This window comes from Sparus aurata, chromosome 8, assembly GCF_900880675.1.
Source record: "Sparus aurata chromosome 8, fSpaAur1.1, whole genome shotgun sequence".
NCBI classification, from domain to species: Eukaryota; Metazoa; Chordata; class Actinopteri; order Spariformes; family Sparidae; genus Sparus; species Sparus aurata.
Window position 1 is genome coordinate 1 of NC_044194.1, and position 72089 is coordinate 72089.

Sequence of the window (72089 nt, forward strand, 5' to 3'; positions counted from 1 at the left end):
GTACAGGTGGACGGCAGGTACTGGCCCATCCACACTGATTACAAACTACTGTTGCAGGTTCATGTGGTCTGCGCCTGGCTGCAGCAGAGACTGCTGTTTCTCAGAAGACTCAGGACCTCTGATGTAAACCAGGAAGAGCAGCTTCTGTTTTCATGTAGTAGTGGAGGTCTTCCTGTCTGATACAGTAGTATCTCTGATTTTGATGAAGGTTCTCAGTCAACCACGTCATGGTAATTCTGAGGGATTGATTGTAGTCAACTGGACCTGTTTCAGTTTCTTGAAGACATTTCACTTCTCATCCAGTGGCTTATTCAGTTCTGTTTAACTGGAGGGGAGTTTGAAGGCTATTAAACTCTGTGTGGGTGTGCTCTTACAGAGTTGTTAAGGAGTTTTAGAATTGTTAGGGCAACTTGTGGGTCATTGATCCAACCATCCTTCATGTGGGTTACTAGGGCTAGGTGAGCCCAGGTGTGAATAATTGTTACGCAGTCTGGGGAGGGAACTCAGTACAGCATTGTAGGTGGGTGATAAGTAATGTGTTTGGCCACCTCCTCTGTTCAAAGACGGTTGTTCCAGTTTGATATAGATGGATTATTTTACTCCTCTTTCAAACCGTCTGTCTTCTCTGGACAAGATGTTCACACTGTTGTCCTCAGAAGAATTATTTTTCTCCTTCAGATGTCAGTGGACAGCAGAGTCTTGATATGAGGAGTCTGTCCTCCTGTGTTGTGCCATTTGTATATGAAAAGTTTGTTTTGCCTCCCAATGTACAAATCTGTGCAGTCCTGGCTGAATTGAACATCATAAATTACATGACTCTGTTTATGTCTGGGTGTTCTGTCCTCAGGATAGACAAGTTTCTGTTTCAGTGTGTTGGTAGGCTTAAAGTGAACCGGATTTGATGTTTGCCTCTTTATAAGTGTTGCTCCTGGCTTTGCATGATTTATCCAAACATGATTGGTCCTTAAACGACTGTTACTTCAATTAGTGAGAACAGGGCAAATCTTCTGTGTATTCACCTGTGGATCAGTCAGTACTGAACCATCTTGAAAAAGGGGTATGAAGGGGTATACAGGAATCCGACCAATCAAAAATGTGTTTATATTCAGTGTAAAGTTGACATTGATGGCGGTAATCTGCCGCCACACTGCTTATACCTGTGTAGAACTCACCTTGAAGGTCATGATGAGATGTGTGAAGTGAAACTCTGCCTCCAGGTTAAGCTGGATTGTAACGTTCTCAAAACCTGCAGATAGGAAAATGTCAGACAGTTACGGCAATATATAACTGGAATGGCCCTCACTAGAGCGCATACCACAGCAAAGGCCCAACAGTCTCCATTAATTAAATTGAGCCTAATCGAATATCAAAACTCAAATTCACTCTTAACGTTAAACCACTCACAACTACTGAATCTACTAATTCCACTGTTTGTCAACTGGACTAGATATGATGGGGCTTCTTCCAGAGAGCGCCACCAATACATGGTTGTGATGCTAGACTACGCTGCTAATGACCCTGAGGCAGTGGCCTTGAGGAAAGCCTCAGCCAAGCAAATGAAAAGGACGTTTTCCTCCTCTGCAGTAGAGTGGGATTCCATTAAGATTCAGAGTGATTATGGAGCTGCGTGCAGCTGTGAATATTGAATTAAAGTACTAATCAATGTCTAAAGGGTGCGTTGTGAATGCATACATATTAAAAATAACCATCAAACTGTAGAAACACAAACAAGACTTATACTTCCTGAGGTGAGTTCTTTGCTCTTTGGTCTAAAAGAACTGTTTTTGTCTCTTAGCCGATCCTGCTTTAATAAAGTTAGCTGTTCAGTGATCAGTTCATCAGACTGAGGAGGAGTTTATGTCAGACCGCTGACCTCTAACTGACCTCTGAGTTGTGTGTGGTGGTTCTCACCGTTCTCAGACTGCCACCAAGTCTTCAGTCTGTTTGGAGCAAATGTGGTGACGACGTTCTCGATACGATGACCACTCGTCTGATCCGAACGCTCCTCGTATGGCACTGTTGAGTCACACATGAAACACTTCTTCTCCTCCTGGTTAAGGAGAGACAGAGAGGTGAGTGAGTGACTGACTTACTTACTGTAATTGTTTTCGAGCTCCATTAGAAACCTTTACTCTATTCACGATGTGACTCAGAGAAAGACCCTCTAGACAGTTTCTTTTAACTTTTGAATCCTTCTTATATTTCCAGCTTATCTGACGACATGGTCATCAGAGTTTTGGACCCATTGTACATCTAATCTGTTCCTCACGTCAGTTCTGTTCTGTCAGTAATAAATGCTTTAAACTGGCAGTCATGTTTGCCGATCTGTTAGGAATCAGATTCTTATCTTCTACGATTCAAGCTTTTATGTTGTTGATGAAGTTGTGTTGATGGAGTGAAAAGCCTGACAGGAAGTGTGGTGGCTGTGGCTCAGCGGTAGAGCCAACGTCTTGCAATCGGAAAGTCCCTGGTTTAATTCCCATGGTCTGCATGTCAAAGTGTCCTACGGCAAGATACTGAATGCCAAACTGCTCCTTATGTGTTGGTGGGCACCTTGCATGGCAGCCACCACCATCAGTGTGCGAATGTATGTGTTTGTTGTTACTTACATTTACATCATTTATCAGATGCTTTGTCCAAAGTGACTCACAGTAATTCATACAAACTGCAGTTTTATTCTTTAAGTTAAGAATTAATTTGATGTGTCCATCTCATCCTGATTGGACACCTTCAGTTTGACATCTTCTGTTTATTCTCCACAGAAACATCTGGACAAATTTCTGTCTGCTGTTACAGCTCAGTGTTTCCTTATAGGGAGGTGATTTTACACAGGAAACACACACACATAAACACTCAAACACACAGTTTACACAAACTGACTGTCCAGTCAGGTTGAAGCAGTACAGATACACTGCAGTGTTCAAACGGTTATCCTGTGTGTGTGTGTTGTGTCGTGTGTGTGTGGAGTGTGTGTTGTGAGTGTGTGTGTGTTTAATGCTGCCTCAGGTTTGTTAAGAAACATGTAGCTTAGTTGTTTAGTAATGTTAGGATACCACCACTAGGAGGGTTAGGGTTTTTCAGTAAATGTGATGACACAGATCAGACCTTGTTGAAATGAAAGGTTTAAAATCATCACAGACGGAGTTAAAAACTTTGGAGCATTTTAATGAGATCATTGTTGTGAACAGCATTTCAACATGTTACTGAATAAACCTTATTGGACGACAACAAGTAGATTACTAGTTTATTTACCTATCTGTCGTATAATTCAGGTGGTTATTTAACCTGGAGGTGGCTGACGATGCAGAATGGTTCAGCCGCTTCAGTCCACAGGTAGAGGTGGATGACAGTTGGTGGGCTCGGCCAATCAGAAGGTCTCCTGTTGCCGGGTAACAGCTGCCCTCTGTGCACATGTCACTGAGCTCTGGGAGGCTGAGGTCATCTTGGGCCCGCCCACTGACACCCACCCCTCATGCGCACAGGTAAACACCTGCAGAGCTGAGAGCAGAGGCGCTTGTTGTGAAAGTCTGAACCAGAGGTAAACATCAGCCGTTTTTGTTGGAACAATAAACAAGCCTGAAGAAGAATCCCTGACTTAACAAGATGTTAACCACCGTCGTTAGACGTGTTTTGCTGTAAGGTTAAATATTGTCAAGAGCCTCACTGTGGTCAAACTTCACTGTTTAGCCTGACTGTGTTTAACCTGACGGTGTTTAACCTGACTGTGTTAGCCTGACTGTGTGTTAGCCTGACTGTGTTTAACCTGACTGTGTTTAGCCTGACTGTGTTTAGCTGGACTGGTGTTTAGCCTGACTGTGTTTAGCCTGACTGTGTCTACAACCTGACTGTTTAGCCTGACTGTGTTTAGCCTGACTGTGTTTAGCCTGACTGTGTTTAGCCTGACTGTGTTTAACCTGACTGGTGTTAGCCTGACTGTGTTAGCCTGACTGTGTTTAGCCTGACTGTGGTTTAACTTGACTGTTAGCCTGACTGTGTTTAGCCTGACTGTTTAACCTGACTGTGTTTAGCCTGACTGTGTTTAGCCTGACTGTGTTTAACCTGACTGTTTAGCCTGACTCTGTTTAGCCTGACTCTGTTTAGCCTGACTGTGTTTAGCCTGACTGTGTTAAGCCTGACTGTGTTTAGCCTGACTGTTTAGCCTGACTGTGTTTAGCCTGACTGTGTTTAGCCTGACTGTGTTTAACCTGACTGTTTAGCCTGACTGTGTTTAACCTGACTGTTTAACCTGACTGTGTTTAGCCTGACTGTGTTTAACCTGACTGTGTTTAGCCTGACTGTGTTTAGCCTGACTGTGTTTAACCTGACTGTGTTTAGCCTGACTGTGTTTAGCCTGACTGTGTTTAACCTGACTGTGTTTAGCCTGACTGTGTTTAGCCTGACTGTGTTTAACCTGACTGTGTTTAGCCTGACTGTGTTTAGCCTGACTGTGTTTAACCTGACTGTTTAGCCTGAACTCTGTTTAGCCTGACTCTGTTTAGGCCTGACTGTGTTTAGCCTGAACTGTGTTTTAGCCTGACTGTGTTTAGCCTGACTGTTTAGCCTTACTGTGTTTAGACCTGACTGTTGTTTAGCCGACTGTGTTTAACCTGACTGTTTAGCGTAGCCTACTGTGTTTAGCCTTACTCTGTTTTAGCATGGACTGTTTTAGCCTACTGTGTTTTAGCCTGACTGTGTTAGCCTGACTGTGTTTAAAAACCTGACTGTGTTTAGCCTGACTGTTTTAACCTGACTGTTTAGCCATGACTCTGTTTAGCCTGACTCTGTTTAGCCTGACTCCTGTTTGCCTGACGTGTGTTAGCCTACTCTGTTTAGAGCCTGCTCTGTTTAACCTGACTGTGTTTAGCCTGACTGTGTTTAAACACCTTACGGTTTAGCCTGACTCTGTTTAGCCCTGACTCGTGTTTAGCCTGACTCTGTTAACCTGACTCTGGTTAACCTGACTGTGTTTAGCCTGACTGTGTTTAACCTGACTGTTTAGCCTGACTCTGTTTAGCCTGACTCTGTTTAGCCTGACTCTGTTTAACCTGACTCTGTTTAGCCTGACTGTGTTTAGCCTGACTGTGTTTAGCCCGACTCTGTTTAGCCCGACTCTGTTAAGCCCGACTCTGTTTAGCCCGACTGTTTAGCCCGGCTCTGTGTAGCCCGGCTGTGTTTAGCCCGGCTCTGTTTAGCCCGACTCTGTTAAGCCCGACTCTGTTTAGCCCGGCTGTGTTTAGCCCGGCTGTGTTTAGCCCGGCTGTGTTTAGCCCGGCTCTGTGTAGCCCGGCTCTGTGTAGCCCGGCTCTGTTTAGCCCGACTGTGTTTAGCCTGCAGATGTCAGATAAATCCAGAATGAGGTGTTGAAGCTGTTTGATTGACAGGTCGGCTTGAACAACACCAACCAAGAAGAGTTTTTCACACTATGTAAACAACGTAAACAAACAGACCATCAGACAGATGATTGGATGTTTCTGTACAGGTTTTAAAATATTCTTATTGTCAGATCCTGACTGATCAGCTCAGACACTGAGGATAGTGTGTGTGTGTGTGTGTGTGTGTGTGTGTGTGTGTGTGATCACTGATCCACACACAGTTTCACTCACAGATGACTGAAGCAGAGATTAAATCAGAGTCTAACTAATCAATCAAACCGATCTGTTATCAGATTTCTCCGCTGATCTCTGGTTTCACTAGTTTCATCTCAAATTCTCTTCAGCACGTTTATCTTGCATTTGGCAGGTTTTGGACAAAACTCTTCTGAAAGTAATTTTTCACATGAATAAAATAATTAATTATGAATTAAATACCTTTCCACATTTATAGTACACACTTGTGTGTGTTTCAGTGAAAATCAGCAAAATCAAAAACATTTCTTCAACATCTTTGAGCTTCAGAGAATGATTATCATTATTAATAAGATTGTGGACGCAAATGTTCTTGACACGATGCCGAGGAAGACGGAGGAAAAAAAGATCGTTTTCGTCCGTGTGGACGAGCCCCAAGATTCAGTTTAACGGAGAAATTCAACTTTTAGTTTACAAACAAAAGAAATCAAACTTCATTAAACGGACATGAATTCTTTTGATAAAGGAAAATGAAGATATTATGTATTAAAGTATTAAAGTAATCAAGTATCCGGTGTGAAACTCACCGAACAGCACCGCAAGCTGAAGCTCCAACATGCCGCAGATTCTCAGGCTGATCCTCGGAGACAAAAACTGCTGCAGACCTGAAACCAAGAAAGCTGCACTTTAAACTTCTGCGGGAACTTTTCAAACACAAAGATGATCAAACTCTTCAAACACAAAGATGATCAAACTCTTCAAACACAAAGACGATCAAACTCTTCAAACACAAAGATAATACAGTGTTTTAACATAAAGACAATAAAACGTTTCAAACCTTCGGACCTTGTAATCCGCCTCCGTTCAGACCGAGTGAACCTCCTGAAAACCCGCAGACCACCAACATCTCCTCAGAGGCGGACCCCGCCTCCTCAGTCCACCGGCACCGACACCTCCGGACGACACATCCGGGGTGACTTTCAAAATAAAAATGTACGTCTATCGAGATGATTTATTCTGTGCACCAACAAACAGAAACGTTAGAAATAAAATAAAAAACATAAAATATATTTATTTTTAAATGTCTGAAATAATTTTCATGAATCCACAACTGGAGAGAAATCAAAGAGGGAAGTCTTTTAGTGATTTTATTATGATTGATTGATTGATTGATTGCATCACAAATCAATGTTTCTGTATGGATTGTTTAGATTTAGATTGATGAATAATACTTTAATCGTTTTTTCTTTAGCTTTTATAAACAGTCATCGTTGAACTTTTTTCACTTTCAACCACGAAAAGATCAGTTGTAAAAAAAAACAACCTGAATAAATCACAAACAATAATGTTTGTGCATTTACTGTTTATGGAAAAGTGACGACTCAACTGCTTCACACACAAAATTAAATAGATTTTAAATTAATACAGCTTTTTGAGAAAATAATCCTATCAATCAACAAACACATAAAAAACATGATTTTAAAGCTCGTTTTAACACAAACATTCTGAACCCCACCGTCACATGCTTTTATTCTGAAAACAGTCTTACCTCACTTCCTGAGTCTGACCGCTTCTTCAATCACCAATATATGGCCAAAAGTATGTGGACGACTTCTTCACAGTGTTTGTCTGGTTCCAGTCTTAGCTGAGTGACGTCAAGTCACGAGTGTGTGTCCGTGAGTGTGTGTGTGTGTGTGTGTGTGTGTGAGTGTGGTTATTTCCTTGTGTCTTTATGTGAAACTCAGTTCAGAACTTGAAAACTGGTCAGATAAGAGACCCCCCCCCCCCCCGAGCCAGCCTCCACAGACAAAGACATTCCTGACCCCCCAGACACACACACACACACACACTCACCCCTCCCCCAAACCTCACCTGCAACAACAAAGGAGGAGGTGTGTGTGTGTGTGTGTGTGTGTGTGCGTGGGAATCTGACCCCCCACCTGAAAACATCTGAAGACTCATTCAGTGCCTCGGTGCATTCTGGGTAATGACTGTGAACATGTGGAGGCCTGCAGACCCAAGAAGCTCTCAGCCAATCAGAGATTAGCACATCCGTCTGACCCCCCCCCCCCCCCCCCCCCCCCCCCCCCCCCACACACACACTCTGAGGCAGTCTGCAATTAAAACTCTGATCCAAAGAGCAAAAGAACCACCACAAAAAAGAACCACAAAAGTATTTCACAGAGTAGAAGTACACCAGTACAGGAGGAATGACTACACTACACATTTTTGAAGTTGAATCATTAGCAGTACAATGTAATGATAATAATAATAATCATAAGAAATGTGCACAAAGTGAGTCTGTGTATATATTTCATACATTTTATAAATCAGAAGTTTTTTGGTGAGAAAAGAAATTCAAACTTTTCAAATCGACAGAATCACTAAAATGTTTGAGAGTCTGTAAAATGTTGTGACGTCGGCTACAGATGAAGGCTGCTGCTGTTCTCTTTGGAACATTTATCAACATGTAGATGTTCTTAAATTCAGTGAGCTGAATGAGCTTGTAGCAGCCCATCTGCAGTGTACTCATGGATGTAATAGATTACTCTGATGCTGCAGACTCTCAGAGGAGTCTTTGCTCTCTGATTTCTAAGAGGATTTGTAGACGTTTACCCAGACGGACATCAGCGATGATGATGTCATCAGGAAGTGATGACAGATTCACACTGAATCTGTTTCACCCGGGCTAAATTCAGTCAAATTCACGAGGAGCTTGTTGGTCCTGTCTGAATGGAGCTTCAGACATATCTAAACCGCAGCAAATGAGAATAAATAATAAATGTTCAACAAATCAAATCACCCTCTGGTCAAATTGGTCATCAACATGTGAACCAGCTTCATTTTAAACTTGGACTGAACTGCTTGCTGTTCAGTAACATAACGTGTCACAGCCTGATAGATCTTCTGTCTGTGGCATAAAAACACATCATGAGCCATGAAATACCAACAATGAATCCACTGCTGACAATAGTTCAACATTATCATTAACATTATATTTAGTAAACAGTTGGTTAATGTCAGTCATCATCTCATCAGTCAAGTCCAGTAAACAGCAGAAAAACACACAGGTGAGTTAAATATAAACAGAAGGTGAGTTTTTTTTTTAAACTTTCATGTTTGAGCATCTATGTGAAACGTGTTATTAATCTTTGAATTTATTAGACAGAAAATATTAGAGAGTCTTAATGATTTTTACAGCAGACAGTTCATTCAAAACTATTTGGTGCATTTTATTGTGAAAAATAACTAAATTCTCATTATTAATTTCAAATGAAAATAAAAGCATGTTGAAAATGTAAAACAGTGGGTCCACATGGACGAAATCTCTAACGTGCTAAAGTTTAATGAGTGTTACTGAATTAGTTATTCAGAGTGACAGTGAGAAAGTAAAGATCAATAATCATCTGAAAATAAAACATCAGAAGTGCGTCGATGTTCATCGGGAACAACAAGGGTCCAAAACTAGAACCCTCAGGAACGCCTCATTCAACACATCATCAATACACCTATAAACTAATCAACTTATAAACCAGTACTCATCGGGATTCAACAGTGTTTTAAGTATTTAAATGGCATTTTATGTCTTAAAATGAAATATATAAAAACACCAGACTGATCCTAAACATGGTCATGTTTGCAGTACTCTGTAGTATTTATGAAGTACAGCTGACGTATCCTTCGGCTCGTTTGGAGATTTCTTTTCGAAGTGAATCCACTGTCTCCAACAACGTGGATACTTCGGCTGCTTTGTCTTCTTTTCTCCTGATCAGCTGATGGATCTTCTCCTCTAGGTCTGACAACATAGAAAACAAAAGACATACTTCACTACTGCACATGCTACTACTAAAGGTAATAGTGCAGTACAAATGATGCTGACACTTCTGTGAATCCCACTGTTCCTAGGGTTAGGGTTAGTTTTCCTACAATACCTGTCGTAAGGAGCTTAATATCAATACTACATTAATATAACATACTGCATTATTATGAGCATAATATTATCTAGTATTAATACTACCTTTTATCTGTCTGAGTTTGTCCTCCACCTGTCTCTTCATCCTCTCCACCTCCTCCGTGATGTTCTTCAGTCGTTCTCCAGCTCCACTCTGATCCGTCTCATTCTCATTTTTCTGCTTCAGAAGCTCAAACAGCTTCGTCACATTGTCCAGATCCTGTTGGACACAGTCAGTGAAAACACTGTTATCGTAAAGACTAGTAGTAGTCTGTGTGTGTGTCTGTAGTCTGTGTGTGTGTGTGTGTCAGTAGTCTGTGTGTGTGTGTGTGTCAGTAGTCTGTGTGTGTGTGTGTGTGTGTGTGTGTGTGTCAGTAGTCTGTGTGTGTGTCTGTAGTCTGTGTGTGTGTGTGTGTGTGTCAGTAGTCTGTGTGTGTGTGTGTGTGTCAGTAGTCTTACTGTCTGTGTGTCAGTAGTGTTGTTTAACACGGCGTCTGCAGTCTCTCCGGCGTCTCTCGCCATCTGTCGGTTCTGTTCTGTTTTCTTCTTCAGGGCGTCGATCTCGTCCTTCAGAGCTTCAGCTCGGCGATCCATCAGCTTTGTTTCGATGTCGTCCATTTTGTCTTTAATCTGAAACAGGACAGAAAATAAATCATCAGGCAGGGCTGAGGTCAGGTGATATTTGGAATATTAGAAATTTCATGGATCTTCACGTCTTGGACTCGATCTCTGGTCATGTCTCTGTCCCCGCTGGCTGCTTCCAGGTTGTCGTTGGCTTTGTCCTGAGCTTTCTCTGCTTCATAAATGTTCCTGGTGATCTCTGTCACATCAATGTTCTTCGTCCGCTCCCTAAAAACAGAAAACACAGGATTTCTCCATGAAGAAATCAGGACTCTGTGTTTGAGTTAAAGTTCTGTGTTTTAGTGTAATATTTCAACGTTTCTGGTTTTAGAGAACTGACAGATGGTGAGTGTTCTGTCATGTTTTCAGATACTGACTTAAGCTCCTGAGCTTTCTGCAGCAGGTCCTGGCCCGTCTTGGCGTGCTCCTCAAGGTTACTCAGGTTGTCCTGGGAATTGGAGGCGTTGGACAGCAGATTATTGATGTCATTGATCATTGATCGAATCTGATCAGGTGATCGTGGCAGCTGGATGTCGAGAACAGTTCGGGCCATTTTTTCGATGTCTTCTGGAGGAACCATCTCATCTGTCAGGGCCGGAACAGAAATGTAATGTCTCAGATATTGAAGTATAATATCAGTACTTGTGTTGCCTTGTTAATATCGTTTAAGTCATTAAATCTGCTGAGAGCATTGTCTTCGTTTTAGCTAACTTCCGCTTTGCAGTTAGCAGTCCCCTCCCTCCTCTCTTTGATTTCTGACTTGGAGCTCAGAAATACAACATCATGAGAACCTCGAGGAGAGGCAGCAGCTGAACACTCACCCATCAGATAGTCTTTGACTCGCTGGATAAGCTCCTTGGTTTTCTTCTTCTCTCTCTCGAAGGAGTCCATGTTGTCGTTAATCCGGTCCTGCAGCTCTTTGGCTTGGTCTTTGGTATCCTGAGCCGCCTGTTGGGCATCATTGATCTGACGGAAGAAACACGAACATTTATAAAGAGTGAAACAGTGAAGTCTTGTTGATGTTATCAACAGGGGCTGAACTGTACTCAGAATAAAGAAAAAGCCTGAGCTTCAGGTACTGATCGTCCTGTCTGTAATGTCACAAGATATTTGTGTTGATCAGCGTGAACCTGCCTTGTTGTTGGACTCCTGCAGTCTGGACGGGAGTGTGATGAGTTGCTCATTCGCTCTGTCTGCCATCTCTGAAGCCTTCTGACTCACAGGAACTGCTCCATCACAGTCTGGTCCTCCACATCTTCTCTTTCCAAGATCCAGAACACACAGAGCTCCAGCACATCCTGAGCAGTCCTCCAGACCTGCTGCTCCACAGACCTGCATCAGACCACAACACAGACCTGCATCAGACCACCACACAGACCTGCATCAGACCACAACACAGACCTGCATCAGACCACCACACAGACCTGCATCAGACCACCACACAGACCTGCATCAGACCACCACACAGACCTGCATCAGACCACACACAGACCTGCATCAGACCACCACACAGACCTGCATCAGACCACCACACAGACCTGCATCAGACCACCACACAGACCTGCATCAGACCACCACACAGACCTGCATCAGACCACCACACAGACCTGCATCAGACCACAACACAGACCTGCATCAGACCACCACACAGACCTGCATCAGACCACCACACAGACCTGCATCAGACCACCACACAGACCTGCATCAGACCACCACACAGACCTGCATCAGACCACCACACAGACCTGCATCAGACCACCACACAGACCTGCATCAGACCACCACACAGACCTGCATCAGACCACCACACAGACCTGCATCAGACCACCACACAGACCTGCATCAGACCACCACACAGACCTGCATCAGACCACCACACAGACCTGCATCAGACCACCACACAGACCTGCATCATACCACCACACAGACCTGCATCAGACCACCACACAGACCTGCATCAGACCACCACACAGACCTGCATCAGACCACAACACAGACCTGCATCAGACCACCACACAGACCTGCATCAGACCACCACACAGACCTGCATCAGACCACCACACAGACCTGCATCAGACCACCACACAGACCTGCATCAGACCACCACACAGACCTGCATCAGACCACCACACAGACCTGCATCAGACCACAACACAGACCTGCATCAGACCACAACACAGACCTGCATCAGACCACCACACAGACCTGCATCAGACCACCACACAGACCTGCATCAGACCACCACACAGACCTGCATCAGACCACCACACAGACCTGCATCAGACCACCACACAGACCTGCATCAGACCACCACACAGACCTGCATCAGACCACACACAGACCTGCATCAGACCACCACACAGACCTGCATCAGACCACCACACAGACCTGCATCAGACCACCACACAGACCTGCATCAGACCACCACACAGACCTGCATCAGACCACCACACAGACCTGCATCAGACCACAACACAGACCTGCATCAGACCACCACACAGACCTGCATCAGACCACCACACAGACCTGCATCAGACCACCACACAGACCTGCATCAGACCACCACACAGACCTGCATCAGACCACCACACAGACCTGCATCAGACCACCACACAGACCTGCATCAGACCACCACACAGACCTGCATCAGACCACCACACAGACCTGCATCAGACCACCACACAGACCTGCATCAGACCACCACACAGACCTGCATCAGACCACCAACACAGACCTGCATCAGACCACCACACAGACCTGCATCAGACCACCACACCGACCTGCATCAGACCACCACACAGACCTGCATCAGACCACCACACAGACCTGCATCAGACCACCACACAGACCTGCATCAGACCACACACAGACCTGCATCAGACCACCACACAGACCTGCATCAGACCACCACACAGACCTGCATCAGACCACCACACAGACCTGCATCAGACCACCACACAGACCTGCATCAGACCACCACACAGACCTGCATCAGACCACCACACAGACCTGCATCAGACCACCACACAGACCTGCATCAGACCACCACACAGACCTGCATCAGACCACCACACAGACCTGCATCAGACCACCACACAGACCTGCATCAGACCACCACACAGACCTGCATCAGACCACCACACAGACCTGCATCAGACCACAACACAGACCTGCATCAGACCACCACACAGACCTGCATCAGACCACCACACAGACCTGCATCAGACACCACACAGACCTGCATCAGACCACCACACAGACCTGCATCAGACCACCACACAGACCTGCATCAGACCACCACACAGACCTGCATCAGACCACAACACAGACCTGCATCAGACCACCACACAGACCTGCATCAGACCACCACACAGACCTGCATCAGACCACCACACAGACCTGCATCAGACCACCACACAGACCTGCATCAGACCACCACACAGACCTGCATCAGAACCACCACACAGACCTGCATCAGACCACCACACAGACCTGCATCAGACCACCACACAGACCTGCATCAGACCAGCCATCAGAACACAGACCTGCATCAGACCACCACACAGACCTGCAATCAGACCACAACACAGACCTGCATCAGACCACCACACAGACCTGCATCAGACCACCACACAGACCTGCATCAACCACCACACAGACCTGCATCAGACCACCACACAGACCTGCATCAGACCACCACACAGACCTGCATCAGGACCACCAACACAGACCTGCATCAGACCACCACAACAGACCTGCATCAGACCACCAACACAGACCTGCATCAGACCACCACACAGACCTGCATCAGACCACCACACAGACCTGCATCAGACCACCACACAGACCTGCATCAGACCACCACACAGACCTGCATCAGACCACCACACAGACCTGCATCAGACCACCACACAGACCTGCATCAGACCACAACACAGACCTGCATCAGACCACCACACAGACCTGCATCAGACCACCACCACAGACCTGCATCAGACCACCACACAGACCCTGCATCAGACCACCACCACAGACCTGCATCAGACCACCACACAGAACCTGCATCAGACCACCACACAGGACCTGCATCAGACCACAACACAGACCTGCATCAGACCACCACACAGACCTGCATCAAGACCACCACACAGACCTGCATCAGAACCCACCACACAGACCTGCATCAGACCACCACACAGACCTGCATCAGACCACCACACAGACCTGCATCAGACCACCACACAGACCTGCATCAGACCACCACACAGACCTGCATCAGACCACCACACAGACCTGCATCAGACCAACCACACAGACCTGCATCAGACCACCACACAGACCTGCATCAGACCACCACACAGACCTGCATCAGACCACCCACACAGACCTGCATCAGACCACCACACAGACCTGCATCAGACCACAACACAGACCTGCATCAGACCACACACAGACCTGCATCAGACCACACACAGACCTGCATCAGACCACCACACAGACCTGATCAGACCACCACACAGACCTGCATCAGACCAACCACACAGACCTGCATCAGACCACACACAGACCTGCATCAGACCACCACACAGACCTGCATCAGACCACCACACAGACCTGCATCAGACCACCACACAGACCTGCATCAGACCACCACACAGACCTGCATCAGACCACACACAGACCTGCATCAGACCACCACACAGACCTGCATCAGACCACCACACAGACCTGCATCAGACCACCACACAGACCTGCATCAGACCACCACACAGACCTGCATCAGACCACCACACAGACCTGCATCAGACCACCACACAGACCTGCATCAGACCACCACACAGACCTGCATCAGACCACCACACAGACCTGCATCAGACCACCACACAGACCTGCATCAGACCACCACACAGACCTGCATCAGACCACCACACAGACCTGCATCAGACCACCACACAGACCTGCATCAGACCACCACACAGACCTGCATCAGACCACCACACAGACCTGCATCAGACCACCACACAGACCTGCATCAGACCACCACACAGACCCTGCATCAGACCACCACACAGACCTGCATCAGACCACCACACAGACCTGCATCAGACCACCACACAGACCTGCATCAGACAACCACACAGACCTGCATCAGACCACCACACAGACCTGCATCAGACCACCACACAGACCTGCATCAGACCACCACACAGACCGCATCAGACCACCACACAGACCTGCATCAGACCACCACCACAGACCTGCATCAGACCACCACACAGACCTGCATCAGACCACCACACAGGACCTGCATCAGGACCACCACACAGACCTGCATCAGACCACCACACAGACCTGCATCAGACCACCACACAGACCTGCATCAGACCACCAACCACAGACCTGCATCAGACCACCACACAGACCTGCATCAGACCACCACACAGACCTGCATCAGACCACCACACAGACCTGCATCAGACCACCACACAGACCTGCATCAGACCACCACACAGACCTGCATCAGACCACCACACAGACCTGCATCAGACCACCACACAGACCTGCATCAGACCACCACACAGACCTGCATCAGACCACCACACAGACCCTGCATCAGACCCACACACACAGACTGCATCAGACCACCACACAGACCTGCATCAGACCACCACACAGACCTGCATCAGACCCACCACACAGACCTGCTCAGACCACCACAAAGACCTGCATCAGACACACACAGACCTGCATCAGACCACACACCAGACCGTGCATCAGACCACCACACAGACCTGCATTCAGACCACCACACAGACCTGCATCAGACCACCACACAGACTGCATCAGACCACACAACAGACCTGCATCAGACCACCACACAGACCTGCATCAGACCACCACACAGACCTGCATCAGACCACCACACAGACCCTGCATCAGACCACACACACAGGACCTGCCTCAGACCACCACAAGACCTGCATAGACCCCCCCCCAGACTGCATCAGACACCACACGACCTGCATCAGACCACCACACAGACCTGCATCAGACCACCACACAGACCTGCATCAGACCACCACACAGACCTGCATCAGACCACCACACAGACCTGCATCAGACCACCACACAGACCTGCATCAGACCACAACACCAGACCTGCATCAGACCACCACACAGGACCGCATCAGACCACCACAACAGACCTGCAATCAGACCACCCCACAGACCCTGCATCAGACCACCCCACACACAGACCTGCATCAGACCACCACACAGACCTGCATCAGACCACCACACAGACCTGCATCAGACCACCACACAGACCTGCATCAGACCACCACACAGACCTGCATCAGACCACCACACAGACCTGCATCAGACCACCACACAGACCTGCATCAGACCACCACACAGACCTGCATCAGACCACCACACAGACCTGCATCAGACCACCACACAGACCTGCATCAGACCACCACACAGACCTGCATCAGACCACCACACAGACCTGCATCAGACCACCACACAGACCTGCATCAGACCACCACACAGACCTGCATCAGACCACCACACAGACCTGCATCAGACCACCACACAGACCTGCATCAGACCACCACACAGACCTGCATCAGACCACCACACAGACCTGCATCAGACCACACACAGACCTGCATCAGACCACCACACAGACCTGCATCAGACCACCACACAGACCTGCATCAGACCACCACACAGACCTGCATCAGACCACCACACAGACCTGCATCAGACCACCACACAGACCTGCATCAGACCACCACACAGACCTGCATCAGACCACCACACAGACCTGCATCAGACCACCACACAGACCTGCATCAGACCACCACACAGACCTGCATCAGACCACCACACAGACCTGCATCAGACCACCACACAGACCTGCATCAGACCACCACACAGACCTGCATCAGACCACCACACAGACCTGCATCAGACCACCACACAGACCTGCATCAGACCACCACACAGACCTGCATCAGACCACCACACAGACCTGCATCAGACCACCACACAGACCTGCATCAGACCACAACACAGACCTGCATCAGACCACCACACAGACCTGCATCAGACCACCACACAGACCTGCATCAGACCACCACACAGACCTGCATCAGACCACCACACAGACCTGCATCAGACCACCACACAGACCTGCATCAGACCACAACACAGACCTGCATCAGACCACCACACAGACCTGCATCAGACCACCACACAGACCTGCATCAGACCACCACACAGACCTGCATCAGACCACCACACAGACCTGCATCAGACCACCACACAGACCTGCATCAGACCACAAGTGCCTCATTGACCTCATTTACCACGTGTGTGATCATGTATGATCAATATTCACTGACCTCGTGAAATGATTACTGTTCATTTTCTAATTGATCACTTTATGGTTAGTGGTCATTTCATTAGGTCACGTGGTTCATACTGACCTTTCGGTTGAGGTCGACCACGCTGAGCTCTTTGACCTTCTTCTCCAGTGGTGCCAGGTCTCCTCTGCTGCTGCACATGCTCAGTTTGTGTTTGACTTCCTGTCTGGTGTCCATGGAAACCTCCACAGCTTTGTTAGCATTTCTCACTCTCTTCTCTTCTGACATGAAGGCTCTATGAAGCTTCTTGATCTCATCCAGCATCTCTACGACAGGATCAGAGGACAGTTCAAACAAAAACCAAAGACGAAGTACAGACGGTCGGACAGCATCACAGTGGGTTCTGAGAGAAAGCATTAATTAACAGATTCAAGACTTTCTGTAGGTTCGGTTCAGGAGAATCTGAGCTTCTTCTTCAGTTTCTGATGTATGAAAATAAAATGATGCTTCTGTGTTTCTAAAAGAATTCATCACTGAAGTCTTCAGCTGATCAAATGGTTTCTGACAGATTTTTAAAACTGGATTAAACTGAACTCTGAGCTCCAGTGTGTCCTGATCCTGAACATGACTTCAGTTCATCTGACCGGACATGAAACAGACTGCAGGTAGACCAGGAAAACTGTTTAAATATGATATTAGTTAAATATGATATTTATAATGATGTCACTCTTCCTTTATCTGTGCTCTGATCTGAACTTCTCTAAGGTGACCATAACCCTCTCTGTTCTCCCTGCGTCTGTCTTCAACATGGCAGAAAGAGAAACCTGCAGATTTGGACGTGGGAGCACTCATGACAATAGGTGAGCATATAATCTTGTTCCAGATAAAACAAGTCTGAATGCAGCATTTTTTAACTTCTTTCTTTTAGTAATTCTAAAGAACAACTTCTTTGTACCCTCCACGTCTTCATCTTCACTGTCCGGATCTTCAGACACTTTTTGCTTCAGGTTGTTCAGCAGCTTCTTGAACTCCAGATGAATATTGTCGATTTCAGCGTTGAGGAGAGGAGACGGGTCGATCAGGATCACATTCGGGTCGGTGGCGTCTTTAAGCTTCCTGTGAATAAAGACATTTTTTTTTTTAAATGTAAGATCTACTGCAGTCACACAAGAAGACATAACATATAACCCAGTGATTTAATGTAACGGCATCAGGACAGGACAGACTGTCACTTAACAGAAGATCTGTCATCAAAACATCTAAACTCACTTCATCCTCATGACTTGTTGATCCCTGCATACATTCCTCCTTTTATTCTAAATATTCTGTCTGAAGTCTGACTGAAACTGAAAGCAACACAAAGAAGTTCATCAAAGAAGAACACCTGAACAGGTACGCGTTGAACTGCAATGGACTTCATAAATGTGATCATAAATGTGATCAGTCTACAATCTGTCATTTGATTGGTGCAATGTTTGTGTGGGCGGGCACTAATATTTTGTCGTATGACTTCAGTTGGCGCAGATCCGCAGATGTTTGTTTCGTTCAATGTAAACGCGGCAGCAGCAGCAGAGGTTTGACTCCATACAGGAGCTGATGTTACTGGTCTGAGTTCAGTGAATGATGCACATCTTCAACAGCAGAGAACCGACAGATCAATGAGGAAGATCATCAGCATCCCAGTCTGATCATATTGATAATCTCGTCCTCCGTTTAGAGAAACAACGAGCTGTGTTCAGCCGTGTGATGAGATTATAAGTCTTGTGGAGGTGAGCGTGGTCGAGGCACGGCATCGGGAGAAGACAGAGGTGGAGAGGGCTCGGGAGAGCAGCGCCAGGTGAGTGAATGGCCAGCTGGCACCTGTTTATTAATCACGGTCTCCCTTTGATTACTGTAGCATGCTGGACCTTAGAGATGTAGAGGAGAGCAGACAGAGAAAGCTGACGAAACGCACGAGCTTCAATCTGTCCCTGGAGTCCATTACTTTGTCCTAGTGGTATGAGCTTAATAAAAGAGGCTTAAATCCAGAACTGTGTGCGTGCAGGTTACCGAGATAACTCGGTTTAGCACGGGAAAGGCTACAAGAATGTGTTGAAGAGATCTCAAAATGAACTCAGTTCACCCAAAACAGATGACTCATATCTGCAGAACTCACCCGATCATCGCACACAGTCTCTCCACCTTCTCCACCTTTGGCAGGGACAGTCCTGTCAGGTTGGAGAGGCTGTCCAGCTTGGAGTGCATCTCCAGCATCCCTTGTCGGCGGCGACTGTTTCCAGGCCACAGGTTGTCGCTGTGGTGAGGGATGAAGGTTCTCATCATTAGGGCGGCTCGCTGGACGTCGGTGACATCTTCGGTCCAGAGTGCGGTGCAAGGGTGGCACTGCCTGCAGGCTGGAAAGGTTGAGTCGTAACCGGGTGCACACTCGTCACAGAAAATACCCGTGACTCCAATCCGACAGATACATTCGCCGGTTTCTGGGTCACATGATGGACGCTCGGTTCCCTCCATGTTACAGTCACAAGCTGAGAACAAGATGTGAATTTATTGACAACAACCTTAAATTATGTGCCATAAAAGGGTTAAAAACATTGTATTTGTGTCTTCACTCACAGATACACTGCAGGTCTGGATTCCCAAAGTGATTCTCTCCACATTCATCACACTGTCTTCCTCCAAATTCAGAACGACACGGACACTGTCCTGTCACCTGTGCACATCACCAATTCAATCAATAACTGTTCAATCATCAACTGTTCATCTACTTATTCTACAGTGTGTCTCTGTCACACCTATCTTTTGTCTCTTACTCTGAAACACTGATCTGGAAATGCACTTTATGCTAATAAATAAACAAATGAATAAATAGACAAGTAAATTAAAAGCTTTACATAGTTGTGGTGTTGCAGAAAGTAGCAGCACTCTGACACTGCAGGTTGTTTTTCAGTCAGTTTTGTATTCGAGCTCACGTCTATGTGCATGACAGTGGCAGTCTCTCTTTAAAACGGCTTTGGTGGTTTAGTGAGAAGTTTTTGTTCCCCCTACAACAGGTCTTGCTGGGTGACTTGATCTTAAACATTACTTTCAGGTGGGTGCTCTGTGTTTGTTTCCTGTGTGTAATTACAGTTGTGTTTTTTTAGATTTTAATCACAAAAAATGTAAAATAGTCAGCCATACAACTACTTGTCCTAGTAGCTGACTCTCTCCTCTGCTCTGCTCTCCAGATATGAAAATCAATGGTAGCTGTAATGAATCTACCCAGATCAATGCAGACTGTACACCTGAGTCTGAGCCTGCTAACGTCCTGTTTAGTCCTCTTTCAACTTGAATGTTGATAAAATTATTTAATGGTAAATGTAATTTTCTTTCTAAATATTCCTGGACCGAACAGATCAAATTCTGATGGAGAAACATATCATTCCACTGCAGTTCATCCACCACTGCTCCTTTCACATTGTAAACTTGTGTGAAAAAGTCTGTTCTTGCAGCCTCGGGAGATCATAAATTATCAACTCCAACCCACATCATGCAAGAACAGGGGTTCAGGACGCAGAGTGGGTGTGACAGAGGCAACGTTCGGCCTCTGTAGGAGGTGTAAAAGTTTTTTTAAAGGTAAAGTGTTTCCATAGTTGCTTTAAAATTAAACCTTCCAACATTTTTCACTTGAATCAGAACACAGAAACTTTGGCTAATAATTGCAGAACTCTGTGGGTGGAGGTCGTGCCTTGTTGCAGATGTTGGAGAAAGAGTTAACAGGATCACAGCTGCATGGCTGGCACCCCGACACTCCGCCCAGGTTCCAGTATCCGTCCTCACACTCGTCACACAGGACGCCTTCCACCCCAGTCCTGCAAGGACATTGTCCTGTCCTTGAGTCACAGAAACAGGGACTCCCCAGAGGACACTGAGTCACTTCAGTCCCCCGTCGGTCACAGGAGCATTCTGGGAAACACACAGTATATTATATAAATAACATTTCAGTCTTCTGTTAACTGTTGAGGTTGAAAGAAAGAAACTCCATGTTAACATTGAGATGGAACGTTGCATCGTAATCCTGGGAGCAAAACCTGCTCCTGCTAGAGTCGTCCGAGGCGAAGGGTCATGCGGGCTGCTGATTTTTAAGATTTATGATACAAGTGACTGAGCCCCGTCACCGACAACAGGAGACCCTCCCTCCTGGAGCCAGGCCTCAGACAGAGGCTTGAGTCCAAACTATGGGCATGGCTAGTGTGACGTCAGGAATTGTTAGGAATCACTTCCGTGTCCATTCTCATTTTTAGGTCACGTAAACAACAATGGCTACGGCACTGGAACCGGTCACCTTTTATACAGTGACAGCCTACTTTACTGACTTCCCAAAGTCTGTTCAGAAGGGTCTTAACTCCTATAATTCAAATAGGGTAATAACAGTTAGTTCAATGTCAGGTGGAATCCAGGGAAAGTCCAGGCCTCTATGAAAAAAAAAGCTACCGTGTTGAGGTGGGAAAGTAAGTTAGCTTTGTTTTTTTCAGCGTAACATACAACTTTACACGTTTTGCTCATGTAAATAGTGTTACAACACACCGGGAATCTCTTAAAAACATAGCTAGACAGGTTAGTGAATTTAGGGTTGGAAGCTAGCGCTAGCGATCTAATGTAAACACAGGCTGTGCATTGCTGATCGTCCTTTAGCTGTCTTAGGGTTTGATGAGGGTTAGCTAGCTAAGTTGTTTTCACTCAGGTACACAATGAGGGACAGGAGGTCAAGGTCAAAGTACCTGTTCTTGTGCTATCGGGAGGGCCAATTGTCACCATGTAGCAGCCCTGCTGATTTAGGCTGAAAAGAACTTAACCCGCACAGATGTCGAGTGTGTGTGGAAGAGGGCCCCGGCACCCACAACAGATGAGGTCACAGCGAAGAGGGTGTCTGTGATTGCACCTTCCACATCTCAAGGTCAGTACTTACATTAATTCAGAGTTTTCAATCATGATTGCAGTTTTATTATTACAGAAAAATCATGATCCTAACCCAAGTTCTCTTTGAATACTAAAAGCTAAGCCCTGTCTGGCTTTAGTGTTATACATGAATGGTGATGTTACTGACAGCAGTTATGTGAGACAGGAGATGGTTTCAAGTGAGAACACTGTAATCTATTTTATTAACCCTTTTATGCTATTATTTCAGCTGGAACTAAACGACCTGTCACCCAGAGAATGAACACTGAACTCCTTGGCACAGCTGGGCCGTTTTACAGGTCTGGGTTGGATTATGGCACCAGAAACACCTCAGGTTTGACTTCTGTCCTTTGTATTTTTGATTTGTCACGTCCTGCTATATCAGAAATATGACAAGTACACTACATTAAATCAGTTACATTAGCTATGTTTGATTGAGTTATCCCACCACACTCCATTTTCCACTGATGATAAATTCAATTTGACATACCCATAGATATAAACCATTGCAAATCAGACATCAAACTGTTCACACTTTGAATGTGTTTTGTTTGTACTGTGTTGCCAAAAAACATATGTGGTCCATGTCTTACTGAACATCATTGACCAACATTTTCTGTCGAGTTCATGACATTTGTCTGTTTGACTTCAAATTTAGACCGTCCCTCACAAGACCTTTGATGGGGTAGTGACCAGCCCAGGTTATGGCAATGCAGAGGACAAAGCTCTGTATGTGCTTTCATCGCTTTCTGTCAGCCCACAAGAGAAAGAAGCCATTGAGAGAGCCACAGTTGGGCAAACTAAGAATGCCTTATGGTAATGATACATACAAAGATGGTCTTTATTGATTTTAGGTGTACACAGCATTGACTACCTTTCTCTCAATTAGTGCTGGAAACATCCCTGTGTGCTACATGGACAAAATGCACCTGTGTTGCAAGTGGCATGAGGTTAACTGTTATGGTTTTCTTTTAACAGGATGGCATATCGCCAGAAGAGAATCACAGCCAGCAACTTTGGTTTGGTGTTGGCAGCAGTGAAGCGGAACTCTTACCCTCCTTCGTTATTCAAAACCCTGCTTGGCCAATACAACCTCAAACAAGGATCTCATGTAAGTGGTGGGCACTAAGTGATTTTAATTGAAGCATACTTCTATACATATAATTGTATGTATTAGAAAAGACTAAATAAAAACATGAATATACAAATAATTAATAATACTACTATGTCAATGTTATGCCTAGAGTATAGGAATGCATACTACATCCAGTTAAATTTTGTAGTATGCAAAGCCACCACTTTTGTGTCGTTTAGTTAAACGTATGCGATACGGAATGCAGGGATAGTCTTCAAGATTACACCTTTTTCCTTCCCTGCCCCCAGGCTGGTGATTGGGGAATCCTCCATGAGCCAAAGGCAAAGCAGGAATACATGGAGAGCACTGGCATGACCATCCAGGAGAGGGGAGTGTTCCTTTCTGACAGCGGCCTGCTCGGTGGCTCTCCAGATGGGACGGTGGCCGATGACTTAGTCATTGAGGTGAAATGTCCCTATTCAGCTAGAATCAAAACCAACCTGCAGGCAGCGGAGAGAAAGGACTTTTTTCTAGAACTGGATGAAGTCACTGACTTACTGAAGCTCAAGCAAACCCACAACCACTGGCATCAGATTCAGGGCAATCTGCACCTGACAGGAGCCAACGGTTGTCATCTTGTGGTGTGGACTCCTCTTGACCTTGTAATCCTGCTCATCCATAAAGACCCAGCATGGGCTAACAACATTAACATTCTAGAAACATTTTATAAGGATTGTTTCCTTCCTCGCATTCTGTCAGAAATGTAAAATGGTTAGTGTATTGACCCTGCATTCGTGACCTGTTCTAGTGCAGGATTTCATTCTGCTACCAAGGTATTTATCAAATCACCATTTATATTTTTCTACTGTGTGGTCTTCCATATTTTGTTGCGCTTGCTTTGAACCAGGCGATTGTATCAAGAGGAATCAAATGGAAATGTTTGTATTCACAGTTAACAATAAACTGACTGGGAGTGGGAGCAACTGTGTGAAGACTCATTTTTGTCTGCTAGTTCAGCTTGTTTTGTACCTAGCCTGTCAAAGTGTATGTCCAAGTAGTTCCCTCAATTATTCATCCAACTGATGGTGGCTTAAACTGAATGATTTTGATGTGACAGACAAAAATATAGACATAAGTAAGACATGAGTAAAACAATGACATTTATTTTTAAGGATTTTCACTTTTACCATTGTTCTAATGCTTTAAGCAAGGACACTTGGAAATGTTGTGACAGACAATTCATGCTATTTCACGGAGAATGGGCTTCTGTAAATTTGTAAGACAAATACATACTTTTAGGATCTTGTTGGCATGCTTCTTATACTGATATGGGATGTAGGTCAAAATGTCGAACGTTTTCAGACGTTGTATGGAACGCTCCACGTGGATCCTTGCACTGGCAACAAGTCTGTTGTGGTTAACTTCCTGCGCTGTGAATTGTCCATTGACAAGGAACGTTGGGATGTTCAGTGAAACTCCCTCAGGCAAAATGTCACGAATAGTGAATCCCTTGTCTGCCATCACCGTGTTGCCTGGTTGTAGCTGTTGGAGTACTCCGCAGTCAGCTGTTATCGCCTTGTCCGAGGTACTTCCACCATATAGGTCACTGGCAAAGGTTATAACTCCATTGGGAGCCACACCGATCGGAGCTTTAAGTGTGGTGCGTCCTTTGTAATGACTGTACAGATGACTCTGGGTGTCCAATCTTTCTGTGTTGGAGACGGCCACTTCAGTACAGTCAATCCGACAGTCGGGAAATGGCTGAAAGCAAACTGGCAGGGATGTTTGGTTCTTGACTCTGGAGGGGATGTTGTTTTCCATCATGCCAACATACAAAATTTTATACAGTGCACTGCTGATGGTGGTGAAGATGTTGGTGACTGTGGCACGGCAGCAATTAAACCTTGTTGCAAGGACAATTTAGTCGGAGCTTCATCAAAGTCAGGAGTAGCTGATCGATAAGGGGCATAATTTGGACATTCCAATCAAAGTGATACTGGAGATCAAATTTGGAGAGAAGGGCTTCCAAAAAGAGGACAGTGGCAGCATCTGGCAAGCCAGTGTAGTAATTGACTTTATCAGGGTGGGAGGATATTTGAGTAAATGAAAATGTTTGTTTTTGTTTCTCTCATTCAAGTTTCAATTGGTCATTTTCTTTTCTCAGCATATCATTCTCTACTTCAAGCACCACGACACTTGAGGTGCCAGGGGTCTGTGTAGCTATGTCAAGATGGTTTGGACCTGGTTTAGCTGCTCCTTCATCCTCCACGCTTGCAGGGACCATTCCTTTTTTACGTTTGGTGGGGGTGTGGTCGGGGAAAGCTTTTCCAGCATTCCACGCAAACCGTGTTGGTCCAGCTGCTTTGCTCACAGACCCTCAGCGACTGCGCCCCCTGCCCCCCCCTTGTGCACATCACTGCCTTGAAAGGCTCGCCGGCGGGCAAAGTTTACATAAAAAGGTCAGATTTTTCCCACCTGGATCATCACTGACCTTTTCATGAAACTGTTTTAAGTAATCATACGAAGATGCTGTATTAATGGTGGAGGCAGAGTCTGAGGTAGTGCTGCTGCGTTCATTTGTTTTTGTCTCCATGCTTAGCATGTTGATGACGCATGCGGCGGTGCGACTCTGCGGTGGCTGGTGTTGCCAGATGGGTGATTTTCCGCACATATTAAGGCCTGTTCACGGTGTGTTTTAACCAGGTTTTCGCCTGGAAGGCTTTGTGGAAATCTGGCACTCTCTCGAACAAAGTTAAACTGTGAGAGAGCGCCGTTCATAAACGCCAGAATGAACACGTTCACAATAACGTTCAGCAGGCAGAATACAGTACGTTCAGTTCACGTTCGCCCAAAATATGAACGAGTTCATGAACAATCGTTCACTGAACGCGTTCAGGCACAACACTGATTACTGGTAGCAGTTCAAGAAGGATAAAGATAACCTTGAAAGCACTTCGAAGTTCTGGCAAAAGAAACAAAGCTAGCACTTGCCAGTAGTACCTAGCTAGTAACGTTTGGCTAGCTAGTAACCGCTAGTCTGTTATTATTGTTCATTATTTGAGATCCAACTTACCGTATCAACTTCAGCCATCTCTTCTCCTCTTTTTCATCGAGGGGAAATCGGTAATAAGAGATGGTTTTGTTAACATCGTTTCGGTTATTACAACACGGGACACAGCACTGCCCCATTTTACCCATAGACAGTAGAAGAAACCGTTAGAATGTTAGCGAATGGACACGGAAGTGGCTTTTGGATATGATGACGTAGCGTCTAGCCAAGCCCATAAAAAATAAAGAGTTTCAACTCTCAGACAATGCATGCTAGGAAGTCACCCCTTCCTTACAGAAACTTAACATACTAAGTAACAACTGTGCCTACTGTCCTCAAACAGCACACCTGGTGGTAAGGAGCTGTTACCACGGTTACACAGGACTCAAGGTGTACTGTATCTTTGGTGGAAACACATCTTCAGTCAGTCAGGCAGTGGGAAAGCAGCCGGACCGCCACCTGTCTTTACCTTTGCAGTCCTGGTCCAGGGCGTTGCCGTAGTAACCAGGTTTGCAGTCTTGGCAGCGTGGTCCAAACGTGTTGTGGAGGCAGCGCAGGCATTCTCCCGTCAGGCCGTCGCAGGCGTTGCGGTCTCCCAGCTCGATGTTGTTGTTGCAGGGACACTCCTCACAACTGGCACCTGGCAATGCCAGGTTGCCATAGAAACCAGGGCTGCATCTGTCGCACCGTAGACCTGTAAGAGTCACGAGGGGACTTTTTGAAAAAAATATTATATAAATATATATTATAAAATATTTTTGGGGCCTTTTTATCGGCTTTACTGATAGTACAGCTGAAGATATGATAGGAAACAGGATGAGAGAAGGGGAGTGACACGTGGCAAATGGTGCCCATGCTGGGACTCGAACCCAGGACCGCCACAGCGAAGACACAGCTTCTGTACATGGGACGCGTGCTCTACCAACTGACCTAAACGGTGCCCCACGAGGAGACATTTTAATGTCCGTTACTCACTGAACACTGACTCACTGAACACTGACTCACCTGAACACTGACTCACAGTTCCACCTGTTTACCTCTCAGAGGTCAGATGAAATGAGAGTCTCAAAGATCTCTTCAGTCACCTTCCAATATCAGAACTCTGAGCCAGGAGCTCACCTGAGTGCATACAGACAGGTGAAAGGGTGAAATAAAGGTAAACTCGTACCTGTGTGCCCTTCCCTGCAGTTACAGGCCATACTGAGCGATTGAGGGTTGTGTTGGCAGGAAGTGGCAAAGAATCGCCCACTGTTCTGAACGTCTGGACACAGGCAGGGCTGACAGGGCTGTCTGGAGACAGGGTCACCGTAGTAACCATCCATACACCTGCAATAGCAACAGAGGTGTGTAATTAGAACCAGAACATGAACAGGATTCTGCCACAATGTACACAAACACTTAACATATATCACAGTTTCATCTGAAGTATATGTGTGTGTGTGTGTATAAATATTATAATACCTGTCACAGTTGGGTCCGGTGGCGTGCTCCCTGCAGTTCAGACACTCGCCGGTCTCTTCGTCACATTCCTCCGACAGTCCGTTACATTCACAGGCTCGACAGAACGGGAAACTCCAGAATCCCATCTGACAGCGATCACAGCGTCGACCGGTTACATCTGAACGACACGCACACTGACCTCTGATCTGATCGCATAGCTCCGACACTGAACCACTAGGGTCACACTCACATGCTGCAAACACCACAGCAGAGAACAAATCAGCATGACAGCTTTAAAAAGAAGAATTCAAGTTTTTGTAGAATCAGGTTTTGAGAGTTTCTCACGTTTGCAGCCAGCCGGTCCGAAGCCAAATGTCAGCGGTGCACAGGTATCACAACAACGGCCAATCACATTGGGTTTACATTCACAGAGCCCTCCCAGTTCACTGCAGAAAGGTCCGAGCGAGCCGGCAACGTTACACCTGCAAGCTGACAAAAGGTACAAAGATGAGATGGAAATGGGGGAAAATACACAGAAGGATCAAAATAAAATTAGAAACAAAAGATAAATGTTTAATGTTACAAAGAAATGACTAAAAAGCATAATGCAGTGTTTTGTGTCCAGTTCAGATGAAAACTTTCTCAATGTGAGGAACTGAAAGAAGGTTCAGGTGTTGATATGTTGAACAATTATATTTTTAAAAAGTAATTTAAGTCTGGATCAGACTTGTACTTGTTTGGCAGTGAAAACCAAAGATGTCTTTTTCCAAACTGAAAAGAAAATTGGATGATGAACACCAACAGTTTTAAAAAAAGGTGGATATCACAAATGTTTTCATGGAGTTCAGTGGAAATGCTATCTGCCTGATATGCACGGAAAGAAGATCTTGTTCAACAATATCTCACTATCGGCAAACACAGCGACAGAACGGATTAACAAGTGATCAGGTGACATTTATGAACAGTTAGAGAACAAAGCCCCAAATTTACTGCGTACTCTGTGGCGCTTGATGAAAGCACAGACCGGACCGACAGTGCACAGCTAGCCATATTCATCAGAGTTGCAGAGTTTGTGTCCAGCGCATGACCGTACCACAGCTAAGGATCTATTAGAGCAGCTGGGCGGTGCCGTAAAACAGACTGGTAGGCATTACCACTGATTATACATCAAGTAGTTCCGACCAAGCACTCTGATTGATCAACAAGACATTTAGACCGTGCTCAAATCAGCATGACAGCACGCCTGACTCATTATATTACTCTGTAAAGTCTGTGGCAATAGTGTATCCATCTCCATGGCAACATAGTAACTGTCAGAGCTGGAGCAAAAAAAATAAAAAGTACGGCTTGAAATTCAAACTTTCTGCCGTAAAATATGCAGAGGAAAACTCGGGAGAAGCAGCGGCAAGACGTTTCTCTGTCGACCCCAAGAGAGGGAGAGACTGGTGATAACATCAAACTGAGCTTCAGCGTCTGTCCGAGGAGGACAGCAGCAGGGCCAGGCTGCCTGCTGGAGGGAGGAAGAAGGCCAGCGAGGAGCCTGAGATAAACATGCAGGGATGAGTTATCAGCAAACGGACACACCACGAGAGAGTGTCCCACAAAATGATCAGGGAGACGGAGAAACAAATGTACGCCACCGTGAGTGACAGCAGAGATGAGGAGTTATCAGTGAGTGCTGGTTGGCTGAATCGTTTCCTCCGCTGCAACAACTTCACTTGCAGAAGGCAACTATTGCCCAGCAGGATGCCAGAGAATTCACAGAAGTTTGTACCATTTTCATCTCGGATTTTTGTGAGGAAGGAATTAAACACCTGGTCCCAAATAAACGTCTGGTCTGTTCAGTGACTGAAACAAATAAACGCCCCAGCTATTATTTATGTTCCCTTCAGTGTGAGAGACACTATTGTGACCGCGGTGAAAACGTTTTATAAGAAATATAAAAGAAAAAAAAATCAACATCTTTGTTATAACTTGGATGATAAAAATAAGCATTTTCTGTTTATCTGTGCAGTATTGATTTAGTTCGGGAAATTCCGAGACCGCGATAAAACATTGACGTTAGCTCAGAGTTCATCATCTGGGACTAGAACATCCTTTCTGTTGCTAGGTCGTTACTAAGGGTTGGATTATTTGCTGGAGTGGTAAACTAGGTTCCATTACACATTTGAGCCTACTGACGTGACTGATTTTGTTTCAGTTATTAGTCAGACCCCATGTGTTTCCATGGAAACGAGACGCACACTCGCAAAAACCTTTAAAATTTGAGAACAAATTGTCCATCAACATTTTTTTTATTTTTGTTGGTATTAGTTGTATCATCGCAGTATTACCCTCGAGGGTGTGCTTTAACGTCATTTGAGCACTTCAGTGCTGCTTGCGGACCTCGGCGCATCACTGTTGTGCTCAAGTAAGGGATAATGCCTGACGAGGTGTCCATAAACAGGAGTTAATGGACGACGCGGAGGCCTATAACTCCTGTTTATGGACACCTCGAAGGGCATTATCCCGCTTATACCATGGTCACTTGCCAAAGAAAAGAAATTCGGACCATTAATTTACATTTTCATCCGTTTTACAATCAAAATATAAAGTTTTTTACGAGACATAACTTAGTTTCCCTGGTAACGCCTGAGGGTTTGACTAATACCTGGAACAATCATTACTCTCCCGTAAGGTTCTTATGCAACAGAAACGTTGTTCACTCCTCCAGTAAATAGGACGGATCATAGATACGACTTGGCAACGGGAGATATTCTAGTCCACTCAGCGATGAGAAAGAAAGCTAACGCTATGCTAGCAAGATTCAAAGTCAATAACATTGCGTATAGGTTGACAAACAGTAAATATAATTTGACAGTATGCTAGCTAACAAGACTAGCTAGCTAACCAGTCATGTCATTGTCCCCAAATCAATAGCAAGATTATCACGAACAAATGACCGGCCGTGTGTAATGTTACTGTGGCCGCAGCCTGAAGCAGAGAGCTGAACAGAGAACGGGATGTGAGATTATTCACGTATCAGTAAATTTAGAGGGGAAGTGAACTTTCTGCAGCTTGTGTGTTACAGTCGCCACCCTGTGGTGTTCAGAGGATAAGACACTGAAGGACTGATGGACTGCACTCAGTGCTGGAAATAAAATAATCAGATCTGATACGCCAGCGGTGAACAGTCAATTTGACTGGAACTACTTAGTAGGTGTCCATATATCAGGGGTTAATGGACACCCTGCAGCCAATCAGAATCGAGTATTCCCCCAGACCATGGTATAAATGACGTTAAAGCACACCCTCGAGGGTAATATTGCTTAATGGAGCCTCTCTGTGACAGGCAAAACAAACTGGTCGTGCTGATACAAAGAAAGCTAGAGGAGGAAAAAGCAGAGCTGACAGTTGTTGTGTACTGCTTTATACATCAACGGGCACTGTGCGGCAAATGTGTGAAATTTGAACATGTGTCTGTTGTCCTGAAAAGGAGTTTAGGGGTATTTCTGGGTATTTTTAGAAGAAAATCGAATTGGGTTATGGTGTTTTATTTACTTAGGTGCATTGGCCCAGCTGGGTAAGTGTCTTAAAGAGACATTTTGAGTTAAGAGCAGAGGTGACAAAATGAATGAAATTCGGCAGAGTGGATGTTCTCGAACTTGATGATCAAAAATAGATGATAGATCTTGTGTTCCCAGTAGACATGACACAGGAGCTGAACATCCTGAACCTGAAGCTGCAGGGCCCTGGTCAGCTCATCACAGTGGCTTTGTTGTGTTTTTATCTTGAAGTACTTACGAGCTGCTCCGTTGTGGATTCGTGCCGACATGCTCTTCACGAGTCCCTCACAAACATCTGGTAGTGACTCCTGGGGATTGAGCTCGGCAGCCAATCCAATGCAACGAAAGCTGCGGAAAGCATCAAGGTCGCTCTGGGAGCAGAAATCTTGGACAAACTCGATACTGGGAATCAGGGCCATCTAAAAAATACAAAAGTAAATTAAAGCTGCAAGCAGCGATGAACGGGCCTTCGCGCCTTGCACATTGAGCTGTGGCACCGTTGGAGGGCACGCTCACCTGTTACCTGGTGCGATACATATGCATACCGAATTTCATTCATGTATGTGCATGTAGGAAGTGTGATTGATTAACATGAGGCTGACTTCCTGTATCCAGTGGGTGGCGCTATGGATATGACACAGTATTGATGCATAGACGTATTCAGGGCGACACCCTCTACATGTGTGAGCACTTTGGTGGAGATGGGAAATTGTATGTTGAAGTTGTAATGATTTCCTGCTTCATGGCTAAGCATCGCACCACCACACCCACCAGGTGTAACGGAGGCAAACTTTCATATATTTTCATCATCAAGGTCTGAGGATGATACTGACTGAACATGAAGTCTGTGGTGATAAATCTGTAGGAGTTTGTTAAAGTACGAGGCATGGAAAGGGTCAAAATGGCAGCAGAAATCAAAATGACAGACTTACTGTTGGACTGAGGGTACATGTCTAAGAGTGTTTTTTGTGCATCTGGTCATGATACATATGCATACCGAATTTTTTCTTCATGTATGTGAAGTTTGAAATATTCCAGGGGGCACTAGAGAGTCCCCAGGCCACACCCACACCAATCAAGTTGAATTATCCAATTTTTCGAGAGATATGGCGCATATTGGAAGTTTGGTGAGTTTTGGGATATGTTCAGGCCTCTAAAACTGCACTTAATTTTGAGAATAAAAAGAAAAAGAAGAATAAGAATAATCCTTACAGATTCAATAGGGCTTTCGCTCTTTCAGTGCTCGGGCCCTAATAACTAAGCAGATCATTTCAGATTGGGTAGGACTGCTGAATGTCTTGTTTTCTCTTCTTGTTTATGACATGAGAATTGTGATGAATGGTCTCAGAGTCACTATAGTAACCGTAACAGTAACTGCAGCTCCACATTCACTGCTTCAACACACACACCTGACACACCTGCTGAGCTATGATTGGACCCTTGTTGTTTGGGGAGATGTGTAGTAAACTGTCAGTCACTCTGAATGAGTTTGAGTTGAACTGATTAAGACGTCCTCACCGAGTCAATCAGGATGTGAGTGCTGGACGAATCATCAGATCCGGGTTGTTTGTTAAAGACAATGTCCACAAAGTACCGACCGCCTGTGTTCAGACACACAGGAGAGTCCAGAACAGCTCCTCTAGAAACAAACAACAACAACAGGCAATGACATGACACGCAGGTCCAAATGGTTAAAGGTGTGGCTGTCTCTGATCACATTTATGACATATAATCAATAATCATTCCTACAAGGTGACATAAATCTGTCTGTGCTTACCTGACAGTGACCTCTAGTGGTCATATTAAATCATGGATTTAAATGAGTAGTTCTTGTGTCTATAGCAGCGATCCTCAATAGGCAGCCCCCGGGCCGCATCCGGCCCGCCGGCCTCCTGTTTGTGGCCCCCAAACTTTTATTGCTTCACCATGTGTTTTTTTTGGGTCAGCACGTGTGCACCGGGACTTGTCTCCATGCCAACGATACAGAGACAGCTGGGTCACTCACTGCTACGAGTGCAACTTTTAACTCTCACTTTCGTTTTCGGAGCAGTTCGCGTATTCACATTTTGCCGGTGGTAAAAGATTGAAAATGGCATGTTTCCAAGTGAATTGCTATTACAAAGTGAACAGTGAAAATCCGCAACTCAGAGAAATAGGGATTTAAAATTTGCATTCATTCTCCCACTGACAGGACAAGCCCCACGTATCTGACAGTGCAGCGGTAACAAAGGCCAGACATAGTTTAACTAATTTTACTCCGTCTCATCATGTATTTTCAAACGCTCAAATATTGTAACGGACGGGGAGTTTCTCCTGGCAAACACCCTTTCACTCATTGTGCCAAAATGTTTATCATCCTTGTTAAAACTCAACACCATTTAAACAAAGAACAAATGACGTGAAATAACTCACAATCATTTTACATATCATCTTATTCACAAACACATTCACGAACCATAATTACACCAACACCAACAGAATACCCAAGAGTCATTGCGCCACAGTCCACAAGGGGCGTTACAATATGCCAGGAGAAGCTGTGATGAAGATTTCCAAGTTGAAACGGCATTATGAGACGAAGCATAGGAATTTTGAAGAGACATTTCCTCAAAATTCAGCGATAAGCACAACACAAATAAATGCACTGAAATCGTCATATCAAGCTGCAAGCAGGATGCTTGTCACATCTATGTCACAATGAAATAAAATAATGCATGACTGAAGTGATGGACACAATGTTTGAAGGCAAACAAAAAGAGGAAATAATCAACTATGTATTTTAATTTATGTTAAAATGGAAATTACATTTTATTTTAGTTCGTATTTTGTTGTTTAGAATGAAAAGGACATTTTGTTTTGAATATTACAGTATTATTGCATTTGGCCTGACCGACCTCAATACATGGACCTTTGAGTCATTGAAAAAAATCTTTGTGGCCCTTTAAGATTTGTATTTGAGTACCCCTGGTCTATAGGCTGATTTGTGGTTGTACATGTGTACTGGTGTGTGAACAGACCGAGAGAGGGCTGCCTGAGTTGGTTTCAGCAAGTCCATGTTTGCCATCGGGCAGCCCCCCCTTCAGACATGTGGATGGACCGCTCTCTCTGGCCCAGAGAAACTGAGAAAGAGCAGCAGCCAGCCGGTCAGAAGGGACTGCAACAGTTGTAGTTACCGAGGACAGTACAGGTCACAATCCCATCACTCAGCGCCAGAGGAGAAGCTGGATAATGCTAAGCTACCAAGCATACCAAAGACAGTTGTTGCTGTCACAGTGTCTACGTCACTGTGACATGATGTTATATCTGTGAAAGTGCACATCTGGTGACTACACAGAAGCATGAATCAGGCTTTAGTTTAAACAAACTTTAACAAAGAAGGCAGAACAGAAAACAGCTGGATGCATTTTTGTAACTGGGATAAATATTCAATCAGTGGTTTAAACATGTCCCAGTTTTCAGGGTTAGTGCGGTGAATTAATTCTTCTTTTTGAACAACCCTTAAAGAGTTAACTGGATTCATCAGCAGTAGTGAACAGTGAGTGAGTCTTGTTCGGCAGCTAACAGTTAGCACAGAGCACAGAGCCACAGCACTGAGCAGTCACTGTCGGGCTGTATCGCCTGTTCGGACTGAGTTCACTTGTGATGGACATTTTAGTTTATTGTTATGGCAATGGCCACGCATGATGTAGGGTTGCCACCTTGGATTTGTGGAAAAAGGGACACTTGACAAAATGTTGCGGCAGCCACGGGGGGGTTGGGGGGTGTTGGTCTTCTTTGCCAGTTCAGACTGAGCACTCAACATGAGGACAGACACACAGTAATTTCATCATGTGGTAATACATTTATTCATAAAGAGAATAGCAACCAATTTGTTGTATTAACACACTGAAAAAATGTATGTTTTGCAATCTGATCTAAATTACTTTGAACTCAGGAACTTTTGGGATGAGGGAAATGCGCGCGCACACACACACACACACACACACACACACACACACACACACACACACACACACACACACACACCCCTGATGCTGATTGCATAAAAGTGGCGATGGCTGCATGTTTGTATTTGTTTGATACGACACCTCGATGCTTTTTTGTTTATGCATGGATTTTCATTGTGATTTTAGAGATTTTCGCCCGGACACAAAAGACATGTGGCGGAAAATTTTGTAGACGTAGACTATAGACAGGAAGAACACAGAGACATTTTTGATGGGAACATTTCTAGACTACAGAACGAAGGAAACCAAATTAAGGTTTTACATTTTCCCCCAAAAAACGGGACAAATTGTGTCCCGGGAGAGATTTATATTTTCCCGGGACAGCTGATGAAAAATTTGAACAATTCTGGGAAAAACGGGATGGGTGGCAACTCTAGCATGAAGACAGAGCGGTCCGTAGGTCCTCCAAATTATGCTACAATTAAAATGGTTACCCTGCTGGAAAAAACAGCATAGACCACCACCAAAACACCACACATGCTGGTCTTGGTGGTGACCAGTCACTAGCAAGACCAGCATATGTTGTGATTTGGTGGTGGTCTATTATGTTTTTTTCCAGCAGGGTATACCGTCAGCTTCATTAGTGAAAAATGTACTGCCTATGACAGAACCACTTTCATCATCACTGGAGAAGAAAGTAGCTGTTTTGAATCAAGAGCAGTGGCCTTTGAGACCATTACATCCTGTGGTGTCTTTCATCCAACCTGATCGTCTGGACCACCTCAGGGAGGAAAGAGTCAGAATAAGTCCTGTGCTAATCCATCTTGATTTAAGGCTGCTCCTGGCTAATGTCTGCTTCAGGAAAAGGAAATAGACGAAATAGGACTCCAAAAAAACTGAAAACAACTTGTTTTGTTGACATGAAACAACATGAGACGTGCTCCACCATAACGTCCCTGATCAAGCTATTGCACTCGGCTACGGCTGGACGAGGAGAGGTGGACTTATCAATGCTTGTCGCTCACACAGTCAAAGTGGATGGACAGTGTTTTCCTGAGGACCACGAGGTAATGTTTGGACTGAAAACAGGTGGTTGTTACACTGAACACAGATGAAACCTGTTCCAGTTTGTCAAGTTTGATGAACTAATTGTTGAGTTTGATGATTTATCACCAAAACACTCCGAGGTTTGAAACACAGGCACACAGATTGAAGTCCACACAAAGTCATCCTCTCTGATGGCATCTCACCTTGAGTTTCCAGGCAGGATCAGAGTTTTACTTCCTGTCGGGTCACTGCTGCAGCCGCCATCACCCAGCGACACTGTGGTGATGCTGACTGAAGCCAGCCAATCAGACGGAGCCTGCAGAGGAAGATCAGATGATGTTAGAAAACAGGAAGAGCCAGACAGAAAAGTCATTTTTCAGGTAAAGGTAAATTCAGTATTGGAAAAAATGTTTATTAACACATATAATGTTTATATTTTATAAATAAAAGTTAAATGGATTATTATGATTATAATGTAGAGAGACGTTGTAAATGTTAAGACAAACTAAGCAGAAGGTTGTTACGTTATAAAGACAGTTTTCTTGTTAGATGTTAATAAATATTATATAATACATATTTGTTGATGAGCAGATGAACATCAGGTTGTAGCTGATGGAATGTAACTAAGTACATTTACTTAAGTAATGTTGAGGTACTTTATTTGAGTATTTACATGTTCTTCTTTCTACCTTCTACTTCCAATCCTTACAGTTATCTGATAAGTTTAGTTACTAGTTTCTTTACAGATAACATGTTGTAATCACATTTTAAAATGTTTTTTGATCAGCAGTCAGATTTTAAAATGACTGATTTTGATAATCAAAATCAAAATTTTGAAAATTTTTAGAATCAGATAATCAGCCAGGTCAATGATCAGTCGACCCGCAGTATTTACATACGTGTAAATATATATATAATTTACTTTTAATTGTACTTTTAATAATTAACTGCCCCTAACCCCAGTATCAGACACTTTAAAGGGACAGTGTGTAATATATCAAGTATTTAGCGCCATCTAGCTGTGAGGTTCTACATTGCAACACTCCTTTGCTCAACCCTCCCGTTCTGAAGACATTGGAGACGTTCCAGAAGCTACGGTGGCCCTGACGGACAAGAAACTCATTTTCAAAATATGGACTCTTTCCCAACAGCGTCGAGTATTTCTACTGATTCAGTAATGAGGTAAAGTTGTAGTTAGTTATTGTTATTGTTAGTGACCAGCGCTTTCGCTGAGCTCCCTCTCAGTTTAGCCTTACTACGTAGTACCACGTAGTGCTTTGTGTCCCTCTCGGCAGTCCAGAGTTTTTTTAAACCGGAAAGACATGGCGGCCTCCATAGAGCTTGCTCCTGCTATGTATACTCAGATAGGTAATTCTTCACTCAGGAGGATAAGTCAGATTGTTGGCAGAGGTAACTGTACACCAATTAGGGCTTACTTATGAACGAAGACGTTGATTTGAGTTAATAAATTACTTAAATCGTTACACACTGTCCCTTTAAGACTTTGACTCGCATGGGTAACTTACACTTTTACCAAAGTAATATTATTTCACCATATCTTACTCAAATATGACTTTGAGTACTTTGGCATCACTGTTCTGGTGCAGCTCTGCACGGTCCCCGAACAAACTACTCATTAAACATATACGAAAAATAAGTATTTTGTCAGAAATTAAAAAATAACATCTGAAAAAGCTGTTGTCGGTAGAAACTTTATCAGTCCATGTTTGCTTATCAGTTAGCCTTCACAACATGAAGAACCCAACCCAGAACCAGGACTAGGACCAGGACCAAGACTAGATCAGGTCACTGACAGTTTTCCTTACCTCGGGCTCATAACGAATCACCAGCTGGTAATCCATCGATGATGGGAGGTTGTCCACGGTGAACCTAAGCCCCACCCCCTCCAACACTCTGACCAATCCCAGGCCCGTCCAGGTGACTGGCTGGTCAGCTGTTTTCTGACGGGGAACAATCTGCAGGTCGTGACCAGGGTCCAGAGGGATGCTGTTCTGCTGTAGGATGGAAACAAAGAACAATGATATTCTGATCTGATTGGCTGACAGGTCAGACTGAGATGCCTCATTGGTCAGAGCAAAAGTGTAACAGGAAATAAGTCAGACGTCCCACCTGTCCCTGTCTCCTGTGGCGGGCGCGTCGAGTGCGCCGAACCAAAACAACTCGTCCGTTCGTGAACTTAAAGTCGTAACCCTGCTCTCTGAAGTACTGCTCGCACTTTGGTAACACCACCGGATTCAACTGCAGATAAGGCACACACAAATACTACAGTAAAATACACACAAATACTACAGTAAAATACACACAAATACTGCAGTCAAATCCACATGAATACTGTGAGTACACACAGATGGCATTTCTAATCCCCCTCAGTGCCATATTTACACACCAAAGAAGAAGAAGACGGAGGAGTCGAAGGAGGAGGAGAAGAAGAAGCTCCTCCATGCAGCGGAGAGGCGAGTTCCGCCTCATACAGGAAATAGTCCAGTGGAGGCAGGAAGTGGCCGGGGGCAGGGTCAGAGCAGCGCCGACCCACCATGTTGGGTAAACAGTGACACTGTCCGTCTTCTGGAGAACACCTTAAGAGACAGGAAGTCAACACTTCAGCTACTCTCGGTCTCGTCTAATTAAGCAACTGATCAGAAATCAGATTGTGTCAACTCAGTGAGTGAGAATTTTAACACTGCATTTAACCCGGGTCAGTTGACTCTGCAGGAGACTCGGGTTTTAAATCACTTGGCTCGCCTTTGAACCAAATGTAAGACAATAGTGAAAATGCGAAATTCTGCCGTGAGGGCGCATTATCATCATCTGATGGTGGCGTGTAAGTAAGGAAGGAATTTGTGATGCAGTCTATTGAAGGATGCGTTATTACTAGACACAGTCTTGTAGGCGGAGCCTGTTTATTCCTGTTAAAGCTGCTCAGTGGTTCTTTAAAGCCATGAAAGTTCAACTTCCCGGCTGTGAAGATATTAGGATCTCCAACTAAGCCGCCTAAACTTCTGGTTTAGAGCCCAGTTACCTTGAATAGGGATAAAATAATTTAAACGTGCTGCTCTTCTAGACTTTCCAACTGTTATTGGACCGAACGGCTTAAATTGAAGAGTGAAATTTCGCGGGGGTTTTGATACTCAAAATAGTTTGTCCACAGTTTTACAGATTTTTTCACAATGGGTCTGTTTTTGTTTTCTCTTCTGTTACAACTGTTTCTGGTAAATTTGTGAACCGTGACGTACGTGGTAAACGTGACGTATGTGGTATACGTAACGTACAATGTAATGCCTCAGATAACAATCACAGACCACAGACGTGGGAACTGGATTCAGTTGCCATGGTAACTGAAGCTGTTGAGAACACCAGACATATCTGTCCAATCACATGAGCAGGAGCCCACAGTGAGTATTCAGTCATGTATAAAGACTTGAATACAATGAAAAACATGCAAATTGTTTAGCTGTTCACTTATTATTCACTGTTTGTCATTTCCTGTAAAATTCAAATAAAAAAACCTGAAACACGATGTTGAAATTAGATGTCGAAGTTTTTTTTTATGTCTTGAGTGACATCCGTCCGTTCTGAAGCATTTCAGGTGTTATTCTGTGGAGTTTGTCTTTATTTGATCGAGAGCATCTTGTTGTAAAGACAATGTGGTCAGTAGAAATAAAACTCATCTGACCTTCATCATCAGCTGCTCTTCAATATGTCACTGATGAACACCAGACTGTAAATACTTACTGGAAAGCAGAAACATACCTGTTACTGTGAGCTCCGCCGATATCACAGTCGCAGGGTGAACATCTGAACGCAGAGTTTCCCAAACCCCAGAAACCCTCCTGCCAGAAAACAGACGGAAACATCACTGCTATTTCTCTTTTCTCTGACTGAATATGTGTTTGTACAGAGTGTGGGAGATCTGTGACGTGAATTCTGGTCTCCATCCATCCACCACTCAAACCACCTTTGTTAAAAGAATGTGATGTCTATCACAATGTCTGTCACAATGTCAGTCATAATGAGGGGAACACTGGGCAGAAAACACTTTTTCTAATTAGATTAAACTGGTTGTCAACATCAGTTGTCAGCATCATCATTCCAACCGTTTGTCTTGTCTTTAAACAGCTGCTGTAACCACAATCAAAGTCCTGTCAAAATCATGATGGATGGATGGTAACGAAATTGGGAATCGTAACAGATTCAGGATCATAACAGGGTTGTTCATTTATTCATAAATCTTACCAGACATCGATCACACAGCGGTCCAGTTGCCAAAAGGTTGCATTCACAACTTCCGGTCACCTGATCACATGACCCGACACTTCCCAAACCATGACACCTGCATGCTGAAGAACACACACACATACACACACAGTGAATAAACCTTAATCACCATTTCTATAAGAAATGAATCGAATTGCAGCTTCGTCTACAAACAGATGCTGTTATTTTATAAGAAGTTGAAGTAAGATGGCGAATATGATGTCAAATGAATGTGTTTTTTCTACCCTGACAGCCGGCCGGGTTGTCCTGTCTCAGATTGAAGAAACCTTGTTTGCAGCGATCGCAGCGCTGACCATCAACGTTTTCTTTACACACACATCGACCGCTCAGAGCGTCACACAGCCCACCGCCCTGAGAACCAGCCGGGTCACAGTCACATGCTGAAACACAGGAACATGTAAAAATGTATCTGACCTCAGGACTCACACAACAATAATAATTACTATTATTATAAACTAAAGACACAGACGTATCCAACTCACGGCCACCAGAAGATGGATGGACAGAAGACATGAGGACAACAATAGAAAGAGAAAAGAAAACTGTGTGTCATCATGAACAAACATTAGTGTCAATAAATGCAGCAGCGTACGTATGCAGGCGTGCGGGTCCTCCACCGCTCTCTGTGGGTCCTGATACAGAAAAGGTCGACATCTTTCACACTGAGGCCCTGTCCTGTCATGGCGACAGTCATCACATACACCACCGCTCACACCGCCTGTCGCTTCGAATCGAGCGGCATCGAAGTGACATGAGACCGAGTGACCGTGACAGTTACAACCTGAGAGAGACACCAAACACCAGAACATTTACAAACTAACTCATGCTTTCTCAGTTATTTAAAAACAAATCAAACTGAAAACTGATGTGATGGTTACGTTTTACCCAAACTGTAGATGAAATAAACCTGACCTGTATGTCTATGTTTTTATCAACATAAAGATTAAATCGTGTTTTTACTCCTGCAGATGTCGACTGTGTTTTCTCCTCCCGGCCTCCAGGGGGAGTCGTGGTGAAAGTCCTGACATCTCTCACAGTTCTCTCCAGCTGTGTTGTGCCAACAGACACATCGACCATGAACCTGAAGAACAGAAGAAAAAAACATTACTTGCAGAAACATCCGGACAAATCATGTGTGGACTTGTTCATACGTTCACAGTTTGATAGAATCATCTCTGTCCTCATGTCTGAAATGTTACAACTACAAGGCAACTTTGATTTTAGATTAAAATCTAAGAAAAGACATCCCAGAATGTTTTATTCTGAAGTTATTCTGATGGCAGTGAAAATCAGCATCCTCAAACTCCTGACCAGGAAACATCCAATGTCAACATTGTATTGTATGTGTTTAATGCAGTGTGTCAGTCTGTATTTAACTATATATGTATCCATTCTGACAGAAAATCCCAGAAGAATTTGACGGCAGAGGAGACAAACTGTTTAATTGCATCTTAATATCAAACAGCTCAGGACACTGCAGTTCTGATTCAGACCAGTCCAGAACTGATCTGGCCCACTTCTGGTCCATACCATGCCAGTCTGGGTGAAGACGTCGCCTCGTCTTCGGTCCACAGGTGTACACTGGCTGGCGTGTCCATTACAGAAACAGCTGCCTCGGACCACCATGTTGTAAAGAGCGTAGTAATATTTGTCCTGAGCGTTCCTGCGTCTTCGACCGAGCAGAGTGTCCCCCAGCGTGAAGAGACGAGTGAAGTTAATCCGAATATTTGTCAAAGTGATTAGATCTGAGGAAGAAAACATATTGGAATAATTGATGTTGATTGATTTTTTCTGTCTGATATAAACGTGTCTGTAACATTGTCATGCTGAAGTACAAGTACTGAAGTACTTCAGTGTAGCAGTATAGTGCATATGATAATAAATGTTTAAGAGACTTGCTGGTGGTGAATCTCTGTGTGAGCAAGATTCAAACCTTGGATGTTGGGTGCATACGGGTTTTCTATTTCAAATATGGGATCCAAAGCTTTCAGCACCACCTGGGGGACAAACAGAATGAAACATCTTTAGTAAAAACAAGATTGGAAAACAAACAAACAGATTAAGATAAAGATGAAAATGTTAAAGATGAAGATGTTAAAGATGAAAATGTTAAAGATGAAGATGTTAAAGATGGAGATGTTAAAGACGGAGATGTTAAAGAGGAAGATGTTAAAGTTGAAGGTGTTAAAGATGAAGATGTTAAAGTTGAAGGTGTTAAAGATGAAGATGTTAAAGACAAAAATGTTAAAGATGTTAAATATGAAGATGTTAAAGATGGAGATGTTAAAGACGGAGATATTAAATAGGAAGATGTTAAAGACGGAGATGTTAAAGAGGAAGATGTTAAAGTTGAAGGTGTTAAAGATGGAGATGTTAAAGACGGAGATGTTAAAGACGGAGATATTAAATAGGAAGATGTTAAAGATGGTGATGTTGAAGATGAAGATGTTAAAGTTGAAGGTGTTAAAGATGAAGATGTTAAAGTTGAAGGTGTTAAAGATGAAGATGTTAAAGACAAAAATGTTAAAGATGTTAAATATGGAGATGTTAAAGATGAAGACATATGTGTCTCTAATTTTGTCTTTTTTCTTTTCAAAAACCATTAAATAAATAATTAACTCTTTAGTCCCATGTCAACATCATGTGACTGCCCAGATTTGTCTGAGACCTCCTGACCCTCAGGTGAGGAACCTCACTATATTACTACTATATTATTATTAATTACATTGATGTTTGATCGTGATGATTGAGATATTCATCTCTGGTTTCTCTGGTTGGGAACGAATCACTGCAGTGTCATGAATTCATGTTTCATGCCTCTGTGTGTAAATGTGTTCTTGAGTGTTATGTGTATATATGTGTGTGTGTGTGTGTGTGTAAATAAAGTTGAGTTGAAAGTGTTACCTCTCCATCAGTGGAGGGCTGTGAGCCGGAGTATCTGCTGTCACAGATGACGTCGTCGATGCTGTTAGCTGGTTGGTTTGACACTGAAGGAAAATTAAGCGAACAATCTTCTGCAAAAAACCGAAAAACTTTCCAACTTTGTCCAAAATCCTTCGAACGCTCTACCAACATGGCTGCTGGACGAAAACTCTGCAGAGCACAAAGTGACATCACAGAATAGTGATGAACCCTGCAGTGTGTATTGTTATTGTTGTACTTTAAACATATGTACATATAGACATACTGTGTCCATCCACACCACTGAAAAAAAAATTCTGATTTGCCTGAATCACAAATTATACTCTGAGACTTATTTCTGTGTATCATGTGATTTAACAGAACACTGAATTAATGTAATTTTCCACCTAACAAAAACACAACTTTCCACTGAGCATGACGGGGTCAATACTAGGGAAATTAATCAGACCACTCAGACAAAACAAGCCCACCACTCAAAACTCAGCATCCCAACAACAACAAAAACAAACCGTTGATAATGTGAAACCAGGTTCTGAGGTCAGATGTGAGCAAGAAAAAACATTTTAGGCAAACTATATAACACTATGTGGCAAAACTCGAGCCAATCTGCCAGGAAGAACAAGAACAAGCACAATCAACTGAAAAATGACTTTAGAGTATATGGCTTTTCGGTAAAAATACTATATGATTGGCTGAGTGTAGGCTGATGCCAGGTTGACCCCTTAAATCTCTCTCCAGATGTGGACTGGCTCTGATACAGTGGTCTGATCAGCCAGCAGCTCCCTCTAACCTTAACCCAGGATCAACTCGTTCGTCAGCCCACATGCCGCGTTCAGGGCCCTGTTGGGCTGTTTGGGCTGCCTGAGTCAAAACTGAGTACTGACGGCTTTAGTGTCTGTTAGCTGAAGTCAATGAAAAAACATTAAAATCTAAACAACATGTGTCCACAACTGTGATATGATGAAAATGTCACAATAAACAGATCAACCTACAGTATATTAGCAGGTGACATCAGCACAGGTCACAGTTCAATATTTTAAAAAGTTTAAAATATTTTACTGAAAAGACGTTTGAAAAACAAAACAGAAAGCGCATCAATTGTATGGAAAAAGGAAGTTCAGATTACATGAAAAATAAACCAATCAGAGTTACAGAAGTCACCAAGTCATTAAAATTAAACCCTATGGTCATTAATAATTAATCCGAGCACATTATAAAAAGTATATATCACTAAAGTCAGTGTAGCTGAGTATTTTACCTTGAAGGTGAGGACCAGGTGACTGAATTGGAACACTGCTTCCAGATCTAGCCTGATGCTAACGTGATGAACACCTGCAGATGACACAGCAGAGAGTAACTGCACAAGTAAGTAAACATTGTTACATTCATTATGATAAATTAAGACTATTGATGGTGACATTAACTAAACATTTTTAAATACATTGTTGCATTGCACTGATGTTCTTATCGGTCACAGAGAACACAGTGACCTTTAGCTCAGCTCACTTACAAACAAAAGCAGCTCAGCTAAGAGCTGATGATTTCATTTGTTTGTATACAGACACAGTAAAAAAAATGACCTCATTTCACATTAATTATCGTTAAAGATGTTCGTTGTCACTTAGAGACCAACTTTCACTTAGATCCAACAGATTTCCTGATGCTGCATCTCTCCAATCTGAAACTCCCTGTTTTTTCTTTCTTTTTGGTATTTTAGAACAAACTGAGAAATCATATTTTGCATTCAGAGTTTTTTTGGACAATCCGCTTCATGATGAATGACTTTATTTAAAAAGCATTAAAATACTGAAAGTTCAGCAGAGGTCAGCTGCTCTCTTATTGGACAGTTTTTACCTGACTTACCATTCTCAGACTGCCACCACTTCATTTTTCTCTCGGGGTCGAAGGTCGTGATGACGTTCTCAATGTGGTGGCTGTTGGGGTTGCTATAGCGATTGTATGGCAGCCGTGAGTCACATGTAAAACATTTCTGCTCCTCCTGATGGACAATGACACATTAAACCAAACTGATCAATAATAAATCAATCAATACTCCAGCATTCCCAGTCGACATCTTAAGCTGTTGGATTTCAGAAACTCAGTCCTTACTGTTGAAGCTGAGACTGAAAGGATCCTTCTTTTTTTCTTTTTTTTTTTCCTTTTTTTTTTTTTACATTTTTTTTTTTTTTTTACATTTTTTGCCCTTTTGGCAGAACAGCTGAAGACATGATAGGAAACAGGTTGAGAGAAGGGGAGTGACGCAGCAAAGGGCCCCAGGTCAGGATCCGAACCCGGGGCTGCTGCAGCGAGGACACAGCCTCTGTACATGGGACGCTGCTCTGCCAACTGAGCTAAACGGCGCCCCAGGATCCATTATTTTTACAATGTTTTTTTTCCTGTTCTTTTTACAGTGGACACAATATTTTATTTCTTACTATTTCTATAGTGTAGGGAACTCAGAGATATGTCACAGAAAAACAGTACAGGACGCAAAAACAGTGAAGAACCGTAAAGAACAGTGAAGAACAGACTGAAGACGTGAAGTGGGAGAAATATGCAGGAATGAGGAGAAGAATTAATTCCTGAGGGTGGAGAGAAGCTTGTGGATAATAAAACAACAGATCAGAACATGTTGGAGACTGAATGTCAGAGTGAGAGCCAGAAACATGTCACACAGAGTTCACTGCATTGTACACTGTGTGTCTGTGTGTGTGTGTGTGTGTGTGTGTGTGTGTGTGTGGCTGTGTGTGTGTGTGTGTGTGTGGCTGTGTGTGTGTGTGTGTGTGTGTGTGTGTGTGGCTGTGTGTGTGTTTGCGTGTGTGTGTGTGTGTGTGTGTGTGTGTGTGTGTGTGTGTGTGTGTGTGTGGCTGTGTGTGTGTGTGTGTGTGTGTGTGTGTGTGTGTGTGTGTGTCTGTGCAGGTTTGTAGGATAAACCTACTTCATTTTCTGACACTTTAAGTAGTTTCATATTTCTTATACTACTAGTAGCAGTATGCACAGTACTTATATTTGACCGTGACGTGAATTCATCTGCAGACACTCATTGACCTCATCCCCCTCCCCCGGTGACCTCTGACCTCCAGGTATCCAATGATGCAGTAGTTCTGTGGTCCACCCAGGCCGCAGGTGGAAGAGGCCGACAGCTGCGCTGCTCGACCCACCATCAAGTCACCGAGCTGGGGGTTACAGGAGCCAGTGGGACACTGATCCTGAAGATCCTGGAGGTCTTGCAGTTGAGTCCCTGGAAGAAAAACTGGAGAAGAACAGAAGCCCATATTCAAAGGAGCTCGTTAAACTGAGAGTGTGAACCTTAAAGGAGTCATATATACCCTATTTCAACAAGTTAACCTAGTTCCCTGGTGTCCTAATAAAATATCTGTGACATGGATGAAGGATCAAGGATGAAGCACAATAGCAGTTCATAACAGTTCAATAACCCTGCATGCCAAAACAGCCCTGTTCAGAACAGTCGGTTTTGAGTGCCTGTCTCTTTACATGCAAATGAGACACAGGTAATCCACCCACTTCTTCCGGGAGGTGTGACGACGCCGGCACGCTCATGCTACCATGACAACAATTGAGCGTGAACCCTGGGAGAAACATGGCTGCTGGAGGAAACTTTGCTGTCCAACCTTACATGTTTTGAACGAGAGTCAGACCCTGATCAAGAAGGAGCTAGCGAATAATTGGCTCAATGTAGACTGCAACAAGACGTTTCTGAATGGTGAGTTATGAGCTTTATTTGACTTTTTCCCTAAAAATGTGTATGTTTGTACGTCGGGTAAATACGGTCGCTGACTAAATACGGTCGACCACTGACCGCTCTTTGTGTAACTCACTGCTTATAAAAATCTAGACTTGTAAACATAAGTAGCATGCTATTCCCCTTACACGAGTAAATTTCACAAGTCCGCAATGTTTTCTCAGCAGCTACGAGTGGGAATGTAGCACTCGTTTTTTTATTCTCTGCTATGCCGTAATAACGTTAACTGTTACATCATTATTTTGTCCGACATCTAACTTACTATCCACAGCCATACACTTTTCACGCGTGTGCTAATTTTTCAACCAAGGTGTGAAACGGGGGATGTAGTGCGGGCTGGGGCGACTGTCTGAGAGAATTAAGCCAAGGTGAGCACATGACATAGGGCCATTGACCCTAGCCAATGCACCATTCCACATTGTATCAGATATATCTATTCCAAGCTCTTCTCCTCAGTCTGTGCTGATCTTATAAGTGTTACATTATTGTATATCATAATAGTAAGGGTGTCACAATTTCGGTTTTAACTCGAAATCGACCGAAATTAAGTCACAATCTCGAACTTTGGATTAAAAAATGGGATCGTCGATGCTGCCACGCCCCCATGTCACGTCCGGTTGGCTTGTCAAGCGTAAAAAAAACACACGTGTTGAAGTGCTGCGAGTCAACCTCTTCTAACTGAGCTACTAGCTAAGCCAGTAGCTATTAGCTACAGCCAGTCAAACCATAGCATGGTGTTACACCATTCCTGCTCAGCTCCTGGACCGTGGTCCGGAAGCACAGGGGAGATGATTTCCTCCAGGGAAGTTTGTGTTTACCTTCAGTGTGAACCCGTTTCACGTGTTAAGCTGGTCGGTAAATAATACCAGAGAGCTTTGCTGTATCTGGAGGAGCCGTCGCCTTTATTCACAGCCAGACTGCAGACTATACTGTTCACTTTATGCTGTCGCTACTCCTGCTACTCCTTTAGCTTCTCTTCCCTCTCCCATTCATTCACTGTTGGCACCCGCATGCTCCCTCACTCTCGCTCGCCCACTAACACCTTCCGCATTGGAAGGTCGCTGGGTCGAATCCCGGCTCCCCTGGGCTGGGCTAAGCTGCGTGTTGAAGTGTCCCCAGATTGCTCCTGATGTGCAGTTGGCACCTTGCATGGCAGCCTCCGCCATCAGTGTATGGATGGGTGAATGTGGCAAGTACTGTAAAGTGCTTTGAGTAGTGGAAAAAGCGATTTATAAATGCAAATCCTTTTACATAATAGTATAAATGTTTGAGATAAGTCCCTTAAGGTGTGCAGGAATTTTCAACATATCATCTAGTCCTGTTCTTGGTGGTAGACTGGGAAAAGATGGGCTAATGGTGCAGACAAAGTGATGGACCTAGAAATAGATTTTTGGCATTAAAAGAGGCAAAAGTGCTGTCTATGTAGAGATCACTGAATTTCTTGAGGCCAGTGGGCAAAGACAGGATCTAATTTGGCTGGGGGGAAGATTTAGTTACTACATATGGAACCATAAATAGAAACATCTATCAAATTAAAATGTTGTCTAAATTAAGACCAATAATTAGGAGTGGAAGTTAAAATAGGGCAAGAGGAGTATTGTTTTGGAGACAGAGGCAAGTTGGCAGTAATCAGTGCAAGAAGTGATGGTGATACGCAAGCATTTGCTTCTGATTGTCATCAGTCAGCATTTGGGACCTAATAAGCAATTTTTGTATGTTTGCTGCCCAGTAATAGTACATCAGGTCCAGCAGAGCCAATCCACCCTACGCCCTATGCCTCTGAAGAAGCACCTTATACGAACCCTGGGATGCTTGGGCTTTAAGGCAGTGAAAAGTTTGCACAAAAGCACCTAAAGGACACTCAGACTACAACAAGATTCACTGGCTTTGAGAATTCTAAGCATCATGTCTGGAGGACACCAGACACCGCTCATCACCTGCCCAATACCATCCCAACGGTGAAGTATGGTGGTGGCAGCTTTATGACATGGGGTGTTTTTCAGTTGCAGGGACGGGCCGACCTGGTCAGGGTTGGCAGAGTTGAACGGAGCTAAGTATAGAGATATCCTTTACGTAAACCTGGTCCAGAGCACTCAGGACCTCAGACTGGGCCAAAGGTTCACCTTCCAACAAGACAATGACCCTAAGCAGTGATTGAGGGACAACTCTGTGAATGTTCTTGAGTGGCCCAGCCAGAACCCTGACTTGAACACAATCCAACATTTCTGGAGAGACCTGAAAATAATTGTCCACCGACGGCCCACCGTCAACCTGAGCTTGAGAGGATCTGCAGAGAAGAATGGCAGAAAAATCCCCAAATCCATTTCGTGTTGTATCCTAGAAGACTTGCTGCTGTAATTGCTACCAAAGTTGCTTCAATTAAGTACTAAGGAAAGGTTCTGAATACTTCTTTCAATGTGATATTGTAGTTTTCCCTTTTCTACTTTATGAATGCACTATACATATATGTATTTATATATATATATATATATATATACACACACACATACACATACAAAACACATATATAGGTGTGTGTGTATGTTCAGTGCATGTAGATAGATAGATAGATAGATAGATAGATAGATAGACATACAGATATATTATGTATTTATGTGTGATACATAAGGAAAACCAGGGAAGAAAATAACAAGTTTCCTTTCGTCCTTCATTCCAACTCACCGATTAAAATGATGAAGATCATGTTGAGAAGTTGCTGTGGACTTTGGTGGATCCTTGTGGAGCACAAAAAATCACCAGTTATTCAGACACATGATAAATGTAACAGTTTGTTGTGTGATGCCTGATCTGAGGTCAGGTCTCAGGAAACAAACCTCAACACACTCATCTGTGTGTGTGTGTGTGTGTGTGTGTGTGTGTGTGTGTGTGTGTGTGTGAATGACTCATCTCATGAATCCAAATCAATCTGCAGACAAATATTTGACATTCAAACACAACCTGAATCTTTACCAACACTGTTAGCATGTGGCTAACAGCTAAGAGGCTAACTTTAGATGAGAAACGTTGATTCAGTTTTAATTGAAGATGATGATGCTAATCATTCCGTCTGCATGTCGCAGAGTGTAGTGAGGTGTAATTCCTGTTATAGAATATTTTATATATGTAATATATATTATATAATAACAGAAAAATGAAACACCTGGAATGATCTTGACAATATTCAGACGGCAACTCTTGACACAGAATAGAGTTGTGTGAAGCCTGAAGGGACTGATGAACTTTAACGGGAATGTTTGGGCCTCAGCAGTAATTGTGGGGATTTACTGAACTTCACTGTGATTCCACTCTGAGTACAACTGTACCCGCAACTGTAGTGTAACATGTGAAATGTATATTGTGTAATTCTGCTTGTTGATAACAGCAGAATTGTTAATGTTTTATTGTGATGAGTGTAATGATCTTCAGACGGACTGACAGCAGAGAGGGAGAACAGATCTACATTCTGATATACAGACGATCATTTGTCTCACCTGAAGTTCAGGTGTGCAGTTTAAAAAACAGTCCGACTGAAGCACACAGAATCATAATGACTCTATAAAGTACAAACTTGCACAAGGCATATTCGCTACAGTCTAATTCACAGAAAAACTACAAGACACATGGCATCAATGGCATAACTGCAGGAGTTAACATGGTACTGAAATAAATAATTCAGCCAGAGAAAAACAAGACACATAAAAGATCTTTAAGATCTGTCAATTGTGCTTCATCATATTAACAAAACTTAAATAGATCAAAAAAAGTCCTTCTCCCATTTAAATGTGTGGTTGAAAGACTGATTAGAGACCCTCGCTGGTCACATGAAAACAATTCTTCAGTCAGTTATTCAAGTTGCAGACTTATAGACTCAGAACAGTTTATTTTTTATAATAAGCAGTTTTTCTGTCAGATATGTGAGACAGAAAATGAGAGTGTAGCTCAGTAATCAACACAGACGGCTTCAGGGTCATATTCACTGCATATTTGAGGTTTTGTACTATAAATGTTAGTTCAGATTTGCCCCCTTTGCTGCATTAGAGTTTAAATCTGCTCTCTTCAATGTGAACTTAATGCTCACCAGTGCAAACTTATAACTGACATATAGCCTATCAATAAGACATTTGGCTTAGCATTGTTTGAAAAACACAGATTCTCTGCTGTAACTACACAAACACACATCAGCAGCTCAGTTCAACAGTTTAGATACAGTGAAGAGTTTCTTTTTGACATTACAGAGCAACACATGAACTCAGAGTAACACAATATAATACAGATATTAAACATCACAGTTTCATGAAGCAGTCAGTTACTGCAGCTTTCTGTTATCAATCACCACAAGGTTAAAATGGTTTTCATTCAGTCAAAGTTCAGACCACCAGCAGGGTCGACTTTTGATTTATTAAGAAAGAAGAAGTATGTGATCGTACCTGCGTCTGCTGCCACCAGGAAGGAATGAACAAACCTGGGCAGGTAAGAGCACACCTGAGACACACATAGCCTGAGGCTACTCTATCAATGAGACACACACACACACACACACACACACACACACACACACAGAGAGAGAGAGAGAGAGAGAGAGAGAATTTTTTGAATTTTCAAAACCTCTTTATTTGCTTAACACAATTTTCAAATACAATAACATTGCTTTTTCAAAACAAAAATACGATGTTAATAAAATAAAAATGAAAGAATAAATAAAACAACAACAAAACATAATTTTAACTCAAAATGAGTCCAAATATCAGCTCTTTCTCTTTACGACAGAACATAAAACATTGTTAAGGCTCCATGTTTGAGAACTCCTCGCTGTCAAAAAGAGATTTGTTGACTCAACTTGACTAAGTCAAGGCATCTTGTTGCTTTGACTGAGTTAAGTTGAGTCAACTTATAGTGTCAAACATTTCAAAACTTGAGTTGATGTAACATGCAGTCTGTTCCCTCAACTTCCTGTACCAAGTAAGTTGGACTAGAAAATATCATTTAAGAGAACTAAGAAAGATGTTGGTTGAACTTATTTTATCAAGTTCTTACAAATGTTTATCGAGTTAGCTCAACATGAAATAATTAATTGATACAACATGCAAACTTACTTTGAAATTGGCCGAGGTCTGGTGGTTTTATCCATTCAATGATGGAATTCAGCTCATCTATTGTAAAGTACTTTTTGGATATCAGAACCTTAATGCATACACTGTAACATTTTTCACTGTAAATTTACAGTAAATTACTGGCTACTAGTTGCATTACTTTCACAGTAATTTTACAGTAATTTATTGTGAATATTTCACAGTAATTTACTGTACATGTTTCACAATAATGTACTGTAAATATTTCACAGTAAAATACAATGCATCTACAGCTGTATACTGTAACTTCACAGTTGCCATGCCCATGGAATTACTGTGATATAGCAGTATGTAGCTGTGGAATTACAGTATCTTGCTGTATGTAAATTACAGTAATTGCCTGTCTTTTTACATTTTTATTGTAAAAGTAATGCAACCAGTAGCCAGTAATTTACTGTCAATTTACAACTTAAATAATACTGTAACATATTACAAATTTGACTTGTTACCTGTGATTTTACCACACAAACATGCTTTGGATTTGCTACATTAAAAGTCAAAACAAGAACAAAGAAAACAAAGACAATACTCATTTTAATTTTTTAATAATTATAAAACTATCAAATTCAACAATTTACTAGAGCTGTCTCTGAACATAAACATGAACATGAATTTTCATTTTTAAAGAGCAGATTCAGCTATTAAGTGCTGATATATTCATTCCCTGTTGAGATACTCGTGCAAAAATTGAAAAACAAACACTTGTAATGAAAGTAGTAATTGAAATTCCTGAGACAATAATGCATTAAAGTTGATGAAGTTTACCAAAAATGTCCACAGCTCACAGGTTGTGTGCTCTCTTTGCCATGCTATCAAACGGAGAAAGTTGAGGAGTGCTGGGCTGCTGAATTTGATTCAGATTGACCAAATACAAAAGGACAAACTAGAGAATGCTCATGTGGTCCCATCACCACCTGTCCTTCAGTGGACAGCATCCAAGCACTAGGCTTCATTATGTCGCCTGAAATGAACAGACATACCCATCTTACACTATTTTAAAGAAGTAGAATGCTGCACAAGAGAGCAATGCTTATATTTCATTCATTTAAATGTTCAGCAACATTGAATGCTTTTGAAAACTGTGACCCACTCACTGACCATTGTTAGTGGTCTAATTGACTGTCTCTTGCACACCTGACGCCAGAGAACATTGAGCCCTACCTTGCTCGTGCAATTTTTAAGTCTCTAAGATTTGGTTTTAACTAGGGATGCCCTGATCATGTTTTTTTAAATCATCTATCACTGATCTCCATCATCAATGAGCCATATCAGTTGATCCAATCTTTTTATTGACAGTTTTTGTATAGCCTCAGCATTTAAAAAACTCGAAATGCTGCCCGGTGCAAATTTACATAAGCAGTTAACAAGTAGCTCAGCTGATGTTAGCAAACAGTCCAGACTGTGAACTTAAATTTACACCCTGCTGAAAATATGACACTGGACATGTCTGGATACACACATTTAACAAATACAATCAATCTATATAGAGATCTGTGAAAAAAAGCAGCTTTCCATTGATGTGAGCGTCAATGTGCAAGTTAGTGTGTATGTATGTTATGTTGACAGTCCGTTTGCTAAAGTCAGCTGGGTGGAAACAGTGGTTTGCAGCATGCTCTGCTAAGAAATGACTCACGTGTCAATTATTTTTGTAATCGGCAACTATAAAACAAATAGAATTCGCTAATCTCATATTTACTGTATACTGAAGATCGGACAATTTTGATTGATGGCTGATCTATCGGGGCTTCCTAAGTGATACAATTCCAAACCGAATTTTAGTCAAGGCACTACCCTGGAATGCTGGAAAAAGCAATCTGAAATCTCTAAAATCATTTACTGTACACCACTACTGGTGCACTATTGCTTAAGCTCAGATTCAGAAAAAAAACAATATTGGGGGAAAAAACATGTCAAGAGACCAATAAACAAGTTATGTGAAATGATCATGTAGTGACTTTTTTGTTCATTTTTAAAATAACCACATACAGCTCGAAATATCAATATAAAATCCAGATATCAACAGTACCTTGGACAATCAAGCAGGGGGTGCTTGGTAACGTCACTGTCCTCTGCACATCAGCGGCTGTGGCACACGGCTGTGAAATAAGAAATAACATAGCATGGTAGCGTATTCAACATGGTGCATAAGAGACGTGTCACTGGTTCCAATGATTTAGAGCAGGGGTTCTCAACCTTTTGCAAGCTGGGCCCCCCCAAAGCTGGTTCATTGCAGTTGGGGCCCCCCCGCCTCCTCCTCCCACTTGATTTTCTCAGATTATTTACACAGTTTTATGTGCTATTTTTACCTCAACAGCCTGCTCCAGGGATCACTGTCCTTGTTTACACTGCCTCTGAAAAAGAATGGAGAGTAATTAGTGACAGATCATATACTTTAAGCTGGAAGAGATTAGCAGTCAATCAAATACTCATGCATATCCCTCCCATCGATATGACCACCAAATGAAAGCACATGATTTGAGCTTTCCAAAGATATAAGTTACTTCTCTCTGAGGCAAAGCTTCGTGGAGAAAAATGGCTTTGTAATGACTTCATTGCTGCAGCTGGAGGCTAACGTTAGCTTACTTTAACTTTAGCTAATTCGTGGCGAAAACACCGCGTGTTCTCGGTCAAATAGCTCACACACTATGCGTTACCTTGCCTTGTTTCAAAGATCGTTCATTTACTAACATTAACTCACATAACTAATATAAGTTGTGACAAGCTGTCTAATATGTAATGATGTTAACCTTACCTTTGAGCTCTTCTATCGGTATGTGTCGGGTCGTAACATTATCCACCATGGATGTATAAAGAGAACGGTATCCTATCCACCGGTATCCACCTGTCGTCTCTTCTTGGTCCCACAATGCAGCGCGGTTCAAGCGCAATTCAAGTTCTACAGTAATTATTTTGTGTTACCACAGAGGATGGTTTGAATACAGTATTTTACTGTGAAATAATACAGTACAATGTTGTTAAATCCTGGTATCAGTTTTTTTCACAGTAATTTACTTGATTTCACAGAAAATTCAAAATTACAGTTGTTATTTTTATGAAATTGATAATCATAAACGAGTAATGTATGGTCTTTCAACAATTTCCAGTGAATAATATAAACATTTACGTAAAACATGTTTAAAGCTTGTATCATGAGGTGCCCCCCCACTGGCTGTCACTGGTTGGTGCCCCTGGGCACTTGCCCAATCAAGTCTATGGATAATCCGCCTTGGGTCAGATGATCAGCTGCTCCTGAGCGTGCCTAAATCTAAGCGGAAGCTCAGAGGGGACTGTGCTTTTGCTGTGTCGACTCCAAAACTATGGAATGATCTGCCTCTGCACGTTAAACAAGCCTCTTCTTTGTCAGTTTTTAAATCACTTCTTAAAACCCATCTCTTCTCCATAGCTTTTGACACCTAGTAAGAGGTCGACTTGATCTTCTTGATTTTATTCCTTATTTTGATTACTTTTATTACGTTTTTTACTCATGTTTTATGCCTTTTAATGTATCGTTGTATTTTGCGCCTTATATGAGCAATTATGTCTTTCTATTTATGATGTCTTATTTTTTCTGTACAGCACTTTGGTCAACTTTGGTTGTTTTTAAAGTGCTCAACAAATAAAGTTGGATTGGATTGGATTGGATTAAACACTGCAGTGTGTTTATTCAGCACAGCTGTAAAACGTGAGTCCTCTTTGCTCAGCCTGCAAACTGCTGGTCAGTCCAGTAAGAGCCCCCCCAACCATGAGCGGCGATGGGAAGTTTCCTTCAACCACGTACAGTACACTGTCTGTCCGTTAGCTGAACAGTGACATCGATGACTCCTTTGGTTGGTACAGGCTCTCCGGTGTAGGTTTTCAGGATGAGCGTGGACGGTTTTAGTGGCAGATGTTGCAGAGTTTTGTTATAAACAGCTTCTGATACTAGTGAAACTGCTGCAACTGTGTTGATTTCCATCAGCACTGGTTTTCCATCCAGCAGTGGTGCCACCCAGTAGCCTCCTCACCTCCAGTGACTGACAGCACATACACTGTTACCTCATCTGATGAGCTGCTGCATCCAGTTGCTGTGTCGTTTACTTGCACATTATGAACAGAGCGTCTCTCTTTACCTCTGTCTTTTGGGTTTTTGTTGAAGTGTTTTGTTTCCTTGCGAACTGTTTTACTTTTGCAAGCGCGTTCCAGATGTCCTTTTTTTTGCATTTCCTGCATTCGACATCCTTGCTCCAACAGTCTGTTGCCAAGTGTCCTGTTTTATCACATCTGTAGCATTTGTTCTGCCTTCCCTTTTCTTCAGTGTAGACCTTATGAAGTTTCCCAGTTGAGCTGAGCGGACACGCCTCTTTAGCAGCTAACTCCATGGACACACTAATTTCAATGGCTTTGTCCAGAGTAAGTGCACTTTCAGTTAGCAGGCGTTTCTGAACAGCTTCGCTCCTCAGCCCACACACAAGTCTGTCTTTAATAGTGTCATTTAGGGGGGACTTCCGGTGGCGCTGAAGCGAATGGCAGCTTAAAAACCCCGCTCCCAACCGGCTGTATATTTATCCCCTTTGAAGAACATTAAGATAAAAAAAAAACTGTACTGTACTTATCATGGAAGGGGATAAACAAAAAAAGCCTAAATATACACAAGGTTTGAGATGTGGTAAAGGAGAGACAGTCGAAGAAACATGCAGCGAGGAGGAAAACTATGAGAACAATGGCGACGCTGACGAAGAATTAGCTAGCCCCGTCATGCAGGCCATCTAACGAGATTCGTGCTCTCAGGTCGGATCTTAAAAGTGAAATGAGTGAATTCCGTCTTTCCTTTCTTGACCACATGAAGAAGGAGCTGAATGAGTTTCGAGGAGAAATTAATCGGAAACTCCAGGAGGCTACAGGTGAGCTACAGGCTACCACAGCGAGAGTAGCGGAAGCCGAACAGTGTATATCCGACATTGAAGAGTGGGACACGGCAGCGAAGGTGCTAGAGAAACAAGAGGCCCTGCAGGCTAAGCTAACCGAGCTAGAATCACGCTCACGTTGGAACAATCTCCGTATATACGGAGTACCGGAGGGATCAGAGGGGTCCAACCTGCCGGAGTTCGTAGTGAAGTTAATAAAATCAGAAGTCGGCCTGCCGGTCGCGGACATGGACCTCGGAATACAGCGCTGCCACCGGGCACTTGCCCCAAAGCCTCCTCAAGACGCACCGCCTAGATCACTGGTGATTTGCTTCCTCGAGTTCAGAGTGAAAGAACAGGTATTGCATACTGCGTGGAGAAAGAAAGATGTTCGTTATGAGGGGAAAAGGATTTATTTTGATCAAGATTATCCTCCCGAGATTTTGAAGAAAAGAAAGGCATATGTGGTGATACTGAGAGAGCTCAAATCCAAAGGGATCCGCTTCCAAACACCACATCCAGCTAAGCTGAGGGTGTTTTTGGACGGCGGCACCCAGGTCTACGAGAGTGCGGCAGAGGCGGCTAAAGACTTGAAGAAGAAAGGACTCCTTATGGAAAACGTTAGGGAGCCAGACCCTGCAGCGTTGAAGCAGCGGAGATTGGCAATGTGGGAGAAGGCAGGTGCAGATCGCCGCAGACGGGTAGTGGACCACGGGCGGATAAGAGAGAGACTACAAAGCTTTCAGCGTGCTCTGTCGGGATCACCTGCTGCAGGCGAGGGAAGCGCCCGAGGGGAAACATCTCGTGGCTGCGGGGTTACCGGCTGGAGCCGTGTACCTCTATAGAAGGTGAACCAAGTGACTGTTAATTGAAATATCATCGTGTCATCTGGGACTAACCCCCCAGTTTGGACTTTCATTCTTAACACTGGACTTCAAAAGAAAAGTGTTATTAACCCCCCGTGTAAAGTGGATGACTTACTACTGCACTCTAATCAGTCCACCAGGAGAGGTACTGTTATAAATACTCAGTCTTATTTAAGTTAAATCTTACACTCAAGAGTTAAATATTACAGTTTTTGTTTGGTTGTCTGTTGTTACCAAAATTGGAAATATATACTTGAGTTGTGTGATTTTGTTTAAGTAATTCCTCTAACTTACCTATGTTGCTTCTTTATACCTAAAAAGAAAAAAAAGCCCTTGCAATGCAATTTTATTTTCAGTCTACCCGGGAATTGAATTTTTCCTATCCTAAAGGGCTTATTCCTATCCTTTATACCTAAGAAGATAATACTTGTGTTTTTCAGCACTGCCAATTTACAGAAGAGACTTTATATTATAATTTTTTGAGCTTGACAAGATGGAACTTTATACCAGTTATGGAGAAACTGACTTGAAAATGTTATCGGTGCAGACTGGTATCTTCTTTGATACCGTCGAGAGGCCCTCGACAGATGCGAGGATCTCCTCTCAACCTGAGGTTTTATTTGAACTTCGGACTTGGAAGACTTCTGTTTGTGTTCTTTTGTTTTGTTGTTCATTGTTCTCGTTTGGGATATCATGGGTAACGTTACACAGGTGTACACAGTTTGAAAAGATAATATGCATCATCAGGAATATAAGATCAAGTCATGCAAAATGTCAATGGGCTGCACAATCCGATTAAAAGGAGTAAAATTATCGCTAAAATGAAACGAGAAAAGCTGCAGGTAATTTTTTGGCAAGAGACTCATTTGTCTTCCTTAGAACATGAAAAATGTAAAAAAAACTTGGATTTCAAAATACATATTACACATCTCATAAATCCGGTCGTAGGAGGGGAGTGGCTATATTGATCCCTAATGCAGTAAACTTTTGAACTTATTTCAGAAGTGAAAGATAAGGAAGGGAGATTTGTCCCTAACCCACTATTTGAATTGGTAGTCTCGGAAACACAGGGAGTTCTAATTTATGGTGGTGATCTTAATGTCCAGCTTCAACCTAAATTAGATACATCTAATCAGCGTCAAAAAAAATTTCAAGTGCCATTCTAATCCAGCGGTTGCTTGCAGAGCTGGGTTTGATTGACGTGTGGAGAGAGTCCCATCAAGGAGAAAAACAATTCACCTATTATTCCCCTTGTCACTGTGTATACTCACAAATTGATGATTTATTCATATCTAAATCAGATTGGCACAGATTCAGGGACTGTAAAATAGGGATTAGGGACGTATCTGACCATTCAGGGGTGTACCTAACCCTGTTCCTAACTAATCAACGGAAAAATACACTTTGGCGACTCAATACGAGCATTTTAAATGACAAAACAGTACAGAATCAGATTCAACAGGAATTTAAAACATATTTACAAAATAATGACAATGGTGAGGTGTCTCCAAATACATTATGGGACGCAGCAAAGGCGGTCGTCCGAGGTAAAATTATTGCCCTCACGGCTTTTCGGAAAAAGGAAAAACAAAGAAGACTTGTTGAACTACAAGAGGAAATGAAGTCATTAGAAATCAGTCACACTGAACTAAAAGATCCTCAGATATTAACTAGAATAAACAAAATTAAACAAGATATAAATTGCATATATGAAGAAGAAATTGAAAAACAACTTAAATTTACCAAACAAAGGTTTTATGAGACGGGGCCTAGGGCGATAAAACTGCTTTCATGGAGGATACGTAAACAACGGGGATAGAATACGATCTATAAGATCAGGAACCCCAAGACACAAAAGGTTTGCAGTAAATCAGAGGATATCCAACATGTTTTTGAATTATATTATAAAGACTTATATACCCAACCGGCAATGGCGGACATTACAACAATGGAGTCTTTTCTAAGCTCACTAGACCAACCATCTATAGGAGAACAACAAAATAAAGAAATCATGAATGAGATAACAGCAGAAGAATTGAATAAAGCCATCTCAAGACTGAGAGCTAATAAGGCTCCGGGTTCAGATGGATATCCGTCCGAGTGGTATAAAACATTTAGGCTTCAAATAACACCTGTCCTGCTTAATTGTTTTAATCATACACTGAGAACAGGAAGCAGTTATCTCTATCATCCCAAAAGAAGGAAAAGATAAAAAGGAATGTAGCTCATACAGACCTATATCACTCTTGAACGTAGACTATAAATTATTTGCATCAATCCTATCTAAGAGACTGGAACTTATTGTCCTGGAGCTGGTAGATTTAGACCAAACAGGCTTTGTATTAAATAGACAGACACAGGATAATTTAAGGAGAACACTACCAGTGATGAGTCATATTACATCAGAAAACATCAGTGCAATGTTGGTCAGCCTAGACGCCGAAAAGGCATTCGACTCGGTGGGTTGGGAATATTTATACAGGGTTCTTGCAAGATTCGGCTTCAAAGGCGGTTTTATTAAATGTATTAGAGTGCTATACTTCACTCCAACAGCCAGGATCAGGGTCAATGGAAACCTGTCACAAACTATATATTTGGAAAGAGGGACACGCCAGGGCTGCCCCCTATGGAAGCGAATTTGTACCATAATTCAAATTAAAATGCATTTACAGAAATGCTTTTTCATTTTAAGAATGTAGCTGCATTTTTTGACTCATAAATAAAATTAGTAATAAATCATCCAAATTGCATTTTCATTTTCTTCTTCAAGACTGCTTATTATGTAACTTAATTCAAATGATAAGGAAAAGGACATTTAAGATATAATTTTCAAAAGATGACCCAGCAAATAGGTACCAAAATTCAATTTGAAATGTCAAATTTGAAAATTAAAATGCATTAGCCGAAATGCTTTCTCATTTCAAAGTCAGAGCTGCATTTTTGACTCATAAATAAAATTAGTAATAAATCATCCAGATTGCATTTTCATTTTCTTCTTCAAAACTGCTCATTTTGTTACACAAAGACAAAGAAAACTGCTTTTTCGTTTTGAAGCCCGCCCCCCGCAAAAAATGGTCCAAAATTCAATTTGAATTCGCAATCCCAAGCGGCGCAGGAGAGTGACGTCAGCGGCCTCTCTTCTTCTTCAGCCTCCAGTCTGACCGACCGTGCTAGGCATCTACGTTAGGGGGCGGCGGTGTGCTTATTCGACACTGGAGCAAGAGAAGGGACAAGAGGAGAGTGTGAAGGCTGTGTTGGTAGCATAGACTGTGGTACATGTTTTCAGAAACAGAGGGGAAATCACCACCATGTCCAGTTCTGTACTGCGGTCTATGGAGGACCAAACCTGACATAAGTATAAATAAATAAATAAATAAATAAATGCATAAATGCATAAATAAATACAGAAATAAATAAATAAATGCATAAATAAATACATGCATAAATAAATGAATAAATGCTGAAATAAATGTATAAATAAATAAATAAAAGTATAAATAAAAGAATAAATGCTTTTTATTTATTCATACATTTATGTTCACCTACATTTATTTATTTATACATTTATGTTCACCTACATTTATTTATTTCTGTATTTCTGTGTCCATATGTAAATGAGGAGGTAGGAGGTCCTAACCTCAGTCAAGAGCATGATTGGTCAAATCGGAGAGCCAGACAAAAGCAAACGATTCCTGATCCCAAGCCTCGCTCTCTGTAACGTTGTAAACAGCTCCAGTTAGCTTAATGGCCTCGACCAGTGTGACAGGTTAACTGGCGTTCATTTTAACTTGCGAGGGTCCCATCTGTGCTGGTGGTGTGGTTTGAGAATCCTGTCTGGAGAGCCATGTCCACTAACCAGGAAAAACATTCTGCTCATCGCTCCAAGTCATGTATATGTGTATTCGTTTTGACGTGGCTTGAACACTTCTATCCACACGGAGAAGCCGGGGCTGCGACTTGCAAACCACTGGTAGACGAGCGCTACAGAGCACAAATCGTCCAAAAGTGCATGTTGTCGGTCTCATATCTTTGTCGTGAATCTCTGTACTCTTCAACAACTCATGTACAGTATGAAGCATTTGTTCACGCCGAGCGGCTCGAGAGCGGCGTGGACACCGCTGTTAGCAGTTAGCTGCTAGTTAGCTTTTAGCTGCTCGCTGTAGCGCTAAGAGCGTAGCGTCCAGGTTAACTGTTCACACATGTTACCACCGAGAGTGAGATACATGTCTGGGCTTTCCTATGAACCATTGTCGCTACTGGTGTTTGTATCACAGGTTGATCTGGACGTCACGATTTGCCACAGCTGATTGACCTCACACTGAGCTCGGGCTGGATGTCAGCGTACTCTGCAGACTGTTTGACCAGCAGGCTGTATGACAGTGTAGTTTTCACACTGACTTAGCTTCAGCTTAATAACTTTGTATGTGGCTCGGAACGATGGCTTTAAGCGACCATTTGAACAGTGCGGAATGAAAAATACCCGATGGTAACCGGTGTCACAAGGTAGCCTGGACGCTGCGCTACAGCGAGCAGCTAACAGCTAACATAAGAGCTGAAAGGGGTCTCCACGCCGCTCTCGAGCCGCTCGGCGTGAACAAATGCCTCAGCCTGTTCCACCCTTGAGTTATTTTAGAGTACAGACTTTCACGACAAAGATATGAGACCGACAACATGCACTTTTGGACGATTTGTGCTCTGTAGCGCTCGTCTAGATACACATATACATGACTTGGAGCGATGAGCAGAATGTTTTTCCTGGTTAGCGGACATGGCTGAGGACCCCTCTCTCTCCAGACGGGATTCTCAAACCACACCACCAGCACACCTGGGACCCTCGCAAGTTAAAATGAACGCCAGTCAAATTCATAACTAAACCAGAGCTACATGAACAAATGTCAACAACTGCAGCTAACAGTTAGCTGAGCGGGCTTGCTGGTAGCCAGCAACATTCCTGTACAGTGTACAGGAATCAGCGCTGCTAGTAAGGCAGAAGTAGTAGACCCTCATCGAGCACACTCCTGTAACCAATCATGCTGTTGACTGAGGTTAGGACCTCCCACCTCCTCATTTACATATGGACACAGAAATACAGAAATAAATAAATGTAGGTGAACAGAAATACAGAAATAAATAAATGTAGGTGAACAGAAATGTATAAATAAATAAAAAGCATTTATTCTTTTATTTATACTTTTATTTATTTATTTATACATTTATTTCAGCATTTATTTATTTATTCATTTATTTATGCATGTATTTATTTATGCATTTATTTATTTATACATTTATTTCAGCATTTATTTATTTATTTATGTATTTATTTATGCATTTATGCATTTATTCATGTATTTATTTATGCATTTATAGATTTATTTATTTATTTATTTATTTATACTTATGTCAGGTTTGGTCCTCCATAGCGGTCAAGCCAGCCATGGTTCGCGTTTGCTTGGTTAAATCAGCCGCACATTTTTTTTCCAGTGCGAAATTTTCTAACATTTACGGTGATCGTAATGAAGCCGCTCTGAAGAGCTGCTGGCAGTGACGGTGGGTCAGACTGCAGACTCACAGTCAGACCCATGAAACACACACGGTACTTTACAGTCAGTATTCCCGGTAATAAAGTGAAGGTATCAGCTGGACCGTACGTCGACGTCGCCCCCATATTGGATGTGGCAGCTCAGCCCCGTGAACTAATACAAGTCAATGGAGTGAACTTTATAAAGCGTCTTCTACAAAGTGCTATAAGCCAGTGGTTCCCAACCTGGGGTTCGGGCCCCCCCTAGGGGGGCGTCAGAGATCGCAGGGGGGGCACACAACTTTGTCTGCTCTGAGGTTGTGAGGTTACCAAAATTATATTTGTGCACATTAAATGTATAAAATCCCAATAACACACCCAACTGGATAATCAAAAGTCTGTATAATCCAAATTGAACGTATTTTTGGTATTTTTAAATTCATTAAGCTATTTATCACCAACACCCCTATGAGGTAGGCAGGTAGGTAGGTAAACTGTGTGTGCGTGTGTTTTTGTGTGATACACCTGATGACACAAAAAAGGAAGAAATGTATCAATATACATTGTAAAACAAGGAGAATAAGAGCAAAAACCTACAACTGTTGTTTATTTTTGCAAATAAAAGTTTGTAATTAATCACTTTATTATTTCAGTGTATGCGGGTTGGGGGGGCCTGGCTTGTCTTCGACACAGGTAAGGGGGGCTTCGAGGAAAAAAGGTTGGGAACCACTGCTATAAGCTAATGTCTCTCTCTCTCCCACACCCACGCACCTGCAGCGGGTCACAAAATCACCGGCCGCTTTATAGCCTGGAGCCCCGCCTTTCCGAAACCCCGCTGTTCCGAACATAGACTTCAATTCATCGTAATGGCGGGGTTTCCCTTTTTTTCAAAGACCCCGCTATTCCGAAAAGTCAATTGGGGAAACCCCTCCATTCCGAAACCCCCCCACTCCGAACGGACACAATCAGAAAGGAAACGGAGGCTTCACATTTATCCTTTTTTATTTTGTGGGTTCAAACGGATCATGTGGCTGATTAACCGCAAAACAAACCTGCTTCATATTAATAATGACATAACTCATTATGCTTCAGCTGGACAAATGGCTATTTTGAATTGAAATTACTTGATCATGCTAAATATCCGAAATTGTATGAAAATTGCTCCAATGCGTTATACCGATCTTCGTGCATATTCAGACACAGCCTGATATGGGTTCTGAGCAAAGGAATGTCTGTTTTCTCCCCCGGTCTGTTGTCAGCAGGAGCGGGGGCTGCAGGCTCGCGCCTGGGTGAAGTGGGCTCAAGCCAGAGTTCAGCCGAGAGAGAAAAAATGTGTATTTCTTTTGCTCTGCGGGAGATCTCCCACAACAGAGTGGATGAGAAAGCAAGGGGGACAGATCTGCCCAGCAAACATCAGAACGCAGAGTGCAGCCTTTGTCTGTGACCTGGTTCAGCACCCTGGACAGCTGCCTGCGTAACTGGATGTGGGAATTTGATGCATTTGAAGCCGCGACATTTGGTTTAGAAACGTCATATATAATAACATTGTTTCGAGTCGTAAACAGTTCTGTAAGTGGAAGAAATAACAATCAGTTAGGCTATTAGTGTTAGTCCTTCTTCATATAAAGTTGTGTTACAGTCGCACAGCTGGAGACCGCTAACAAAGTTAGAGACGAGAGACAATGAATGAAATCCCGCGAAATGATGTGCGGTCAATATGACCGCTTATGGCTGAAATAGGTAAAACAAATCACATTTTCTTTTCCTTTTGTGTAATTTATATAAAAACTATTCTCAATTTAAATACAGACACTTTTAGAAAATGGTTAGAAGTCTGTAATGTTTGCATTTTCTTTACATCGCAGATTGATAACTTAATTGTGATAATGTTCAAATTATTATTATTATTATTATTATTATTATTATTATTATTATTATTATTTACTGTGCTAGGTATTCTTTTCGTGGTTCTTGGTGCTTGGAGCAATGTTGTTGTTGTGGCATTCATGCCAATAAAGCGAATTTGAAATGAATTGAATTAATAAACCTTTAGATTCTTGCCTATAGACTGATAAGTGTTGTGTTTACAAATGAGCAATACATCCAGATTTCTTGAGATTTGTATTGTCAATGGGAATTTAAATTTAGATGTCAGGCGATGTTTTCTTCATTGAAATTATTTTTCAGGCAAACAATTATAAGAGAGAGAGGGAGCGCGGACGGGGGATCCGTTGTGTGACAGCGGAGCGGAGGGTCAGCAGCTGGATTTTGCACGCACGGTCAGTATTATTAGTAGGTGTTTGAGGTTTATTACGTTTGCGGACATTATTACATTCAGTATAATAATGTAACAGCCTTTGCGTGCGCACAGTTTGCGTGTGTAGGCCCGTGGTCATGATAATCCGTCTATGGCTATAAGAGATGGATACACAATCAATTTCATGTAGTTTTTATTGAATCAAAAATACATAGGTAGCCTATTGTCTTCTCCTCTGCTTTTTTTTTTTTTTTTTTTCCAAAGACAAACTGAGCAGCACTGCTCAATCCACTCAATCCGCTCCAGCTCCCCCCGCCCGGCGCTCCTCCGAGTGCCGACAGGACTGCCAGCTCTCCGGCGCCCCGGAGCGTGGCTTCCCCGTGCACACCCCCTCCTACTCTGACTTTGTCCGTGTTACAATAAACACTCCATGCATCCAGCTACAGCCTCCTGTCCGCTTCTGGGTCTCACCTGTGCTAAAGACACTTAACATTAACAGATCAAAACAGAGTAAACGGCAGCTATCCGACATCAGATCCACGCTCCTGCCTGTCCCAGCCAGCCCCCACACACCGGCCTGTCGCCTGCGCAGCCGCGTGGGAGGGGACAGGAGAGACCCCGGCGCTGCTGCAGAGGAGCCGTGGACTGCGATAACTCTGAGCAGCATGTGAATTACAATATAATCTATTTCTCGCCTTTCCCCCGATGATCTGAATAAGTCGCTAAATTTGTCGCCAGTCGCTTTTTCGAAATAATGTCGCTTAGAGGGACTGAAAAGTCGCTAAGTCTAGCGAGACAGTCGCCATGTTGGCAACACTGAAGAAGAGAGGCCGCTGACGTCACTCTCCTGCGCCGCTTGGGATTGCGAATTCAAATTGAATGTTGGACCTTTTTTTGCGGGGGGAGGGGTTCAAAACGAAAAAGCAGTTTTCTATGTCTTTGTGTAACAAAATGAGCAGTCTTGAAGAAGAAAATGAAAATGAAAATGCAATCTGGATGATTTATTACAAATTGTATTTATGAGTCAAAAATGCAGCTCTGACTTTGAAATGAGAAAGCATTTCTGCTAATGCATTTTAATTTTCAAATTTGACATTTCAAATTGAATTTTGGTACCTATTTGCTGGGCCATCTTTTGAATATTAAATCTTAAATGTCCTTTTCCTTATCATTTGAATTAAGTTACATAATAAGCAGTCTTGAAGAAGAAAATGAAAATGCAATTTGGATGATTTATTAATAATTTTATTTATGAGTCAAAAAATGCAGCTACATTCTTAAAATGAAAAAGCATTTCTGTAAATGCATTTTAATTTGAATTATGGTACAAATTCGCTTCCATAGCCCCCTGAGTCCGACCCTAATCGCATTATTTATTGAACCTTTGGCTCAAGCAATTAGAGAGGATCCTGAGATAAAGGGGATTATGATTAGAGGAGAAGAACATAAGACTTTTATGTTTGCGGATGATGTCCTGCTGTTTATTACAAGCCCAGACTCAAGCATCCCTAAATTGATGTCCCTGCTAAATGAATATAATTCATATTCTGGATATAAGCTAAATATTAAAAAAACGCAAACCCTCACATTTAATTATACTCCCCACCCAGATACAAAAGAGAAATATGATTTCAAATGGGACTCACCTAAAAACAAATATTTAGGAATAAATCTCACTAAAGATATGTCAGAACTTTTTGAAAACAACTATGGCCTTATTAATAAAGAGATTAAATCTGACATATCTAGATGGTCCCTCCTCCCATTAGATATGAGTAATAGAATAGAAATAATTAAAATGAATGTGTTGCCTCGGCTTCTTTATCTCTTCCAATCTTTGCCTCTAGAGGTACCCCAAAAACAATTTGACGAGTGGAATTCCTGGATCTCAAGGTTCATTTGGAACAGTAGAAGACCTAGGGTTCGGTTCAAGACACTGATGCTGAAAAAAGAGAGAGGAGGAAGAGCGTTACCATGCCTACAGGATTATTATTATGCTGCGCAACTGAAACCTTTGGTATATTGGTGCGCTCCAAATTATGAATCAAAGTGGAAAAGCTTAGAAATTACACAGATAAAAATTCCAACACAATCTATCATGGGAAACAAAAACCAAGCTGAAAGATATTATAACAGCTTGAAACAATGGACTCTATTTACTCTTAAGCTATGGTTTAAGGTTCTGAGGAAGTTACAAATGGAGAAACAGGCTAGGGTCTTGAATTGGGTAGCATATGATCCAGAATTTGAACCTGCTAGACTAGACAGGGGCTTTAAACAATGGGTCAGAAGAGGTATCACATCCTTTTGTTCCCTCACCCCAAACAGAAAATTTCAGAGTTACGAGTTAATTTCAGAAACATTTGGACTGGAAAAGCAGGACCTCCATAGATACCTGCAAGTCAGAGATTATTATAATAAAAAATTACAGGTCAAAGAGGAGGAGTTGATCTCAAGAATCTACAAAAGTATACAAGCCTCTAAAAATCATCCTACGCTATCCATTAAACAAAAATGGGAGAGGGAGTCAGAAATACAAATATCCGAAGAGATCTGGATGGAGATATGTGAGACACAAGCGACCACTGCAAATTCAAGATCACTAAGAGAGTTCGGCGGGAAAAATGTAGTGAGATTTTTTATAACTCCTAAAATAACAGCACTGCAAACAGGCACACAGAGCCGAGGCCTTTGTTGGAGGCAATGTGGAACCTCTATGACTAATCTTTTTCATGTTTTTTGGGCCTGTCCGAAAATCCAGTTATTCTGGAGAGAGGTGGCTGCCGAGATAAATGGAGTAATTGGGGTGGATTTAGACTTCACTTTTGTTACTTTATATCTCGGTAAAATACCGAAAACAGTCCTACAGAAGGATAAATACTTACTGAAAATACTGTGTAAAAGAATACTTTGATTTTAACTGTAACACCCATGATGATCTCATGTTTGTTTTTTCTCATGTCTTTGTGAATAAATAAAAAAAAAGTTAAAAAAAAAAAGAAAAAAATTGTGTCATTTAGTACCTCATTGAATTCACAGTGCTCAGCTAGCTTCTTCAGAGCAGCAACAAACACTGTTTTGGTGAAAAATGCGATGTCAAGATGGTTACTATGCTAGCATAGCTCTTGCTCCCGGGCTTCTCCACCTGTACAAGGCACCATAGCAGGTTAAATGTACTGGGGCCCATCACAATCAGGAATGTTGGCACGAGCCTGTCCTCCTCAATGCCGTTAGCTTGGACGAAGTAGTCAAAACGCTCAGTGTAAAAGCACCATTGCTCAGCACTTTAATCAAAAGGGCCAATACTGCCAATAATCCCTGTCATGTTAGCTTTTAGCATGTTACTGTCCATTGTAACAGCTTCAGTAGCTTGGCTGTATTTTTACTCAGTGCTCCTTTTGTTAGCGCCGCTGCGTTGCGTCGTCCTCCCAACAGTGAAACTAATCGCTAATTTTGTTGGCTTAGGGGGGGTCACAGAAGTGCCACCAAAGACCATGACTTCTGTCTTTTTTTTCATCAGAATTCAGAAAATTTAAAGACATCCAAGCTTTAAGGTCATGTAAACACTTTAGCAGTGGGTTAACAGAGTAGGAATCAGACTTTTTGAGGGGGATATAGATCTGGCTGTCATCCGCATAGCAGTAAAAAAGAAATGCCATGTTTCCTGAGAATGGAACCAAGTGGGATTAGATAGAGAGAACTCTTAAAAGCGCTGATTCTGTGCTGTGCAATGTTTTGAAACCTGATTGAAAAAACCTCAAGAATATTTTGTTCATTTAAAAAGTCCATGAGCTGGGTATTGTTACACATGTTGTTTTATCATATTGTTACATATGTTGCTGTTTTATCATATTGGTACATATGTGCTGTTTTATCATATTGTTACAAATGTTGCTATTTTATCATATTGGTACATATGTGCTGTTTTATTGTGTTGGTTTATAATATTGTTACATATGTTGCTGTTTTATCATATTGTTACACATGTTGCTGTTTTATCGTATTGTTACATTTGTTGCTGTTTTATCATAGTAACACATGTTGTTTTATTATATTGTTACATATGTTGTTTTATCATATTGTTACATATGTTGCTGTTTTATCATATTGGTACATATGTGCTGTTTTATTGTGTTGGTTTATAATATTGTTACATATGTTGCTGTTTTATCATATTGTTACACATGTTGCTGTTTTATCGTATTGTTACATTTGTTGCTGTTTTATCATAGTTACACATGTTGTTTTATTATATTGTTACATATGTTGTTTTATCATATTGCTACATATGTTGCTGTTTTATCATATTGTTACATATGTTGCTGTTTTATCATATTGTTAAATATGTTGCTGTTTTATCATATTGTTACATATGTTGCTGTTTTATCATATTGTTACACATGTTGCTATTTTATCATGCTGTTATGCATGTTGTTGTTTTATCATATTGTTACATATGTTGCTGTTTTATCATATTGTTGTTTCATGATATTGTTACATATGTTGCTGTTTTATCATATTGTTACATATGTGCTGTTTTATCATGTTGTTTTATTATATTGTTACATATGTTGCTGTTTTATCATATTGTTACACATTTTGCTGTTTTATCATATTGTTACACATGTTGCTGTTTTATCATGTAGTTACACATGTTGTTTTATCATATTGTTACATATGTTGCTGTTTTATCATAGTTACACATGTTGTTTTATTATATTGTTACATGTGTTGTTGTTTTATCATATTGTTACATGTGTTGCTGTTTTATCATATTGTTACACATGTTGCTATTTTATCATATTGTTGTTTCATGATATTGTTACATATGTTGCTGTTTTATCATATTGTTACATATGTGCTGCTTTATCATGTTGTTTTATTATATTGTTACATATGTTGCTGTTTTATCATATTGTTACACATTTTGCTGTTTTATCATATTGTTACACATGTTGCTGTTTTATCATGTAGTTACACATGTTGTTTTATCATATTGTTACATATGTTGCTGTTTTATCATATTGTTGTTTTATCATATTGTAACACATGTTGCTGTTTTATAATATTGTTACATATGTTGCGGTTTTATCATATTGTTGCATATGCTGTTAGTTTGTTTGGAAATAATGTGAAGCTCTGTGATCTGCTGTCTATTAGTTAAATTCACCCTGGGAATTGTAGTTGACTCTGTAGGTCTTAATCAAAGAAACAGAAATGTTCTCACATTTGTCTGTCTTTTGTTCTGATGGTAATAAACTGTCAGTTAGTGAATGTTTACTCTTCACATCTCTGTTGGTTATTGATTATTGCTCTTATTGATCATCAGTGTGTTTGTGTTTCATGAAAAGGTAATCGTGCTTAGATTCTGATGAGAAGTTTAAACTTCAGGTCCTGCCAGGTGTGTTGTTGATGACAGCAGCAGCTGAAGGCCAAATACACTCATTGTTAACCCTTTCAAAGAGGCTTTGTGTGCATATGTGCATGTGTGTGTGCATGTGTGTGTGTGTGCTGACTCAGCGCTCTGACGCACAAAGCAGAGTGTAACACTCAGATGTATAAAAGCTGTGATTTACACAGGTGTGAAGCAGCACAGAGCAGCACATCAACACGACAACATGTCCGCCACTGACATGAATATGATGAGCAGGGTAAGTCCCAGCATGCATCACTCCTCCCTCACACAGTTGCTGTGTCTCAATTCAGGGTCTGCATCCTTCGAAGGACCCGGCCTATGTGGTATTTGAAGGCGAGTCCTTTGGAGAGATCCTGTTAACCTCGTCAGCCATTGTTAAATAGGACGGTCTAGCCTCTGGAGCATTTCCCGGTTGCATCACCAGATGTTTTACCCTTACGTCACGATTTCTGCCGCCCAGGCCCACGAAAGTGATGATCTATGCCACGCGA

General features: G+C 42.6%; 3 protein-coding genes across 3 annotated transcripts in view; 1 reads left to right on the top strand and 2 right to left on the bottom strand.

Moving 5' to 3' along the window:
* Nucleotides 1-1172: 1172 nt before the first annotated feature.
* On the bottom strand, nucleotides 1173-3444 carry LOC115586090 (laminin subunit beta-1 variant-like; the record flags this gene model as incomplete). The annotated part of the gene is given in 4 exon segments (XM_030424854.1): nucleotides 1173-1246; nucleotides 1912-2050; nucleotides 3286-3317; nucleotides 3320-3444. Coding segments are annotated over 4 exon segments (339 nt in total), but the record flags the coding sequence as incomplete, so codon positions are not given.
* Nucleotides 3445-8541: 5097 nt separating this feature from the next.
* lamb4 (laminin, beta 4) lies at nucleotides 8542-51981 on the bottom strand. Its single transcript, XM_030424571.1, has 35 exons — nucleotides 51957-51981; nucleotides 50212-50264; nucleotides 46844-47019; nucleotides 45630-45765; nucleotides 45025-45098; nucleotides 43749-43937; nucleotides 42778-42841; nucleotides 42375-42589; nucleotides 41805-41925; nucleotides 41437-41625; nucleotides 41069-41224; nucleotides 40803-40906; nucleotides 40320-40399; nucleotides 38956-39145; nucleotides 38679-38807; nucleotides 38375-38563; nucleotides 36752-36864; nucleotides 33073-33193; nucleotides 31793-31973; nucleotides 28355-28498; nucleotides 28031-28262; nucleotides 27738-27895; nucleotides 27039-27263; nucleotides 21235-21452; nucleotides 20124-20220; nucleotides 19666-20035; nucleotides 18466-18626; nucleotides 17634-17836; nucleotides 11272-11469; nucleotides 10959-11103; nucleotides 10515-10722; nucleotides 10230-10365; nucleotides 9976-10146; nucleotides 9583-9736; nucleotides 8542-9360 (listed from the first exon to the last, which is right to left on the bottom strand). The coding sequence occupies exons 2-35, from the start codon at nucleotides 50231-50233 to the stop codon at nucleotides 9221-9223; spliced, it is 5409 nt and encodes a 1802-aa protein (XP_030280431.1). The 5' UTR covers nucleotides 50234-50264; nucleotides 51957-51981; the 3' UTR covers nucleotides 8542-9220.
* Nucleotides 51982-71764: 19783 nt separating this feature from the next.
* The window catches only part of LOC115586064 (gamma-crystallin M3-like), a 3288-nt gene continuing 2963 nt past the window's right edge, over nucleotides 71765-72089 (top strand). Inside the window, exon 1 of the mRNA XM_030424824.1 lies at nucleotides 71765-71833. Coding sequence (XP_030280684.1) covers nucleotides 71801-71833 — 33 coding nt within the window. The 5' untranslated portion in view covers nucleotides 71765-71800. The remainder of the gene's footprint in view (nucleotides 71834-72089) is intronic.

Excerpts from the sequence above, each read along its gene's own strand:
- lamb4 (XM_030424571.1), bottom strand. The coding sequence starts at position 50,233 with ATGATCTTCATCATTTTAATCG. Across the intron at positions 31,974-33,072 it reads CTCACATCCTGATTGACTCG|ATGGCCCTGATTCCCAGTAT; the intron begins GTGAGGACGTCT and ends TGTATTTTTTAG. Across the intron at positions 11,104-11,271 it reads TGCAGGAGTCCAACAACAAG|ATCAATGATGCCCAACAGGC; the intron begins GCAGGTTCACGC and ends TTCTTCCGTCAG.